The sequence below is a fragment of the Amaranthus tricolor genome, chromosome 6 (assembly GCF_026212465.1).
Source record: "Amaranthus tricolor cultivar Red isolate AtriRed21 chromosome 6, ASM2621246v1, whole genome shotgun sequence".
Classification (NCBI taxonomy): domain Eukaryota; kingdom Viridiplantae; phylum Streptophyta; class Magnoliopsida; order Caryophyllales; family Amaranthaceae; genus Amaranthus; species Amaranthus tricolor.
In genome coordinates, this window is record NC_080052.1 from 21,064,669 (window position 1) to 21,136,757 (window position 72,089).

At 32.9% G+C, this 72,089-nt stretch overlaps 4 protein-coding genes and 1 non-coding gene across 7 annotated transcripts; 1 reads left to right on the forward strand and 4 right to left on the reverse strand.

The window, feature by feature from the left end:
- Positions 1 to 14,289: 14,289 nt before the first annotated feature.
- LOC130814709 (preprotein translocase subunit SECY, chloroplastic) lies at positions 14,290 to 24,688 on the reverse strand. Its single transcript, XM_057680861.1, has 8 exons — positions 24,406 to 24,688; positions 23,402 to 23,559; positions 22,913 to 23,298; positions 22,315 to 22,614; positions 22,135 to 22,224; positions 19,070 to 19,193; positions 16,385 to 16,548; positions 14,290 to 14,707 (listed from the first exon to the last, which is right to left on the reverse strand). Exons 1-8 carry the CDS (start codon positions 24,591 to 24,593, stop codon positions 14,486 to 14,488), a joined length of 1,632 nt encoding a protein of 543 aa, XP_057536844.1. The 5' UTR covers positions 24,594 to 24,688; the 3' UTR covers positions 14,290 to 14,485.
- Positions 24,689 to 25,974: 1,286 nt separating this feature from the next.
- LOC130814710 (cyclic nucleotide-gated ion channel 17-like) lies at positions 25,975 to 35,624 on the reverse strand. Of its 3 annotated transcripts, none has more exons than XM_057680862.1 (8): positions 35,373 to 35,624; positions 34,879 to 34,925; positions 34,185 to 34,749; positions 31,874 to 32,086; positions 31,222 to 31,520; positions 28,620 to 28,731; positions 27,539 to 27,775; positions 25,975 to 27,130 (listed from the first exon to the last, which is right to left on the reverse strand). In XM_057680862.1, the coding sequence occupies exons 1-8, from the start codon at positions 35,403 to 35,405 to the stop codon at positions 26,438 to 26,440; spliced, it is 2,199 nt and encodes a 732-aa protein (XP_057536845.1). In that variant the 5' UTR covers positions 35,406 to 35,624; the 3' UTR covers positions 25,975 to 26,437. The 3 variants fall into 3 exon arrangements, with proteins under 3 accessions (XP_057536845.1, XP_057536848.1, XP_057536847.1); XM_057680865.1 differs by having other exon boundaries at positions 25,976 to 27,130; positions 34,879 to 34,937; XM_057680864.1 differs by having other exon boundaries at positions 25,977 to 27,130; positions 34,879 to 34,947; positions 35,373 to 35,623.
- A 2,561-nt stretch (positions 35,625 to 38,185) lies between these two features.
- Positions 38,186 to 38,271, forward strand: TRNAY-GUA (transfer RNA tyrosine (anticodon GUA)). Its single transcript is given in 2 exon segments — positions 38,186 to 38,222; positions 38,236 to 38,271. It is a non-coding gene; the product is annotated as a tRNA-Tyr (tRNA).
- Positions 38,272 to 39,485: 1,214 nt separating this feature from the next.
- LOC130814711 (uncharacterized) lies at positions 39,486 to 44,629 on the reverse strand. The gene is made up of 11 exons (XM_057680866.1): positions 44,538 to 44,629; positions 43,284 to 43,368; positions 43,140 to 43,198; positions 42,980 to 43,040; positions 42,837 to 42,873; positions 42,154 to 42,246; positions 42,027 to 42,079; positions 41,873 to 41,933; positions 41,578 to 41,660; positions 41,263 to 41,499; positions 39,486 to 40,217 (listed from the first exon to the last, which is right to left on the reverse strand). Exons 2-11 carry the CDS (start codon positions 43,326 to 43,328, stop codon positions 40,065 to 40,067), a joined length of 882 nt encoding a protein of 293 aa, XP_057536849.1. The 5' UTR covers positions 43,329 to 43,368; positions 44,538 to 44,629; the 3' UTR covers positions 39,486 to 40,064.
- Positions 44,630 to 51,103: 6,474 nt separating this feature from the next.
- LOC130814712 (zinc finger protein CONSTANS-LIKE 6-like) lies at positions 51,104 to 53,790 on the reverse strand. Its single transcript, XM_057680867.1, has 2 exons — positions 52,662 to 53,790; positions 51,104 to 52,046 (listed from the first exon to the last, which is right to left on the reverse strand). The coding sequence occupies exons 1-2, from the start codon at positions 53,631 to 53,633 to the stop codon at positions 51,837 to 51,839; spliced, it is 1,182 nt and encodes a 393-aa protein (XP_057536850.1). The 5' UTR covers positions 53,634 to 53,790; the 3' UTR covers positions 51,104 to 51,836.
- Between the last annotated feature and the right edge of the window lie 18,299 nt (positions 53,791 to 72,089).

Consider the following 72,089-nt stretch of genomic DNA (forward strand, 5'->3'; position numbering starts at 1 on the left):
GGAGGTTCGAGAGTCCGAGTCGGGGCAAACTTGGAGTATGCATAATCCGACTTCGAGTGGAGGTGGACTGAAAAAAAAAGTTCGACTAAAATCCGGAGCTAGGGCTACACACGGTCCGGTCTGGTCTGGTTTGACAGAAAAATTAGACCAGACCAGAAATTCCGGTCTGGAAATTTTTCAGACCAGACCAGACCAGTCAAGACACCAGACCGGACCAGACCAGACCGTTCTAGAACGGTCTGGTCTGGTCTGGTCTACGATTTTTTTTTATTTTGTATTTTTTTACACAGAACACATTCTGCATATTCCTGTTTACTTGTACTCCATTGATGCATTCTTGCTTTTTTGGTCAAAATCTCAGAGCTTCAATACCCTTTTTTGGTGTTCTTTAGACCATCAAGATTTGTACTTTTCTTCCATTTTTTCTGATTTTCTTCTTTAATGCTACAAAAATATTCACATATGGGTTTAAGAAGGGAGAAAAACAAGAAAGGTTGAAACTTTTCATGTATATATGCCTTCTAAACCTATTTCTCTCCATTGATGCATTCTTGCTTTTTTGGTGTTCTTTAGACCATAAAGATTACCATTTTTACATTATTTCTTCTTTGATGCAATATAAATTAGCACATATGAGTTTAAGAAGAGAGAAAAACAGGAAAGATTGAATCTTTTCATGTAATAATGCCTTACCCAGATCAAAAAATCAGTCCAAGTATAAGATCTAAGGTTGTTCTTTTTGCCATAACAATTTCAGCTGTAGCAATTTTCTTGATGACAATAATCTATATTCTTTACCATTTATGGGACTCTTTTTTTCATCGTTCAAGAACAAACCCATTTGACTCAGCAACTCCTACTTTGAAGCTTCAAAAATTCAGCTATAAAGAGCTGAAATCTGCCACAAATAAATTCAACCTAGATAATTGTATTGGTAAAGGAGGGTTTGGGACAGTTTATAGAGGGATTTTAAGGGATGGGAAATCTATAGCAATCAAAAAACTTGATTCTGCACCTTCATTACAAGCTGAAAGGGAATTTCAAAGTGAGCTTACTGTACTTGGTTCAATTAAATCACCTCATATTGTTTCATTATTACGGTTTTCCGGTCCGGTTTGGTTTTAAAATTTTAAAACCGGGACCGGACCGTAAACCGTTTTTAAAAAAAAAAAACGGACCAGACCATTTAGACCGTAGAACAAACCAAATATTTAAATTACGGTTTGGTCCGGTTTGGTTTACAGTTTAGACCAAACCGTGTTCAGCCCTATCCGGAGCAAAGTCGGAGTATGTATGATTCGAGCCGAGTCCGACCCATTGCCATCCCTAATTATAACCTATTAAAGTTGGTATTTGGAGTTGGTGTTATAACCTATTTAGAGATACCAACTTTAATAGATTATAATACCAACTCTAACAGGTTATAATACCAACTTTAATATGTTATTAACACCAACTTTAAATAGGATTACACAGCACGCGTTTTTTTATAGTTGTTTTTCTAAGTAATAATGGACCGGCCCATTTGAGATACGTCTCTTATAAAGACAGTTTCAAGTAAGAATTTGTGTTTTATCACATTCAATCAACCTGATTTAGTAGGATTATTAAAAACTTAAATATAAGAGTTGTACTCTACAAATCATAATGACTATGGTTATTATTATTATTATTATTATTATTGATAATTGATAAAATTGAATAATTAAATATAAAGAAAATGTGGAAATGGCTTACACGACAAAAGAGCAGCTCTTGAACATAACAAAAATAGTAAAAATTGATACCTTCCCCTTGGCTAACACCTTAAAAACAAGAAAAGGGAACCCTCCCGGAATACAGTGAGTAACCCAAAATAGAAATCCACCAAAAGGAAAACAGTTGTGTGACGAGACAACTATACATCATCACTCAACCCAATATTTGGAGGCTTTATTTATTTTTACGATGTCTTTTAAAATGAGATTTTTCATTGTATTAATTTTTTCACTTTAAAAAAAATAATTCAAGATAAAATATATTATAACATTATATAACTCCAAATATAAATAGTTTTACTAACAGATCACTTAACTTTGATCATGGTAATTCAAGAAAAAATGTATAAAAATGATTTGTAGTGTAAATTTTCATAATATGTATTATGTTTATTCCATGGTAAATAAACTTTGATCATATATTTTTTTTTGCAATATATTATGATCACGAAGTACTACAATTCCAAATAGTAAAGCAGTGGAATAAATTATGTGAAAAAAATATATTATTGAAAGAGAACAAATATTATTATTAAACATGTCAACAGATATTCATATTAAAATTATATTAACTTTTCATTATCACTCTCACCATTTAATATCAATAATTAGTCAACTAGATCAAATATTACCGTTTAGGTCGGTAATTTATGTTGTTATTATATTTTACACTCTTTACCCTCTCCTTGAGAAACGGATATGATTTGTCCGCATCTTTTAGAAAAAAGAAAATTGCCCCATTCAGATCCTGTCTTAGGAATACTGAGAATATCCTTTACTTATTATATTTTACACCTTCTTGTTGGAATAAATGGTTGGAATAAATGTTTCAAATGGTAAGACTTTGTTTATAAGAGTTTGGTTGAATTAAATATAAGATTAAAGGTAGAATCAATTAGATGCCCACCCAGGCAACCATGGAGAATTTAGATTTGGACCTGTTTAGGTCGTTATTCAGATCATTTGATAAAAAACTTTATTAATATTAAGTTGTGTAACATATATATGCTGATGTGGTGCTAAATGTAAAATAAACTTGATCTGGATAGTATTTCATACAAAAGTAGCACTTCATCATTTATTTTAGACTCGGTTTATTTTGAAATAACTTGTGTTTGTTTGTAGGGTCAGTCTATAGCCTTTATGGGTAGCCACCGGCGGCCTGATAGGGTCAAGGTGTTACAAGTGTTATCAGGGCAACCCCGCGTCCATGGCTGATAACCTAGCGGGGAAAAAGATTTTGAAACTAAGGTGCAACGAGGATGTTGCATTTTTAAATGGAGTGAATGTGATACCCTAGATTGAGTTTTAAAAAGGATTGATAGACTACCCATATCAACAAGGTGCATCTTCTTTTCAAGGGATCTTATTTACTAAAAACTTTGTAGTTAAGCGTGCTTAGTGTGGAGCAATCTTAGAATGAGATCTCCTGGAAAGTTTTCTCGTGTGCGCACAAGTGAGGCCAAAGTGCGTTGATAGGACTTGTGTTGATTTGTGGGAGTCTGTCTGTATCCTTAATTGGTAGTTATCACGGCTTTGATGGGGGTGGGGTGTTACAGAAATTCTTTTTTCTATTTTGTTGTTTTTCTTCGTATTTTAGGTTGGTGTTTGGGTGAGTAATTAAAGGTGAATGAAGAAAAAGAGGATTATAATCAATCATTGAAATGAAAAACACCCTAGTATTTGATGTTTAATTTGTAGTATGTAATATATATTTGAAAAAATTGTTGAGAATAAACTCACCTTTTGATGTTTTATTGTGAATAACCCCTACTAGTGATTTTCATAATAATTTAACTTTTTGACGTTTGTTGCTCACAGTACTCCCACCAAAAAACTGACTGGCTACTACTAGTCAAGCTAGCCGTTGCAACCTTCTTTTCTTCCTTCTTAAATTTCTGCATTCATCTTCTTCCTTCTAATTTCATTTTCCTATTTTTAACCCTAAAATTAGGAGAGAGAAAATCTTATATCACATTTTAATATAATTTTTTTTTCTTTGCAAAAAAATTAGGGTTAGAAATGGTGAAATGAAGTTAGAAGGAAGAAGATGAATAAGAAATATAAGAAGGAAGAGGAGTAGGTTGCAACGGCTAGCTTGACCTGCAATAGCCGGTCAGTTTTTTGGTGTGGGTGTTGTAAGCAACAAACGTCAAAAGGTTGGATTATTTATGAATAATCAATAGTAGGGAGTTATTCACAGTAAAACGTCAAAAGGTTGAATTATTCTCGATAATTTTTCAAATATATTTTTATTAAAATAGAGAAACTGTGTAGTGTATTTTTTTCTAACATTCTAAAAATATCTTGGAACAAAAGTAAGTTAACATCAACGATTCTTTCCTTTGACTACTTCAATTAGTTATTCATTTTCTTTGGCTCATGAAGCACACGACGACAATGACAATAACAACAACAACAATAATAATAATTATAATAATAATAATAATAATAATGAAAAAATACGTAGAATAATTCAATTTTTTCATGATTTTCCTACAATAATCCCACCTATTGATTAATCATGAATAATCTCAACTTTAGAGGGTATTTTCCTAGAGTAACTTGTTATAATAAATTATATTTTTTTTAAAAAAAGATAAAATTAAAATAAAATGTCGAAAAAAATGTTGAAAAAATGTTTAAAAAAATTTCTGATTTTATTAATTACTTAGAATTTTTTATGTGTATTTTCAAAAAAAATTTCTAAATTAAAATTAATTTTCAATTTACTTTTTGGAGAATTATCTACTATAACAGGTCATCGGGTTATACAAGTTTATTATAGGCAAATACCCCTAAAGTAGGAATTATTTATGATTAATCAATAGATGAGATTATTATAGGAAAATCATGAAAATATTGGATTATTCTAAGTAATTTTTCCTAATAATAATAATAATAATAATAATAATAATAATAATAATAATTATTATTATTATTATTATTATTATTATTATTATTATTATTATTATTATTATTATTATTATTGTCATTTTTATTATTTATCATTAATAAAAATACCACAATAACATTAACTATATGAAACTAAATAAGATCCGATCAAATCAAAACAAATCAGATCATATCAGAGCAAATTAGATCAGATTAAAAAGATTCAGATATGATCAAATTAAATCTTAATAAATTTTATTACACTAATAAATGAGACGGTCTCACAGTGATACCATCTCTATTGGGCTGGCCCAATATACATGTTTTGTCAAAAATGATAAATTATAATGTTAAAGTGGTCATTTATAATTTTAATATAATCACTTTTAACAAAAGTTTTTCCTCCAAAAGTCAATGATGATGTCATTGTTATTATGACTAATATTTATATCTTTGATTTTACTACTTTGTAATTATGACTATAATATTATCCATATTGATTAATTTTTTACTTTTTAGGTCATATACTTATATTATTTAATGTATTAGAAACTCATATATTTTATTTTTTTTTCAATCATTTATAAAAATTTTTCAATTTTATTTATTAAATAATTATAAAATCTTAGTTTATACAAATATATCAGAAATTCTAATAAAACCGTGCATCACACTGGCACTATATAGTAAATAAACTAACACAAAACATATTAAAATTTCAAAGGTACAGAGGCAATAGTATATTTATTTGCTAGTGGTTGTAGAAGAAAACTCCATAACTTGACCTTTTCAATATTCTTGACTCAACCTTTTTGTGCATCAAGACAAAATTAAATAGATGATGCTTTATCTCTCAAATCTCACGCTTACTTACTAATAATAATAATTAAGTCCATACTTAATTCCTAATCAAACCACCCTATTTGCCTCACTTTTATCATCATCATCCTATGTTTTTATCCTTTTTGGACACTTGTTTATCTCGCTTTACTTTATTCATATATTCATTCCATGATCTTTCTTTAATTTCACCCCTTTTTAAAAAGTGATTGCTTATTATTTGGCTTCAAACTAATCACCTTTTTCACTTGATTCTTCATTACCTACTCCAACTAGCTACTAATTGGACTATAAAAACATCATTATATCTTTACATTAGCTTCTTTGATTAATTAAACCTACTTAATTAAAGTAGTTTCTTTTTCAAATCTAAACTTTTTCTTCTTTTCCCTCGCACTCCCTTATCTTTTTAGCGATAGATAGGTGTTCAAAATAGACTTTATGATTTGATATTTACCCGATCTTGTAATCGAACTCGACTTGACCCTACTTCAAAATCAATTTATTAAGTAAAAATCAATGTGGATGAAAGATTCAATTTTAAACCGACCTAAAATATTTAACCCAAAATCAAATCGATAATCAAAATAAACACCTCTACTTTTAGCAATTTAGTTTGTTTTTGAAACGATTGGCATATATAATAAATACAAAAGATTAAAAGTTACGTTTAACAAATTTTTAACTTTTATCTTCTAATTATGAGATTTTGGGTAAAGACTATTTCAAAGTTTTAATAACTTTACGTTTGCATGTAGTTATCAATATTTATACTATCACAAAAAAAAAGGAAAGGTTGTAGCCAATTGATTGTTATTTTGACTCAACGACAAACATGCAATAATATTGGACCGTCATAGGTGTTTCATTCGTCGTCATTTGATTGTTTTTAGCGTTAAAAATTCGAGACGACCAAAGTGGTACTTCGATCGTCACAATTTCTTTTCTCTTAAAATATTATAGAAGAAAAAACTAAATCCACTTATATTATATTTTCTTCGTTTGATTTTATTGAAACTAATTTAAATCAGTTTGTTTTGTTTAAGATTATCTTACTATGACATGAGTCCATATAATAGTCTATTTTTCTCAATTGGTTACTTTGATATCATAAGTAGTCGTTTTAATGTTATGAGTAATCACTTTAAAATTGGAAAGATTATTTTTAAAAGTGGTGATGTCATCCGTGTTTTGTTTTAGTAATAGTTATAGATAGATTATAAATTTTACTTTGTTATGATTTTCTTTTATTATTAATATATTTTCCATATAAATTAAATGATCACTCGTCTTTCATCTTTGTGATAAATGTCGTTGTTGTAGTTCAAAAGAAACTAACGATCTGTTTGGTAATCAGTACTAAATGGTGGAAATACAGTAGAAAATTTGTGTGATTTTGATAAGCATATCTCTTGATAAGTTTAATGGTCATGCTTATTTTCTTTTAACAATATCGTTTTCTTTATAAAATTCATTACAATGCATCACCAATTGAAAATATAGTATTAGGTGGTCATGGAAAATTGTGAACAAAAAAAATTTATGATCAAACTTTCATTATTATGTGAATAATATGATATAAATCATGAAAATCTACACTATAAAATATTCTAATTTCCAATATTTAGTATGTACTACAAAACGTGCTGTAAAGAGTACTCGTTAGTAGAATAGTTTTTAAATTAATAATTGATTGTATTTGTTAAGACTTAAGAGTACTTATAAATAAATTTATAGGAGTAATATTTTTTTAGCTAAGCAAACTTCACATCTTTTCATATATACTCCCAACATGGAATGTATGGATGTTTTGGCTATCTCTTTATGTAAGATTAGCCTTTTTGGAATAACAACAAGATCTTCTCAACCACTCTATTTGAGTTTTTTGCACTTTGTTTATTCTTTTAACCTACTCTTTAATTTTTATTTTCAAACAAAATAAAAGGAAATCCACTTCAAATTTCTAACATTAATTTTATTTGATGGATTTTTAAAAACATAAACTAAAAGTTTAGGAATCTTTATCATTAGACGATATTATGAAAGATGGAAAACTAATTTTTAAGTATTAACTCGAGGAATCAATTACATAGGCAAACGTTATTAAAAAAAAAACAGACGAACTTCTAAAACAAATTAAATTTAAGGATTATTATAGGCAATAAGAAAGCTAAAGAAAATAAAGTGAACCACTTACAAAACTTTGTAAACAATCAAGACTTAATTTCGTTGCTCCTTACAATTTTTTTAATTCAATAATTATGTGTATATATATATATATATATATATATATATATATATATATATATATATATATATATATATATATATATATATATATATATATATATATATATATATATATATATATATATATATATTTGTACGTATATATTTCATACTTGTAAATTATATAAATACTCACCCTGAATAATTATAATTAATGGTAAAAACCATTCAAAATAAGTTTTATAATTTTGCATCAATAATTTAATCATTGATTAACTGTAAATAATTTAAACTATTTTTATATTAATTATTAAAAATTTAAAAAAAAAAAAGAAAATACAAAAAATAATTAAATTCAAAAGCCTCTGTCCAAGCCGCCCTTTCCCCACTGCTTAAATATGGTGGATACACAGCGTTGTTGGCCGTGGGACCTCATTTTGAGGGTAAATTATTAGTTGCAAATGGATATATAGCCTAAATTTGCTATTGAGTGGCCTTATCCAAAGATGTAAGAATCGGGGCCGGGTTTTGTTTCAATTTGAGTAAGTATCGTCTTTTTTGAACAAGATCTTAGGATCAAATCTCATCTTAGGATCGTACGAGTGAGGTCAAAGTGCACTGAAAAGACTTGTGTTAATTTGTTGGACTAGTCTACAATCTCCATGGGTATTTACCGGTGGTCTGATTGTACTGGATTGTACTTGTCAAGTAAAAATATCTACTATAATGTATTTAAAAATTGATACACGCTAAAATAGTAAGAAACAATTAAATCCATACAATACTATTCTCTTTTTATTTATCCAAAAAACATGCAAAACTAATATACATGATTCTATTTCCTTACGATATTTTTTATTTATCAAATGACGTTGAGCTAGCTCATTGAAGAACTGTAAATTTTCATACGTAAGTTTTCAAAAGTAAAAATGTTTTTTTGATGAAAAGATAAAATTTTTTATTAAGAGCGTCTCACTGTAATACTGTTGGTTGACCCAATTCTAATTTATTAAAAAAAATAATTTATTATTTTTCTCTAGAAATGATGGCAGTTATCTTCAAAATTAAGTTTGAGTTAATTGATCTTAAAATATAAATGATTTGGGGTGCTTATATGGATACGTGAGACGGATTCATACAAAACTTGCTGTTTGGAGAGATAAAAATGAAAAAACACGGTGATTTAACCCAAAAAAAAATTAGAAAAATAGAAATGGATACTTTGTCATGATAAATTTTGAGACTATAGAATAATTATACTTTTTACATTTTATGTTACTTGTTACATTACAAGATTCGTCTTAATGTAAAAATTATTAATCTCAATTTTTTATAATTCTTTATTATTCATAATTAGAGATATTAAGAATTGAATAAGTGCATTCAATTGCATGAAAAGTCAAATGGTACAATTGTACAAGTATCTTGGAAGTGAAGAAGTGCTTTGTATAAATTTAGTTATATATATTACATTTTTTAATATATGCTTTTTCTCTAAAGACTTGACTAGGGATAGGGGTAGTTGGAGGCACCTTATCCATGTGTTTAGATCACTGATTTCCTCTTTGATTACTTGTTGGTATTCTTGTTCTCTTGCTTTTTCTCGTTTCTTGTAGTATTATTAGTATTATTGTTTTCATTTGTATCTTTTAAATGTTTTACTTATTTATTTTATCTATATGCTTGTTTTTTCTATCTTTCTCATTGCAGAAACTTATCTTAATCTTTCTCGAGTTGGAGGACTCTTTTGGCCGCACTCTTCTTTATAGGTATGAGTTACCGCCATCATTTTCTTTCCAAATCCCGACTATAATTTTGTATGAGTAGAATAAACTGGTATGATAATGATGATAATATTACAATTTTTTAATGTGTTGTGCACAAAAACTGTGAAAACATGACTTAATCATATACCTCTTATTCAATGATAAAGATGACTAGCATATAATTATATGAGTTTCTTTTGTTAAAATTTTTTTTTTAAGTCACAAAGTTGCGTAAAATTAATTTTTTTTAGTTTAAAGCTATCTTATGTTTCTTGTTCAAAAGATAAAGATAATTGACATAATAATATGAGTTTCTTTTGTCAAAAGCGACATTTAAAAGTTACAAAATTGCAAAAAAAAAAAATAAAAATTATATGTTTGATAATAATTTGATTTGAAAATACAGATTTGAATCAAATTTAATGTTTGACTAATTAAAAAAAATTAAATTTGGATTTAAATCAAATCCACCATTATTATACAAAAAAATGATAAGAAACTACCATATCTATATGTCTATTTGTAAATAACTACATTATATTTTTTTTTTTGAAAAAAATTACCAAATGTAATATATTTCTCTACAAATGACTACCACTTTACAGAAAACGTGAATTGACCGTTAAGTTTAAAGGTTTGACCAATTTGAGAGGTTTTGTCTATGCGACAATATCTCATTGGTCCTCGTATTTTTAAATAATTAAAAATTAAAACACATAAATTAACAAAAAAAAAAAGATATTTGACATCATTTTACCCATCAAAACGATATTTTTTCAAAAAAGGACGTCACGATTACCCTTATGGGATAGCTCTTTCGAAAATCCGATCGAAACAAGTACTCATCCGCCTATTTCGAGTCATGTAAACCAAAAAAGATATTTAACGTTATTTTTACCCATCATTACGATGATTTTTAAAAAAACGGACATCGCAATATGGGATAACTCTTTTAGATATCCGGTCGAAATAAGTACTTATTCACCTATTTTCCAACATGTAAACCGAAAAAAATTTTAACGTCATTTCCACCCATGATATCTTTTAAGAAAAACGGAATTCACGGTTATCCTTATGGGGTCACTCTTTCGAAAATAAGTACTTGTTCTGACCGGATTTTCAAAAGAGTTACCCAATAAGGATAATCGCGACGTGCGTTTTTTTGAAAAGATATCGTTATGATGGGTAAAATTGACGTCACATATCTTTCATATTTTTTTTTGTAAATTAATGTGTTTTAATTTTTAATTATTAAAAAATATGAGGACCAATGAGATACCGCTACATAGACAACTTAACTTAACGGTCATCAGTTAACGTTTTCTTATAATAGACTTATAGATAAGGTAGTTTCTTATAATTTTTCCTTATTATACATATATAAGTGGTTAAATATGAGGGATTGATAATGACTTTTCAAACCTTGTCATTCTCAAATTCTTCATTGATAATTTCCTAAAAATTAACAATTTAAAATGAAATACTTATTTACAAACACAACCTTAACAATTTTTGTAGGTGTTAAAAACTAAAAAATTACAATGGTTTTGTAGTATATACTACATTTTGCTTGTTTTGTTGGATTTTACAATTTTTACGCAAAGATGAATATATAAAATAATTTTGATAGATCTCGGGGTGTTTATTTGAATCAACGGGTCAATATGGGTTACATGTTTTGAGTCGGTTTAAAATTGAATTTTGTGTCCACATTGATTTTCACATAATTTTAAATTCATTTTGAAATCAAATTCGATTACAAAATCGGATAAATATTAAATTATTACTTCTGTTTTAAACACCTCTATTCCCAAATCAATGAATAATTATTTGTCCATTATTCAAGTACAAAAGCCCTTAAATAGGATCATAACTTTAAATTCCTAACCAAAAGGAGAATTAATGCAAGAAATAGATACACAACAACATACCCTAATAATGCCAAGATTTAATTAAGAAAAGGAAAAAACAAGATGACCAAATCCAACATACTTTATGGAACATTTATTTTAAGATATATACAACTTGTTACAATCCACGCTTGATGTTCCCTCTCAATCCACTCTTTCAATTCCGCTTGTTTAGTGAAAATTAAATTTGATGTCGGTTAGAGTAAATATTATTTTTTTTGAAGTAAAATTTTGAAATTGAATTTTACTAGTGCTCCCTTTTTTAAGAAGTTTGTTAATATATGAGATTCGAAGTTTGTTAATATATGAGGTCTCTGTTTTATAGAGGTCCTAGACAATTGGATATCTTAAATGGGTCTAGAACCACCCCTGATAATTGTAGTTAAAATAACATTAATTAACAAACAAACATAAGTATTATAGTAAATAAAAATCAAAGTACACTTATGATTATGATTATACATTATGTAAAAATTCATTATGCATAGAGGCGTTTAAAACTGGCCCGACGATTCGATATTCACTCGATTTTGTAACCAAATCCGATTTGGTCAGACTTAAAAACGGATTTACAGTTATGTAAAAACCAATGTGAATACAAAATCTGATTTTGAACCGACACAAAACTCATGACCTAAAATTAACACGATAATCCGAATGAACACCTATAATTATATATAATGAAGCTTGTAGAATATAGAGTTTTTTCAAAAAAAAAAAAAATATTTAAAATGGTTGGATCATAAAGTATAATGGAGTATTTCGTTTAACATAAATGCACCTTTAACTATATCATAATACTCATTTGATACATTACCTTGTTCATTCTACATATCAAATAAGAAAGGTTTTATAGAGAATGGTTACATGGTCCAAAATTTCGAAGTGTTAGCCAACACGCAATAATTAAGGTTCTAAGTACAATTTTTCAATTGATATAAATTGCAGCAAAATGGTAGTACTAACAACTAACAACTACCAAGTATTATTGTGTTGAATTGTTTGGCAAAAGGTTTGAAAAAGGCTTGTACTTGTTATGATACATACATTGTATTTGAAGTTTGACATCCATGAAAATGTTATGATTCGTTCTTTGGTTATAGGCTTTGTAGCAGCCAAGGAGCAAGTGGCCAACCATATGGGCCCATTTATATACAAGTTGTAAACAAGTCTTTTGAGGTTATTCGGTAAATAAATATTTAGTTGATTTTTGATTATAAGTTTATTGGTTGGTTAAATAGTTAAAAAATATTGGGTTAATGGCTTTTTAGCTTGCTGAATGTAAGATACTATTAGGTGCGATTAGCAACTTTATAGATAATAGTTATCTAACACCCAATAATATGATCATAATCATAACAAAAATATAAAGAAAAATTATTTTTAAAAATTCGACCTTTAAGGAATTCTCTTTTAAAATTTTATCCCACCTTTTATTTTATTTTGAAAATTAGACCTTTGCTACCCATTTTCTTTTAAAGGATGAAATGACTCTTAACCTATTAAACATGTTAATATTTGACAAAACATCATTAAATCATGGGTCAACTAAGGATTGGTGCTTGTTATTTTTTAAATAAAAAAATGTAATTAGAAAAACTAATAAAAAAGGAAAAAGAAATTAACTGAACAACCTGCCCCCTCCCTACTAACCACTCATCTCACCGCCTCCCTTTCCATGACACCCACAAGTTCAACAAGAACAAACACAGAATACACTCAAAAGTTGCATGTTAATAACGATGGTAAGAGTATTGAGGGTGTTTTAGATGGAGGTTTTGGTTTGCGACTAGAAATTAAAAAATAAACCAGTTAGAATGTGACATATTTGTGACACGTGGTATATTTGAATTTCTTTTTTTGGGGGAAAAATCAATATTGAAAGTGGAGAAAACTGGAAAGTACTTAAAAAGAAAATGGACGGTAAATGTCGGATTTTCAAAATTAATTAAAAAGTGAGATATTTATAAAAAAATACTAAAAGGTGAGCTTTTTAAAATTAAATTTGATGCATAACTTGACCGGTTGATAAGAAGGAGCATTTCAATGTACTATCTTATCTAACAATCTCTTCACATCATTAATCCATTACATAGCATCATAAAAGTCTCTGTTCTCAAGTAAAAAATTGATTTATGCTAAGGAAAATGAGAAAGGTGAACTCATCTTCTTATCACTACTTTATATTTTAAATATTTTTTGGACTTTTTTATTCATTACAACAGGTCCCATACTAAACTAAATTTCTAATCTTTAGGCTTAGGTCTTGGTCGGCGGCCCCTTTAACCTACCCCCAAGACCGACTCTATTCATTGAAAAGTTGGCTTTAAGCCAAAATTATAAAACTAACTTTGATGCTTTTTTAATAGTTTTTGGTTTGTTTACTTTTCATAGTATAAAAAATTAATGGACAATACTTAATTTTTTAAACAGTTGACTTATTCAATTAGCTTAAAAACCACCCAAAACAGTTAACATTTTCAACTAGTTGAACAAATCAACTAAAAAAGCAAATAACCGACATACAACAATCATTACTCAAACGACTCCAACCCTAATCAATATTTGGACAAACGATGTGTATTGTAGCAACCGTGCATATGATATTTTCATTTATGATTATCTCTCATTTAATTTTACTATATATCTATTTATGTACATAGACTCGTCTTTTACGCTTCTAATTTCATTACAAAATTGTTATTTTTTACGACAAATATTAGATTTATCATGAGCATTAACATAAATAAATAATAATTTGAAACTGATCACTTTCTAAAAAAAAAAATTTTACGAGCATATTATGAAAATTTACAATTTAAATAATTTTCACCCCTCCTATTAGTTACCAACAAGTATTTTGTTATGAACTTTTAGGTTTGTGCCTTTCAGTTGTGAACTCATTAATTAGTTTTGCTAATTTGAAATATATTTTTTTCTATACATATGGAAAAAGAATTTTGATAAGTACAAGAGAAATGCAACATGATTATATGTTAAAGATCAACAGCAAATAGTTACTCCCAAGAAACGTCTCCATTTCTATCTATCTACCTTGTTCTTAGAACATCCTGCAAGAACATACTTGTCATTTGTTAAGATCATAAAACTCAATGTTCTTATATTTCTGCGAAATTATCTCGGCTTGAACTTTTCGCGCAGTGTCGGTTGCACAGCCGACAAGGATAAGCACAGAAGTGCCTGCAAATCCTCGGAATGCAGTGAGATGAGTAGCTTGTTCAACTACGGCTGGACCAGCAGCGAGTATTGCCAAGAAAGCAGAACCAAGAATTGATATCCGACTCAGAACCTGAATTTTTGACAATACAATGTATCAGCATGCTATGCACAAGAAAAGCAGTACACCAAGTATTGTAGAATACATAATTTGTAAGCCATAACACTATATATCGCAGGATAACATATCAATAATTCTAAAGCCTTGATCCCAAATAATTAGAGTTGGCTAAATGAATCAATAGAGCAGTTCTAGTCAGAGTCGTCTTGAAAAATTTGTAGCCTTGTGCCAAACTAACTTAACATATTTCTTTTTTTGTTAACTTTTTCATATACGTGAGAAAAAGGATGCCCTACACGGTCGATCACCTCGCACACCCTCAAAGACCCCCTGGTTCCAGTGACTCAGTAAGTGCTCGTCATTAAGTCCCATGAGAGAGGTTTGTGACAACTAGCTTAGTAAAAACTTAGCACATCCCAATGATCATAAACCAAAAATCAGTAAAAGTATTTCTGGCTTGGAATTAAATGCACGCTTTCCTAAATACTAATTTTTACCAACATCTAATACGTACTTCAATTACATTACTCAAGAAACCACTACCGGTATATCCTTAAAATAACAATCTTCTCTGCTCATGGTACAAACACATATGAAAGAGATGTAATAATGTTGCTACCAGCACAGGCGAACCCAAGGTCATTCAATGATGTCAACTGACAGCATTATACTTATGTATAAAATTATATACCTAGATACTAATATATGTGTTGATTTAGTTGGTTCAGCAATGACGGACCCAGAATTTAAAACATAGGGTTGCGAAATTTAATTAATTTTTTAAAAGTTTAATTTTTTATGACTTTGCCTAAAGATATCTGTGATATAAATTTAAATAAAATAATAATGGTGATATAAAAGATAGTTAATATATTTATTTGTTTAATTTTTTTTGACTTTACTCTAGTATCAAAATATAAGTATTGAAATAAAAAAAACAAAATATTTACCGTTACAGCTAGTCTATTAATTTACAAAATTTAAGATCTTAATACAATAACCAAACACAAGTACAACAATTGACTCCAAACGTCAAATATGAAACTCAAGAAACACGTGTATAAACAACAATTATCCACACAACACACATAGCAAATATAAAAATCCAAGATTCTCCCCTTAAAATACAACTATCGATAAATCAAAATACACCCAACTATTCATCCTTCACTCCCTTATTATTATTGTTAAATATCAATGTGGATTAATAGTAATCTGTATTGAGTAGATGGAATATATTTTTAGTGTAATAATATCACATTTTTTTTAATAAAAATTAAAAATAGATTTTATGTATAATTCATACCAAAATAAATTTTATACACAAAATCATGATTTTTGTTTTTATTGATCAGCAATATTAATTTTGAGTTTCACTGAAAAATGCTTACCTAAAATTATCAACATTAAATTAATCTCAACTTCCCCAAGTATGGTTAGACTTGTGTGCATTTAAGTTAACAGTTTGTTAATGTGTAACTGTTTTTGCATTTTTTTTTAATGCGTTGTTTCATGCTAATTCCGCCAATGGTTGGTTGAAGATTTGCTATGTGAATGCATTAAACTGAGTTCACACCGCCTTAAGCACATTTTTTAAATATCATCAACATCATTGATTTTGTTCTAGATTCGCCCCTGGTATCAGAACAGTCTAAAATCATCACGTTAAAAGTAAGAGATCAGGATTACCGTTTTTATGAAGAGGGCCGTACTTCTACCAGGTCGGACAAGTGGAATGGATGCACCTTGTCGCTTTAGTTGTTCACTCACATCATCAGGATCCAATTGCAAGAAAGTGTAGTAATAATTGAAGAAGGCTATTAATAAGATGTTAGTTGGAAGGTAGAAAGAACCTGTAAAGATGGTCTATAGTTAGTTAAGAATTTAGGATACTCGAAAATAAAAGATGGTCTGATAAAATGAGCTTTATAAGTATAAATATGCAACCCAGACACGGATGCAAATCCAAAAAAAATTCATGCAAAATTGTCTTGTTGATGATGCTGCCAAAGCCTAACATGTACTCCCTATTTCGACAAGTCTTGTATGTGTGTATAGCAGTGTCACATGATTCGCTAATCGCCTTGCGAATCATGAATCGATAAAAGCGAATTATAATCGGTTTTAGTCTTTTTCTAAACCATTTTGAGCGAATCACGAATTTAAAAGGTGAACTAACAAGCGAATTATGTTTGACTGGTGTATAGGTGTGTGTCACTGTCATCTACATACCTATTTCGAAAAGTCTTGTATGTTGCGTATTCATTAGATAATAAAGATTTCAATTCAGCAATCCTATAAAATAAAAACCCACCCAATTTCTTTCAACATCATTAGCGACTTAGCGTATATTTAAAACCCTAGAACCCATACTCGAAATAATAATCAAATTTCAACACCAATAACTTCTTAGAGCTTGTGATTAGTTTCCCACATCAAGTACCACAAACATTTGGCAGTGTTTTCAAGTTTCTAAATCTTCCAAACAGCAATCTGTCCTCATTGCACAAGCAACTCGATCCGTAATTCTTCTTTGTTCAGTTGTATTTATTATATCATCATTGTTCAAAAAGAAATTCAATTTTTACATGACAAAATAAATAAATAAACAGGTTGGAGCCTTGAAGGAGTCAGAAAGAAAGTTAGTTTTAATTTCAATTTAGTATATGTTTTCATTTATATTATCTAAGCCATGAACAAGAACCTTTATAATATGTTTAGCGTTTGGGCAAGCTAATAGACGTGTTCTGGTTAGATTATAACAAAACTAAAGCAAACCTAATTGCATTTGCAAACATAATCCAAAAACCACAATTGAAGTAGTAACACCAGCAATGGGCCATACTAGATCAGACGCATACCGTGTAAAATTCTGGTTAGTTTGTTTCCAAGAGTAACCACTCAGCAATATAGTGCAAAAATATGGCTTCGGTCACGATCATGAAACGGAATTTATGGTCAATGTCTATAGTTGCAGTTTGATTGACCTATATTTCAGTTGTGGTTCAAAAACCTTTTATAGTTGTGATATAATGATGCTACCTTGTTTTTGCACTATTAAGCGGTGCTGAATTTCAACCATTATGCTCATTGTCAACTAAAAGTGTTTACACCATGGTGAATCAATAAGATTACTGCTAAAAGGTTCTAAATTTACTAACCCCTCATTTCCAAAATCCTTTCCGAGAAGTGTTTGTTTCAAGTAGACAAGTATTGTTAAGGATAAGAATTGATTTATCTCAAAAACAAAAAACACTGCTAGAGCCTTAATCCCAAAAGATTGGGTCAGCTACATGAATCAATATATTAATTCTAATGGTCGACAACATAGATTCTTCTTCTCCATACATTCCAATTTCCTACCATCTCAATTTGTAAGTCTAGGTCAATCATATCCTTTTCAACACCTGTACTACAAGTCATCTTCGATCTTCCTCCCCGTTTTCTTAAGCCTGCCAAGCTTAAACTTTCTATCTTCCTTATCGGTTCGCTAATACCCTATCTTTGCACATGCCCAAACCATTTTAAATGATTCTCTTTCATTTTTTTTCTCAATATTTGCAGCTTCTAAATCCTTTCTTATATCTTCGTCGAATCTACCTTTTAAGTTATGCCCACTCATCCATTGAAACATTCACATTTTCGCTACTCTCATCTATCTACTATGATCATTTCTAAAAACCCAACATTTTTAATCCATATAATAGTGTCAATCTAATGGTCATTCGATAAAGCTCCTTAACTTTAATGACACCTCGATCACATAATACTCCAATTGCCACTCTTCAGTTCTGTCACCTAGTCAAATCTTGTAGGATGTCCCCACTACTCGGAAATATGAACCCAAGGTATTTGAAGTATCCACTTAATTCTATGGCATAGGTTTGGAAAGCAAATGGTGGTAGGATTTAGCCCAAAGTAACTTAATTCAAAAAGTTGTGAAGTTTCACTAGGGTACAAATATCATTTAAATAATGGGAAACACAATGCAAAACAAATGTTCTGAAATCATTTTCATGGCCTGCAAACCTAACCATAAAGGCTTTTAGACATTCAAATCTTGATTTATGTTCAGTTATCTTTCCCTTCACATGTAAGAAAAATACTTCTAATCACTAAGGGAAAACCAAAAACTGAAGCGTGAATTGTGATGGCATCAAAACCTAATGCACAACCATTCAGTCTAGTGTTGTGCTCAAGTCCTCCCCCCCAACAAAAAAGAAACACATGATGAAACTACTTAATCACTCCAGCACAATCATCGATGATGCTTTTTCAAGGTAATTGGGATAAACTTGCAAGTATAGATTATGGCATAAAATATGAACTTGCCAAAGTAAACAATGCAAAGTAGTTGACCAGGACAAGCATTACCTCCAGGAACTAAAGCAACTGCAGCTTTTTTTAGAATATCTAAACCAGTAAAACGGGCCAGTGTGGCAGGAAGAGCTAACGATGATGTCGAGAATATAATAGGCATTACTCCAGCGCTGTTCACCTGTGTATTTTTTTTGTAAAAGAGTACAAGAATAAATCAATAATCGATGACAAAAGAGCATCAAATTCTAATGTAGGAATGCACTGAACCACATTGAATCCCTTAATACACAAACTTCCCTTCACGTTTGTTTCATCTATAGTTCCCCAAGAGCCAAATATAGCATAGGACACAAAGATCGAGGGAGAAAGAGTATCAACAATAAAATGACAAATGGTGGGTCATTTATGGTTTAGGTACTGGGACATAAAGTAAGAGAAGAAACAAGGGAAAAAAGATAGAAGAAGAAAAGACAACAAATTTGCCCCATATGCTCTTCTTACATCATATTCATACTAATTGAGGAGTTTGAGTGTCTCTTGATAAGCATGCCTAGATCATAGAGCATCTCTGGGTCACACGGGTCGTGGAGCATGCGTAGCAGGGTCTGTTAACAACTTCAGACTAAAATTCAATCAAAATTACCAAGTAAGTTGTCACTGCCACACAAGACAACCAAAAGCTATAAATGTGTTGCTCACATTAAGACGGCATGCAGAGGATTTCATTGACAAGCATCACACTTTAGGAGACTTTTTGGAAAGAACTAAAATTTACATGATTAAGTTATATGAATACTAACCTGAACTGCACAGAACTTAATTTTTTCAAATTTAAATTTATCCTTATACTTTAACAAAACTGAACATTGCCTCAAAAGTACAAAAAATTGAAAAGAAAACACCCAAAATACATAAACAACTTCCAAAGCCTTATGTCGAAAAAATGGAGTTCACTACATGACCAAAACAAATCAACTCATGAAATAGTTTGCACCATACTCCTTTTCATTCATTCCTGTCTCAGCTAATTTAGTCCTGACATATTTTTCTTCACCGCATCCATCCAACTCGGTCCCTCAGCCTCTGCCTTTCTCAATCCGTCCATCCTCAAATTTTCTAACTAGAGCATCTTTTAGTTGTCAACACACTGAAAGTTATTCTCCTTCATTTAAAAGCCATTAAAACTTGATAAAGAATATATCCTTTCTCAGAGCTTAGTAGCAAAAACTCCAACCTTCACAATACCATATCATATGCATCCGAACTTTTCACTTCACCTTTCATTTAAAGTTGAAAGCATCAAAGTCTTCCATATAATAATAATATTAGTATATAACAATAAAACATTGGGTATGATGATGATGATGATGAATAGAATAAGACACTGGGAAATGTGTTGGTATCATAGACCATATCTTTTAATATTCAATAATCGGCATTATGGCCTCGGATATCCTGCTACATACCTATTAAGCTATAACCTTATTCATGTCCATCACAAGAATCATTGCTTGCCAATTTATAACAGTGAATTACAGTGGAACAAAGAAAACATCTTACACCCTCCGTTCCCCAATAAATTACATGTTTCCCATTTAGGGCTGTGCCCAAAGGGTTATGAATTACCCCTTTTTTTTTTATCCTTATACTCATTTGTTTAATTTAAATTATTTTATAATTTTGGAATGGGCCAGCCCATTTTTTTCTATTACCTTATAAAAAATTACAAAATTCAATCAAATACGCAAAACTATTCTTTACCCCATCATCTAGCCATCTAAAATACAAACCACCACATAAACTTCCCCAAATTAATAAACCCCAAAAAAGTGTAAATCCTTTCGGCGATTGATTTAGTAATAAACTAAAAGTTAACCTCTTATAGAATAAATGAGTATGACGGTCAATAGACTTTTCTTTTTAAGAATATAAAGAACCAACCTCTACCACCCAATAGCAAAAGCAGCGTGCTTGAGATCCATCTTAACCCGCCCTAGAGAGACCCTCAAAAGTATCGGATTAATAATATTTGATACAGCTTTATATTTCTCATCTACTGCACACTCAAAATAGCTCCCAAAGAGCATACTCCAATATTCATATTCCTAGGCCCTAGTAGAACATATTCACTTTTACAAGGCACATAGCACACCTCTCAAATTAAACATATCACTTCCCTCATTAAAAAAGAGATTCAGCTATACATCTTTGATTTTTTATATTTTTAATTTTTAATTTTGATAACAGAGAATGGGGGCATAGAATGTAACTATTCATTTCCAAGTAATCACTTTCATTTCAGTTAAATCAACGCAACAATATTTAAGCTTAAAAAGGTTGATCAAAGAGCATGGTAAAGTTGACTGAATACACAAAAGGTAAGTGTATATTCCAACTATTTAGTATATTAGGGTTTTTGGAAGTACTGCTTGTGGAGAAGAAATATTGACTTTATTTAAATAAGACTAATTTGCAAATTATAGCCTTAAATTTTAGGACTTTTGTGAATTACAACCTTAATGTTTATTTTTTGTGATTTATAGCCACCAAAGTATTCTAGTCTACAGTGTTTAGGCCAAATCACATAATTATGACCACTAAACCTAAAATTGCGACCAATTAAATGATCGGAATTATGTGAATTGGCCTGATAATTTAAACTTTGGTACGTTGATGGCTGTAAATCGCAAAAAATAAACACTGACGTTGTAATTTGCAAAAGTCCTAAACATTGAGGTCGTAATTTGCAAATTATTCTTTAAATAATCGTAATAATTCAATATCTGAGGACCTAAAATTTCAAGTAATATCTTAACAAAAATTCTCATCCTACTAGTCTACACCAATTATTTTCAGGATCTTACAATAATTACAAGTCATAGTATAACACTAACCTCGAAAAATTAGTAGGATGTAGCTGAGATGAAAAATTATAAAAAGAGTTAGCATTATAGTTTGGTAACAAACACATTTCGGAAATTAGATGCGGACAGAAAAATTATAAAATAGCTTAAATTATTCATTAACTGTGGACCCTTCAATGCTCTCAACAACACAAAAAGCAGCAATATCTATGCAGATTTGCAACATTTTATCATTGCCTTTAATAAACTACATACCTTGAAGGGCAGGTAAGCGGACTTTTGAAGTCCCCCACTTCTACCAGAGTATCTTGAAGCATAGTTCATTGGAATTTTTCTCTCTGCTTCCTGAGAAAAAATTTTCAAAGTTATCACAACCTTCGAGCTTTTACTAGTAATGTAATGCATCCCTCCAAAATTGCACATTATCTTACTAACCTGAACATATACAATACCAAAAACCAAGGAAATGAATGACACAACAATAATGGCAAGACCAGTGTTATTTCCATCTTGATACGCCTGTGAAACTGTCCTTCCAAAAGATGCAGGTAAGTATGAGATGATGTTTGTGAAAATCAGTAGCGATGTACCATTTCCAAGCTTCAAGTCGGATATACGTTCACCAAGGTATGTTGTAAATACGGAACCAAGCGTTAAAAGGATAACTGATGAAAGAACCCACTCGGTACTGAAGTCATTTACATATGGACGAAGAAAAAGTACTTGCCCAATTGCCTGTCATAGGATGAGCATTTTCTCTCAGTGTGCCACAAAGTACATGTTAAAGTAATTAGGTAGTAGTGAAATGTATCCATCTGATTAAGAAAGGATGAACTATAGTTGTCTAAAAATTCTTCGGAAGTCTTAGATTATAAGTTTTATTATGTAAAGTCATTTCAGCTGGGCCTTAACCCAGAAAATCCTCACTGAAAAGCCGTGTAGGATTCAACATGGATACACAGAACCAACAAAAAAGGCTTGGTGAACAATCAAAAGTAATCAGCTTTTGGAAGAATTGTGAAATCTCCCTCACCTGTACTAAAGCAAACCCCACTGACGCATAGCGGGTATACTGTAGAACCTTCTTCCTCCCGGCTTCGCCTTCTCTTTTCTGAAGATCTTGCAACTTAGGGTAGACTTGGGCAAGGAGTTGAAACACGATTTGTGCATTAATGAAAGGAACAATTCCAAGAGAGCAAATCCCAAGCCGTCCGATACCACCCCCAGAAAAAGAGTCCAAAGTACTAATGAAATTGTTTTGATCCAAGTTACCCACAAACGCCTCTCGATTTACTCCTCCAAGAGGAATGTATATCCCAAGTCGAGACAAGGCTAAATACCCCAACAATTTCAGAAATTTCCCAGGTAATGGGCCTTTAAAGAAGTCCCCAAAATCAATGGAACTATCCTCAATTGCAGCTGTCATTTTAACACTAACAAAAATTAAAAGGACTCAGACAACAATTATTAACCAGAATTATTTTTAAGTGATTAACATGATAAATCGGACTAACATTCACACCTGCAGCTCCTCGACCTGAGGTTGGTCTGTCTTTTCTTGCACTAGAATTACTGTCAAAAGTATGTGAAACAAGCCTAAGAACATCATCCCAAGCCCTAGCCACATTCCATGACTTATCCTGCTCTATACCCAATGGATCAAACACTGAACTTTCATAGCTGTGGACAAAAGAAGGACAAGAATGTGTGAGAAAAAGAGCCAGAACCCAACAGCAGCAGCAACAAATCTACGCCGAAGCATTAATCCGAAAACATGGGGCGGGCAATATGAACCATCAAATTACATTCTTCCTCTTATATTCTGTTATAGCTCGTTTAGATATTGGTATTAAATGGTGGGAATACTATTTACAACGTTTATGTCCAATCTTGTTCTTGTTAAGTAAATATCTGATTTATATCTTTTGTATCATTTTCATTATCATGTACTTATTTAGTTAGGATTATATTCTATAATTTCAATGGGACATTCCTTTTGTTATCCTAATTTGTGGCTATACATTGTAATCTTTTTTATCAATACAAATTGAGCAAAACAATTATTCATATTCTTTACATTTTTACCCTAAATAATCTTCACAAAATTTATTTCAATCCATTACCATATGTAAAGTGATATTAGTGGCAATCGAGAGTTTCATTACCATGGAAATAACCGCATTTTAATAAAATTAACACCAAAATTCATTCTCATCCTCACCGTTCAATACAAATAACCAAACGGGGCCTTAGTATTTCAACCAATATGTGCATTCTCTTGCAAGAAAATACAACAATAACAACATATACTGATATTAAACTAAGAAAGATCCAACCTTTATAATTAACAGTAAGAAATAAGAGGAACCCACTTCCTCAAATGTCCCAAAGAGCAATTTACTTACTAAAATTCTTCATTATACAAAGGAAAATAAAGATCTTTTCTACAGCATACAAGTACCCAATGGCTGAAATGCTCATATAAGGAAAAATTAAAGGACAAAAATAAAAAGATAAAGAAAATACCTGGATGGGGTGGTGGTGGAGGAGAGAGAAGCAGCAATGGAAGAGGTGGGTTTGGTGCGGAAGCCATAGTTGAGCCTGCATCTGAAAGTTGTGGAATATTGATGGAGTTTAGGAGGGGAAGAGAGAGAAAGTGAGATGAGAGAGGAAGTAGACGCAATAGGTGCTGCCTCTGTAAATGTAACCAACATTATCCCTGAGACTGAAAATGTTCCAGTGTTTCTAATCCTCTGCCTTTCACTTCTCTTCTTTTGTGAGGAAGAGAGCACCCTTTCGTTTCCTTTCCCATTCCTTCATGGACCTTTTTTTTTTTTAATTCTAATTCACTATTATCTGTCTCATTTAATTTTTACATATTTGTCAACATACATATTCAATTATTACAAATTCTTATGAGAGATAGTCTTTTTGAAAGATTAATTATAATTAAGCTAACTAAAAAGAAAAATATAAAATAAGTTTATCAATAGACATTAATAATATTAAATGTAGGCATTTAGAGTATTGCAAGTAATTAAGTATTTACTCGGTGGGCATTGCGCATATTGTAAATAGGCATTAAGGAATAGTAAGTAGGCTAACATGCTAAGTTTTTCGGTAAGTATTAAGAATATTAAAGTAGCATTTTAAGTACTTTTTCGATGGACATTAAGTATATTGTAAGTAGGCATTAAGAATACAGTACGTGGACATTAAGGTTTAATGGATTGAGCCTGAAAGACGGTCTCTCAGAAGATCAGTTGTTCAATTGTGTTTAATTATATACACTATTAAATACTAATGTTAATAAAATTTACATGCAATATTAAAAAAAACAAAACAAAAAAAAACAATAATATGGAAAGAAAAGGAACATTTTTTTTTTATGGAATTTACTTTGGTATGTAACTCCTTTTACTTAAATTTACATCATATAACTCAAAAAAACTCACATATTTTTAAGTTAATTTTGTAATGATTCATGGAGTCAATAGTGTTGGCTTGATGTACATATACGTTTATAATTTTTTTTATTTATTATAATGAATACAAGTGAAAAAAAAATATAAATGAAATATATGAATAAAATGAAAAAAAAAATGAGTTAATAAATGGAGAATTAAATAAATTGGTGAAAACAAGTAGGAGTATAGGACTAGAAGGGAGAATATGAAATCATTAATATGAAAATATAGCAAAATTAAAGAGACAATTCAAAATATGAAAATAAAGATAGTAAGCTATACTTTATTTTCTTATATTGCAATTTGAAAGAAAAAAAACTCACATTGCATCACATAAAAGCTTTATTTTTTCGGGTATATTCACCTAAATAAAATCGCTATGAAAACCAATTTCCATAATGAACTGCTAATCGAGATAGCGGTTGTAGATCAATTGTTAACTAAGATCTCTAATAGCGGTTGAAAAAAATGTTTAATTATCTAAAATAGCAGTTTATTATTTAGCAGAATTTTACATTTTACGCCATAATTATGCCCTGCCTGATCATCCCCAAGAGGCCAACTCCCTTGTGTTTTGCAAATAAACATCCACATGCATAGAAATTTTGGTATAAGAGGAGCAAATGTACAATAACAATATTAAAGTTTAATCCTAAAAGATTAACATCAAGCATCCGCTTCATGAACCAAATTAATCAATTCCAGTGATCATCCACTTAAATTTTTAAATTTAAAACAATAATAAAAAATATTATACTAGCTAGAAATATCTGTAATCTTGGTCTTTTGTGTACTACGCATTTACATGATTGTCACATTTCAGTGACAAATAAACTAATTTATCAATGTACAGTTACACTTTTTTGAATCCTATATTGTAGTCTCACAGATACTTCAATTTGATCATCCACAAAACTACTCAGTGGCCCCCCTTACTTCCCTGGAAATCTTCTGTGCAGAACCAAGCAGAAATTTCCAGAAACTGTGCCCTGTGAACATCGACTTTGACTTCACTGCCTTTTTTCTTTTTACCGTATGACAATCGGTTTTGAAGCTTAAGTTGTTTATCTATATGCAAATGTGATATGTGCTCAATCATCATCAGGATCAACGGAAAAATCAGGCTCTTCAGGCTTCTGCAATTTAATCTTCTGAGCTCCTCTTCTGGTATTTGCTGCAAATTTGGAAGCCAACAATGTAACTGCTAAGGTTGGTTTCACTCGAGGAGTTGAGGGGGAATCTACTTCCTCTCTAGTTTCATCGTCATCTCTTTCCGAAGAGAAGGACTCCAAAGAGGAAAGAAATTTTGTCATCTTTCTTCTCTTGGATCGTCGCCAAGCAGCCTGTATAAAGCAGGCAGCCCAAGTCCTCCAATGATGAGAGTAAAACCGGAATGTATGCTGAAGTTTTTTGCTGTGAAGTCGTCTAAATTGATTGGCGACAAACTTTAGATCTTCTGCTCTAAGGGCAAAGGATTCCACTTCAACAAGGGCTCTCACAGTTCTGGTTGAAGAGGGAAGATTAAGGGAAGATTTGGGATGCAGAGCCCAACCAAGCAACTCTTCACCACAAAAGTCTCCAGGCTTTAAAGTTATCGAATTAAAAAAACCCGTTCGACCCCCATTTGTTGTGGAACTTTCTAATCTCCCTCTAATGATGAAAAGCATCTCTGTCACAGGATCACCCTCTCGAACAATATATGTGCCCTCAGTGCACAACGAGGATACGAGGCGTTCGCAGATTGCATCAAGTAGCTGATCATCCATCTGTGAGAAAAAAGGCACCTGCATAATAGGGTAGCTGGTTATTACACGGTAAAAAACCAAACGGATAAGCAATACTTAGTATTACAATAACATTACATTAGCCCAATGTCGTTAAGTGGCTCCCACCAATGTCGGGTTTGGCGGGGTTGGATTATGCAACCTTTCACTTATTAGTGATATCAAAGAGGTTGTTTCAGTCTAAAATAACCGTTAATTTGGTTGGGAGAAGGATAAATGAGAGTTGTTCCTCAGCTCTAGAGTAATGAACTTATAAATGAATCATACGTTAGCCTAGTGGTTGAGGGTTTCTCCTTTTACCCTTGTGAAGGGGTTCAATTCTCACCACTTTATAGGAAAGATTTATTCCATCTCCCTTCTTGTTTGTGGGCTTCTCTAGCCTACCCCTTAATCAGAAAAAAGGCATACCCTTCGAACAAGATCCAAGCAAAGGTGGCGTTGAATGTCTCTGCGTAGGTCAGTAGGCAAGCTAGTCAAAATAGATTCTTCATCAACTCCTCGAGTCGCAAGCCACTTAGAATGTACAAAGCGTCGGACACGATGTTTCAGATCTTCAGGGAGTTGCCGATGTCTCATCCACTCTTCAGTATCTCTTCGCTTGAGCCTCCATTCTTCAAGCCTCACAGTGATAGATTGAAGATATGTCTACATCAAATTCATCAAAAGGAAGATTCAGAAAAAAAAAAATAATACACATGCTCATGAATAGCTCATATACCAAAATGAACAAGGATCCGATGGAGTCACAATTGGACCAACGTATAGTCACATGAAAGGCAAAAATTTGGTCACTGCACATGTTTTGAAGTTTATAAATCTACGGCTAAATATATTGGAATATTTTGACTCCGAAGTACAAGATTTTCATCAAGGGTTGTCATGCATAAGAAATGATTTGTTTCATTATGCTAAAACCAGTTCTTGTTTGTTCATCTCTAGTTTATTTATCCCCAAGAAAACATCCAAGTACCTTTTCATATGTGCATGATGGAAGGGTTCAGAAATGGCCTATTTGTTATTACAAGGGTAAAGTAGCAAATACCTAACCAATGCTCACACTATCCAACAAGGAAGCCACTTCAGGCAATGGGGCAACAATGGAACGCAACGTGTTCTCATTACGGCTTTTCAAGAAGTTCCATCAAGGATGTCACCCAAATAATATTAAGCAGGGGACACAGATCATAAAAAGACGTACATTTTGGCCACATAAAAACTAAACATATGTAATTGAAATGGAGAGAGTAAATGGGTATGAGAAAGACCAACATTTCCATAACATTAGACGAAACAAAAGAATCAAGTTGTAGTCCATTGCAAGAAAAAAATTTATAAATGAAGAGCATAGATTCCGTTCGAGTATATAATTGACAAATGGGAAAACACATCTCCAGCTCTAGTTGAGCAAACAAGACATTCAAGTTATACTTTGTCACCACAAGAAATAATTTGAAAATGCAGAGTAAACAAAGTCAAGGATGGCAGATACCTGCATATTCCCAATCAAATGTGCAAATAAGACAAGACCCACAATTGCAATTAGTATGGCAAATGACGTCTCCCCAATGAATGTGGTAGTATCCAGATTTTGCCCATAAGAACTGAAAAGGAAATGTAGAAAGGTATATCAACATCCTTCAAACAAATCATATCCAACATTTAGATTATGCAGCAATATTCCTTCGAGAGAATCCATCCCTGAACAATGTTATATTATAGTGGAAGACAAGCTAAATTGGTACACCTATGGACTATTTGCATTATTTGGTAACAAAATGTTTGCCCATTAACATTCTAGGCACCAAAACATGTTAAATACAATATATACACAAGAAGTTCAATTTCTAACCTATCACGAGGTGATGCATAGAAACCTTTATCGGCATTACTTACATTATAGCATCATAGTAAAATTCACCACAGTAAATCGGATACTAAGAATTTGAGTAACTCAAACTTCTAATTTTACCTCAAATACCTTTGTCAAATTCTCAACAATCACAGCAGTGGAACACTCGCTTTTGCCCAAATATACAATTCATGCGTAAAGTAGTGAGTCTGACTCTTAAGACATGAAGATGCGAGTTTGCCAAGAAATTACAAGACAAAGAAAAGTAGGAAACAAAGTGTTTGATGACTTCTGCAATTATAACTTCCTAATCAAAAATAACACCATAAAGGGTTTCATATTACTTACACTGATGTATCCATGTAAATAGTGAAGATCAAGTTGTGATTCGTACAGTGCAGAAGTAAGCAACAAAAGATGGATACATTGTACTTTGTGAAAAATGTGTTGTCAAGCAATGAGGACAAAGAAAGTTGAATTTGATTGAATTAGCAAACAAAAGAACTAAATTAACATTTATAACAAACACGTATATCACATTAACATAGAAATGTGATTTTCACATTGTTATTTTGGCATCACGTAATGGCTTTGGTTACATGTTAGTGTGAAAATGAAGGCGGAGGTTTATTTCTATTGACATTTGATAATTACATTGTCAATTAGGTAACGATTAGGAGGGCTGGTTTCACAATTGAAACAAGATAATGGGTTAATTAACTATATTTCTACCTACAATTGTGGAATAAATTAGTTCTCTTAGTGAAAATTTAAAAATTCATCAAGTATCTTGGAAGAGATTTCTAGCAGCTTCCATGGACCAATCAAGATAACACTTAAATAGAACACCAAATACAGCAATAACCTGAGTTTCTTGACTTATAATTTCACCTCACGTACTCATGTCAAATTCTCAACATCCGAATTCCCAACAAGGTTAGCCCACAAAATTTGGGACGAAAATGGCAAAATTGGAAATATTAAAAAATAACCAAGTCACACACTTCATGGGATGGGCAAGTTTTATTGAAGTTTATGAAATGAAAGAGACATGTTTAAGACGGTTTGAACATGTGCAACAACGGGGTAATAGTGAACCAGTAAGAAAGATAGAAAGTTGAAACTCGGGAGACTCTTGTATGATTAAATTCATATTTAAGCCTTTAAGCAATACTCAACAATTTTCAAATCTGGAAATAAATTTATGCAAACATATTTTCTCCTCAGTGCCCCATTTGCATATAGCTCACAACTGACAACCTCTAGATTTTAAGTGTCTTCCTAATATATTTCTTGACTACTTATCAAAGAAAACTGGCATCTACATCGTATCTACTATCAGAATGTTCAATAATACTTCCACAAAGCATCTAGATATTTCACATGAAAAGCATCAAAAGTCAACACAATACTTCTTCTCTAAATTCCCTTTTCCTTCCGGTCCTTTGCCTCAAACCTTAATCCCAAGTTTCTTGAGCATGTAACCATTTCAATGATAGTGCTCCCTCCATCCCACTATAGTAGTCTACATTCACGTTTCACAATATATTTGATGCAATTAGAATAACAAGGAATTTCACCAATTGTTAAGAACAAAGAACCATACTGGAAGGTTCCCACACACAGCTGAACAAAGGCTATTACTTCTACTTGGTTTCAAATTCAAAATGATTTGGTGTCTATTTTAACAAACTAACTCAAAGACAAACATAAACTAAAAAAAATACTACTCCATCTTTTTGTTGTTGCACACTTGCACTCATTGTCAATGATAGTAAAGACCATGTTTCCGACAATGAACTTCGTCAACTAAATCAAAAACAAGAAACTCTCATTCACTCTTGATTGAAATTAAAATTAATGTGAAAATTTTCCTCAAAAAGTGCACTCCAAAATAACGTAAACACTGATCCACTAACAGATATACTAGTATGAAGTATTTCTGCCATTAGTGTTAGTAAATGAGACATTGAGTCTCCCTCAATTAATAAGTTCATCATTAAGTCTAGATTAATTAGTGTAAATGAATAACTTAGGAGTCCTAAGTAGATGAAAGGCCAAAGGTTGCGACTCTTCAATAGTTGCAATTATTATTTGGTAGCTTTCTTCCCCTATATAAATGGTGCTTTTCAAGCAAGAAAGCAAGTAAATATCTTTCTCACATTATCTGTTTTCTAGTTTGTTTCCATAGATTTTCTCTACTTCCCTCCAATAATTCCCAACAGTTAGTTTGAAGGCCTACCTTAGCTGTTGCAAGCCCCACCATAAACAATAGAAGTACTTTCGGATAAAGTTGGTGGAAACAACACTTTTCTTCACTGCATCCTCAAAAATTCCATATGGGATGCTACTTTGTTTTGGATCGCAGTTGCTGAATACAGAAGTGGTATTAGCCCAAGCCACACGAGCTGGACTGTTGAAGATATCACAATCTAAAAAATGAAGCACACATTTAGGAGGGCCTTTTTCTTGTCTACAGTTGGACTTCCAACAATGTGTATACCTTTCGATTGATAGCAAATACCATGCTGCCCCGAGAACCTGCAAAGCAGTAGCATAGCACAGGAAACACAGTTGAATCTAGTGACTTGAACTGAAAATATTATACAGAGAATAGCAGAAGGATGCCTACTGATCAAAATTCCAAGAGTAAACCCTTTATTTTGAAATTATTTTGGCCTAGTTCTGTTCTACTTAAACAATAAATATTCAGAAAAAATCAGTTACAATCAATAACATTATATTAGATGGCTTCTACAAGTTAAAATCCCCTTGGGATTGCAAATATTTAAAATCCTTATTCATACATGGCTAGCCAAGATATACATGGCTAGCAAAGAGGAAAGGGTGGGACGGGGAAGCAGTAAATAAAACAAACAAAATGATAGACATACATGGCTAGCCAAGATATACAATAGCAGATTGTATGCTGCACCTGCCCATGCAGTCTTTGTAACTACTCCAGTGGCCTTTATGATTTCAGAGCTCAAAGGGAAAATCAGATATAATCGAGGAATATACTGAAGCAGGACAATGAGCGCAAGAGCATTGTTATTGTGATCAGTTCTTGGACTTCTTGATGCAGGAATGATGAACCAGATTACAAACTGTGAACACATTTTGAATAGAACAGATAAATATTGATGAAAAAGATCAGCATACATGAGCAAAATAGTGAAGTTACAATATGGTGAATGATAAAGATCGAGGACCAAAAGTCCATTTAAAACAAAAAAAAAAGAAAGAAAAATTTAATTCTAAAGGTTTGACCTTTAGGTGATTATCTTTTGAAAGTCCGACCCAGAATTGAACAAAATTATCTTTTGAAAGTATCAATAGAAGACGAACCATCGTAAAATCTCCTTTCCTTTCAAATTCAATCAATTGAACAAACTCTAACCCTAATTGATCAAATTTCGACCCAGATTAGGTAGAATTTGATTAAAATTTATCAAAAGTTTTCCCAATTTGAAGGGGTTGGGGTTTTTGAGCGGGGTGCGGAAGTGGTGGTGGTGGTGGTGGTGGCGCAGGGAAAGGGGAGAAGGGATGGCGCAAGGAAAAGGGGAGTGGGGCGGTGGAGAAGTATAGGGGTACTGCCTTACTGGTGGAAGAGGGGATTGTACATGGAAGGGAAGGGAGGGGCTTAATTTTTTAATATATATTCCAAAACCTTTTTTATTTTTATTTTATTTACCTTTTGTTTTAAATTTTATTTTATTTTTTTAATTCCAAAAAATAACAACTAGTTGTAGTTGGACGCGTGGCAATTTTGTTGGGGAATAAGGTGAAGAAAATAGGTAGAACCTTTAAAAGATGATGACATGTAAAGTTCATACCTTTGTAGGTTAAATAAATGGTCGGACCATTAAAAGATAATCGGACCTTTTTAATTAAATTTTCCAACAAAAAAAACTTTTAGTCTTGTTAGGTGAATGGCATGTTTTGTATAATAGGACAAGAATTTAGCCTTAACTATTAGTCTATCATTATAAATATATTACTAAAACTACACATAGGAACTCTTTCTAGTCCATTATTTTAATCTAATTAAGGTCATGCTTGGATTAGGATAAATGTTTCTAGGAAAAATAAAAAGTTGACTTTAGAAAAGAAGATTATTGGAGTATAAAATTATGATAATAGGATTGATGAAAAGGAGAAGAATTGGTTGTAATGACTTCTTAGCGTGAAATGAATCGGTTTCAAAAACTATTAACAGTGGCCTAATAACATCTCTTATACAGGACCTTTTCATTGTGCATTTTGCAGTTTGGTGTTCCTGAACAGTTAGCATCAGGATATAGAGAAAGTCTTCAATCTTAGGGGTGAAGTGCGTATGGAGATTGGAGAGATCTGTCTCATGAAAAATCAGATGCAACTGCAAGTAATAACATTACTTCACTCTGATTTCCAAAAGTTTCTATACTTCTATACTATGGTCAATTGGGTCATGGAACTTAAAGGAAAACTTTTTCGTTGGAGTTAAGTAGAATTTGGAACCCAGAACTTTCATGATTGATAGTGTAGGATAGACTGGATGACAGTTCCTCTAGATTCTAGAAGAGTGCTTACATATTGCTTTATAAGGAGGGGTGTGCATCGATGATTCATAGTTATAATTTATAAACCTCAAAAGCTACCGTTCTCATGCATTTCTTAACCCATATGGCTGGCACACTGTCTCATGATTCACTATTCTCCTTGCGAATCGCGAATCAAAATAAGCGAATTATGGTAGGTTTTGGGCTATTTTAGGTCATTTTGAACGAACCACAAATTCAAAAAAAGAATTAACAAGCGAATTATGTTACAATCCCGGCAAATAAGAAAGAACTACATTCGGCTGCAAATATCTCCTGACAAATGATATCTTTCACATAGTGTTTTTGAATGGATTCCGAAATGATTTTTTACTAAGAAAGTGCTAGCTCTAAATAATCACTACATGTTCCACACTTTTAGCCATTTGGCTACCAGTATTCTAAAGATTTTCCCTAGTATTAGGTCGTTTCAGTACTCCACATAGACTCGAATCACAAAAATTGGAGGATAAGCATTAAAGTCACACATATGGGAAGCATTTTTACAAAATCATTATTCTAAATATTACAAAATCCATATCACAAGTCACGACCATCAAACATACCTAAAAGGATCAGAAAACTCATTGATAACAAAATTAAAATGACTACCAATCTACCATACCTGGGGCAGAGGCAATGTGGCAATAAGATCGATGAAGAAATCAGACTTAATGTACCTCCGCGCTATCATATTTGGATCCCTCACAAGCTCACCCCTTCCAAACACCCGAGAACTCGGAGCCACATAAGCTGTTCTAAATTTGATGATCAAGTGCAACAGATAAAAGAGATCCGCAACCGTCCGCCAAAGGGTGACAACAATTTGCAAATGCAAGTCAGTTTTCACACAAAATCTCTTCTTATCCCCACTTATGCCAGGCAGATAGAAGTATAACGGGTCGACGAAAAGTGCCAGCAAGCAAGAAACAATGAAAACCTTATTCCATTTCAACACAATTTCACTTCCAGGATCTAGTATCCTATTTCTCCATGATTGTTTCCCTTCCAACAAAACCTTAGCCTTACCCCACTTAAATGGTTCTCCTAATCTACCACTAGTCCCTAAAGTTCCATCACCATTAAAGTAAATTAATGAAGGCTTATAAGTAGAAGATGACTTCTCTAATCTTGTAGGGTCCACTTTTGGCAGTACAATATCAGGGTTCTTTTTCCCACCAGAATAAAACCTATAATTCATCATCACACACATAATAAACACTACATTCACCAATTGAAACCCAATATATTACTACATTCTATCAAATAACAACTATTGCCAAAATATGAAGAAACAAATTGCTCTGAAAAATATTTACCTTACAATTTTGTCCTTCTTCAACTCCATGCCAAGTGAGCTAAAACCCTAATACACCCACTTCGGAAAACTAGATCAATAACAGAACATTTAGTTAAAAAAAAAAAAAAAAAAAAAAAACAAACAAAATCCCCACAAAATTTATGATGCAAATTTCATGGGTACACAATGCATTAGTACTAAAGTTCAGATCTCGAATTCCTACAAACACTCAATGAAGTGAAAACCCACAACTTTTTATACCTTTCAGAGTTCAAAATGGAAAACCCAGACCCAAAAAGGGGGGAAAAAGAATAATTTCTATGTTATTTTGGCAAGTTTCCAAATTGACTTGAAAATTTTATCCTATAGTGATAGCTATAACTGCAGTAACAGACACATTAAGGAAAAGGGATTCACTAATCACGGGGAATGGAAGCTTAAGAGACGGGATGTCGGGATAAGTCTATGATGTTCACTGAAGAAAGGAAAAGGTAAAAGAGAAAAAACACTTACACTCCAATTATTCCAGAAAATGCATTCACACATAAGAAGCTTGTGTTTTCTTCATCAACCACTTTAAACTAAGCTGTATGTTGTAGGTCATTTTCTGCTTCTGGTTACAACTCACATTTTCAGTGTTTGATGGTGAGATGATGGATCTTGGGAAGTGATGTAGGAGAATATGTTTTTAATGGAAACTTTGGGGAGATTTGAAGTTGATAAAGAGGGTATAAATTCATTATAGTGGTTCTTTTGGATAGTAGAAAATAGAATATTTACAATAATGTAAAAAATAACGTGGATGCAGAATCTCATTTTGACCGATCTGAAATAATCAATAAATTGAATAAATAATTCTAGTTGACTTGATTTTAGATTATTGTGTCTCGGATAAATATAAATTCAGTCTGGTGCCTATATTAAATTATACTTAATTTTAGTTTTTATTTTGAAATTTGGTCAAAATCAAATAATTACAAAATTAAATATATATTAAATCGTTAAATCTATTTTGAGCTTCTCAAACACTCATATTAAGACTTAAACAGAAAAGAATGTCTAGAATGAATTGAACCAATAATGTACTATAAGATAATAGAAGTATTATTGAAACTTGTTTCTTCTCAGAAACTGTCGAATTTGTTAAAAGGAATTTTAAGTAGGAAGTACCTTCTAAGGGAAGTGAGATTATCTGACCGTCGCGAGTGGTGTACTTGCATCCACAAAGAAAGACTAAATCGGGGGCTGATGTCCTGAAAAGCCTCTTCGATGCTTAAGTCAGACCGGAAAAGATGACTGTGATAGGTAAGAATAAGTATGAGTATGAGAGTAAGACTGCGTAACCTGATTTTATTTATAAGGCTTTTGATGCAGGAGTTATAACTACTGGTTGGTTACTTCAGTAATGTTGCCTCATGGAGAATATTATCACAGAAGTAACATGGTGGACAGTAGTTACCAGGGATAATGGGTGGTTACACTGTGAAGTGTCTTCAATATGACGAAAGTGGCAAGTTATTGTGTGGTATTAGATTGAAATAAACGTATGACCTTGACCTCCATTGCAATGTTGACTTGACTGCCAACGTTGACTTATAAATTTGACCTTTGATCCGTTGACCAAACGTATTTTTGCCACCTTTAAGTATATGTGATATTTAATCCCCAACAAAACTTTTAGACTTTTTTTTATAGCTTTTTACACCTCTACAAAGTCAGGCTTTATTTTTGTTTGCTTATCACATACGTTAATCTACTTTTTATATATTTCCACTCTTTTATTATGTTGCTATTTTTTCAGTGTAGTTTTAATTTTGCCCCTTACTCTTAAAACTTCCTAAACTCAATTATCTCTCTAAATTTTACTAACAAAAACCTATTTAACTATTTAAGCAACATATTGATTTTAGTTTTGTTAAATTTTGATAGAAAACACAAATCTAAAATGTCGATATATTTTCTTTAAATTACGTAAATAAATAAATATATATATTTATTTAATTAAGTTCAACGCAACGTAGACAAAAATCTGAAATATCAATCGATTTTAATTACTTTTCAATTATAAAAATAAAAATATATATTTTTTCTTAAGACAACGTAATTAAGCACATTGTTGACAAATCTAAAATTGATCAATTAATTTTGAATTATTTAAAAAAATGAAAAAAAGTATTAATTTCATTTTAATTAACATAATCACAATATAGACAAATATCTAAAAATTTCTTTTATTTTTTTTTTTAAATTAATTTGAAAAATAAAAACAAAAGGAAAATACTTACGTCACACAAAGTGCGACTTGGCCTAGGTCAAGTAGCACTAAATGTGTGACTTGAAAATTTTTCTTTATTAAATTTTCTTCAAAATTAACGAAAAATTATTTTTGAATCATTTTTTAAAATGGTCAAGTCGCACAAAATATTAACTTTGCCTATGACAAGGTCGCACAATTTGTGCATTTGACCTATGTCAAGTTGCACAGTTTGTTTGGCCAACTTTCTTTTTTTCAAACTATTAAAAAAATAATCGATTGACATTTTGAAATTTGTGTCTCTATTGTGATTACATTAATTAAAATGACACTAATATTTTTTTTATTTTTTAGATAAATTAAAATTAATCAATCAATATTTAGATTTGTCAACAATGCGCTCATGTTGATAATGCACTTTAATTAATATTTATTCTTGATTAAAACGAAATTGATATTTTTTATTTTTTATAATTAAATCAATATTAAATCGATCAATATTTGTGTCTATATTGCGCTGAACTATGAAACGAAACTAAAAAATATTTTATTAATTTAAGAAATTTAAAAGAAATAAATTGATTACAAATATTTTAAAAGAAACGAAACTAATGTAAATTTAATTAATATTAATTCTTAATAAATTTTTATCAAGCACAATTACATATATTTTGATTAAAATAGCCGGCAAGTGTGTAAAATAAAATGAAATATTTGATTAAAATCTGTGACAGTAGTATTAATTTAGGGAATTTTGTTTACATTAAACAATTTTTAACCAAACAATATTACAAATATTTAGAATTAAAACAATATATCAGCAAATGTGTAACATCAAATTAAACATTTGATTAGAATATGAGAGAAATATTAATTTAGAGATTTTTTTCCAAATTTTTGGTAAAGAAAATTACTTTACTTAATAACATTTTCATGTATGAGAGTGATTTTAGGTTGATTTTAAAAACAAAACAAAAGTAAAGCTCCAATGAGTTTAATATACGTGTCATAAATGTTCCATCTAATTGAAAATAAAAACTAAAAAGGCTCTGTTCCTACAATTTACCAACAACCGACCTTAGCTCAGTTGGCAGAGCGGAAGACTGTAGTTGTAAAACTGAAATCTTTAGGTCGCTGGTTCGATTCCGGCAGGTCGGATTTTTCAAAACTGTTTTTGTTTTTTTTTTACACGTTGGAATACCTGATCTCACACTGCTGCTCTTTTCCCATATTGATTACAAATTAATTACAGATGAAGCTACGTTTTGAAATATTTTTCAACCTGAACAATGAAAGCATGTTTTAATGTTAGATTTGATATAGTCACTAATTAGAATACATCATACATCAACTAATTAATTAGCCTTGTCTCGGTTAATAAAGTGAAGTGCAATTAACAATAGAGGTTCTGAGCATGTTCAACCTGTTTAACCGCACAAGATCCCAAAAATTAAAGGTCTCAATATAAATTACAGTATATGTCAAGTGTTTAAAAATACAAAGTTATTAGAAAAATATCATGATTTTTTTAATTGTACAGAGCCTTTAAAAAATTTGTCACTTTTTATCCCGCCTTGATAGTTAATACAAACAAATGATTATTTCATTTGGTTGCTGTTACAAATCTAATGGGAGATCGTATTTTGTTGCCTTGTCTTCAAATCCGAGCTATTTCTCAGTTTCAAGAAGTTTGTCACTCCATTACCAATTAATCCAAAAATCTAATGTAATTCACATTATATTCTGACCCAACTAAGTATAGGAGTCTTGTGTGGTAAGTTAAATTTCCTTACTCACACTAGACCAGACCTATCCTTAACTGTTCAAGCATTAACCCAGTACATTATCTTCACTATCAAGCCTTAGTCCACACACTACATTATGTTGTTAACACTGGTACTCTTAGACTTCAAGAATACTCAGATTCAGATTAGGGAGCTTGCTTGGACACACGCAAATTCGTCTCAAGTTATGTCATTTGTTTGGAAAATCTCATGTCAGCTGGAAATCTAAGAAGCAGACCACTGTATCCAAATCATCATGTGAAGTAGAATATAGGGCTATGGCAAGTATTGCTTCAGAAATCACTTGGTTGGTCAGGTTACTTCAAGAATTGGATGTGCACAGTTTTCATCCAGTTTTCTTATCTTGTGACAATATCTCTGCCTTGAATATAGCTCAAAATCTTGTCCTTCACACAGGCACCAAAAACATAGACATCGACTGTTATTTCACTAAAGACTAACTTGCAGATGTCTTAACTAAAATCATTACCTGAATCATCTTCACCCACTAGGCCACTACTTATCAAGCTTGGTATGTTTCCTTCACCACTGCAAGTGTGCGAGGAGATGATGAAAATCTCAGTCTCTAACTCATCACAGCCAAGCAGAGAAGGTCTCGATCATATGCTATTGCTACTGTCTAAGTAATGTGTTTATTACTTGTTTTTCTTTTCTGATTTTCGCCACCTCATTATGTTAGTTAGAGGTTTATAACAAATTGTTAAGTTTGTTAGAAGCTTAACAAGATTTGTCTATTTAAGGATTGTTGTATTAGTTAAAAGTAGTTCATTCATTCTACAAAATAATAATACAGATGACGTTTGATACTCTTCAATTGTTCTAATTCTTTATTGCTATCTTTGCATACAAAGCATTTAAAGCTAATCTGGTAACAAATATCAATCTGTATTTTTTAAACCTACTCATAACATATAGCAAATTTTTAGTAAGGTACTTCTATCGGCCAACAAAAAAATATTCATTCTTATAAGTGTCAAAATTGGCATCATGCAAGCACAAAAATGGCTTCAAATGATGTTGGTACAATTTCAGTATTCTTGAGTAAGCAAGTCCTTTTCCTCTTTTCCTCAAGTGGACCCATTTTATGCAAACTTCGTTTGACAGATTCTTGAAGCAATTACAAGGGGAAAAAGTGATCTTTCGGGTTCACTCTAAGCCAGCAAAATCTTCCAAAATGGAATTCACATCTGGAGTCACAATAGCACGCTTGAGGAGTTCTCCAACAGCACAACAATGCTTCTCTGCTGCATTAAAAGCTACAACATCCTGAGCAAATACACAATCAGAACCATCGTCTACCTGCAGTCAGATGTTAACGATCAATGAGATCATTCAATCTAGCGATAAATCTTACACCCTACACGCTTGGGAGATGAATGGAAGAGAGACAAGAGAGGGAGATTTCAAAGACCAAAAAGGGAGAACCATCACCTAATTAATAGGAATCCTCGATAATTTACAGTTGGTACTTTACATTGTGTCGATGTTCATTTCGACATGGTATCCCATGTTTCAGCTATTAGACAAAGGAATAGTTGTATAGGAGTATAAAACAATAATCATATTTTTTATCCTATTAGTTTTAAGGAATGTGTAACAAACCGGCCAAGACCCGTAACCAAAATCAGATTAATAGTGGAGCAATTCGAGTTTGCCCAGACTCCTTGTTTATATCTCTTATTCCAATATCTAAAAAGCTTATCTCATTATTACAAGGCTGCCTCTTTATATAGCCTAAGCCCAAAAGACAAATACTAAAATAACAACTATTGTAACTAACAAAACTGAAAGACTAACCAATAGTAAAATATCAATAATGCCCTTGGACCCTTTGACAGAATTCATAACAGAATGTTACCCAATAAGCTTTCAGCAAGAAATATTAAGTGACTACCAATATAGTAAAACGTGGTGGCTATAGTCTTCACATTTAATGAGATAAAGACAGATAGGGTACTTAAGGAGAGTATAGTTCAACTATAAGCAATGGGCTTAATGCAACTAAGGTGCCATTTAGACCTTAACTGAACACGCTAACCCTTATCTGAACTTATTGGCCTTAATTTAAACTTGTTAATCCTAATTTGCACTTTATGACCCTTCTATGAACTAATTATCCCATAAGTAAATATAATACGTGAGGATTGACCTTATCAAACCTCATGGGCTTTCATTTGAATTAATCTGTCCTCATTTGAGCTTATTCACTGTTGTCTAATCCTATTTTTCCAGAATTAAACCCCATCGAACCAGGCCTAAATGAATTGGAGATGAAATCTTTCACTCAAATCGTAAATCTCATTCCAGTGAGTCAAAGTTAATTTACTGTCACTTATATACTCACATCATAAAGGGTATCGCCAAGCTTGAGCTTTACATCACCACTTCCGTAAACCAGCATTTTACCCATGATACCTGCTTGTAAATCTTCCAACACTGCAGGCTTCTCTATGGTGTTTGAACTACTTGGTTGTTTTGAGCTGTTGGTTGGTGCTTGGCCTGCTGTTGCAGCAATCCGTTTTTTCATAGGCATATTCATTGGCAGCTGAAAAAACATCATTTTAGGCTCTGAATTTTCCTCCTGTAAAGTACACATTTGCAAATATTATGCAATCTGAAACTCCAAGTGTCATAACATGTAGATGTTTTGGATACTTACCATAAGGCCTAGCTCCATGGCTGGATTAGACATATTTCCATCAAAAGTATATACCTGCCCGAACTCTTCATAATCAAGGATATCTGAAAGCGAGACATGCAGATAAACATTATTCCCATTATTAATATATCTAGCAAGTAGCAACACCTTAATTTCACAGATGCAAGAATGTAAATTCATGTTAGTTCAGAATAAGAAAAAAAAATTATTTCTTGAATTCAGAAAAATCACAATGTGCCAGATAATACTCATTATACTCTGATGTACTCACAATATGCAAATCATCTTGACATACCAGGATTTCCAGAATAAGGTCTCCGAAGAGGAAGAGTTACTGGATAATAGCTGTAATAATTCTGAGAAAGCATTGTAAAGAACAAATTAAGCTTTGATCTTATATTAAAGGAGCGACACAAGACTGGATGTGTCAGTTAAAATCAAAAACCTACCCATGGCTCTTTGTATTCTTTGACCTCTCTTCTGGTTGAAAAATGAAGTTTATCTGAGTCATAAAATTTCAAGTTAAGTTCATAGAAGTTCAAGCAGTCAATTACTGCCAACTTCAGAAAAATTTACCCTGATACCCAGAATTATTTTTATGAGAAGCACTGAATTGATTGCTGGGAATTGATGATCCATACCCAAAGGCAACTCGTTGAACAGGCTCCACTGCATATAAAAACCAAGAGCAAATTTGAAATTTAAAAAGGCATTAAGAATAAGGACTATTCGAGCATTGCTTATGGCGAGTGAAAATTACTCTATAGTCATTCTCATCCTGAAAATGCAAAATTTCACACTTAAAAGCACTCAAATAATTTGATTTACAGAAATGAATATATTGTTGATCATCAAGGAGGTGAAAGCTTAAAAATTGCAATGGGAAGCAAATTGCAAACAGATTGCACTTGATCAAAATGCACAAAGCTTACTTAGTATGGTCACAATCATGATTCAATCCCTAGTGATCTGCTTCTGTTATAACACCCAAGTCATTATTCTGACAGATTTCTCTACCCCTATCATCGAACCAACCACATTCCTTACATATCAAAAGAATGGAGAAGAAGCTCAAGGGAACATAAGAAACTATTTCAACATAACTAACATTAATCTGCACTTGGGGATCAAATTATCTTAGCTTTTAATATTAACAAAAAAAAACCCGGATCTTCTCGGTAAACAAAAGTATTATAGATTAATTTGATCATATACTTGACATTCAATCGCAGAAGCACTGATAGAAGGCTTAAACTAACCTTTTTTCTCAATCTTTGGCTTTGTTGCTAAATTATCCTATAAAAGAAAAAAAAAATTAGACAAGAATACCGAAAAAAGGTGAAATATGTTTTGATATGATAAAACAAGGCTAAATAAAATGTTCGATATATATCAGCAAAACCTGCAAACGCTGCATTAAGTCCTTTGCTTCTGCAGCAGTTTCAGCATCATCAAATATTTCACTGCCAACAAAAGATAGTATCAGAGGCTAAAATTATTGTCGTATACAAATATTCAGTTTCCAGTCATACTATACACACTATTAAAGCAAAAATACGTACGTTTTTGGCACTGCAAGCTTTGAAGTTTTGCGTATTGGAGCTTTGGGTTTAAATTTCACCTACAATAAGGTACCATTATCAAAAAAAAAAAAAAAAACATGATGTCAATAAGTTTGTGTCAGATAGAATCAGATAGAAGTAAACCTTCCTTGGTGCATTTGGTTTCTGTTCAAAAGATGATGGATCCATTAAGTTTGCTGATGAGCCTATACAAGCTATCAAGACTAATCTAAAAGAAACCACATGTTAGTTACCATAGATTATCGAGCAAATTTCCCATATTGCAAAACTTATCAAATTAAAACACATTATGGCATAAGATAGGTTTCCAATTAAAAAGTACCCTTCCATGGCAACAAAACCTTGTCAAGGTAAAGAAATACTTCACATTAAATGACTCAAAAATTTAAAATAGTAGCAAATGTAAGTTATAGGTTCAATAAAAGGCACAAATGATCTTTTCTAGCTTGAACAAAATCTATCACAGAGACACCTCTTCATTTTGGATTATTGACTTCTCGATAAAATGTAATGATATTGAATCTAGTAAATCATCAAAAAAACAATACAGAGCGATCCTTTTCCCTAAAATTCATCCTCTATGAAGGGGTATTAGAAATATGGTCGAGCAATTGAAACCCTTTGAATTTTCTTCTGGCTATGGACATAAGTGATTTCTGCTAGAATTGATCAAGCATACATGTCTCGTTGTATACTCCCTTAAAAATGGGCCACAACAATGTAATACATAAGCTAATCCTAAAGCATGCTATCAACTTCACAAGTCGCCCATCAACATTGTTCAAATTTTACATGTCATCGACAATTCAAATGTTTAACATCATCTCGAATTCAGTCACAATTCACCATTACCTTGCTAATGATATAAGTATTCACAAATTTTCAACAATAAACCCAATCAACGAAATTCATTCATCTATCACTTTTTTTTTTTTTTGCCAAATAGCATATTAAATACTATAAACTTCTAATTAGAGCATATATAATACATATTATTGATTTTTAATATAACCTGAACATTAGTTAACCAAGTTTGCTACTGTTTTTTTCATGTTTTGTTATAAAAAAGTTAAGCGGCAGTGATAAAATCAATCAAATAATAAGAACAGATAATCCACTAAGTGTCCATCAGACCGCCATTACCAATTTAGTTTCTTTTTTACACTAATTTGATTTAAACATTTCCAACAGAAAAAAAAAAAGAAACCGATTAAACCTAAACGAAAAACACAAATGAGGCTATAAATTGAGATTTGAAAAAAAAAAAAAAACCAAGCAAAACAAGAAAATAAGCACAAGAATAAAATGTAGAAGGTAAATTGAGAAAATATTAACAAGAAACAAGATCAAAAAATGAATCGGATAAAAGAGCGCAACCGGAAAGTAATGGTCCAACGGCGGCAGACGGTGACGGCGGGCGGTGAACTGCCTTGAACTCTAGTGTTTAGAGCGAACACAATAGGGTTTAATCAAAGGGTTTTTCAAAAAGGCTTAACAATAATCGAATTTAATATACTAATCAAAACTGTAATAATACACGGTTACTGTTATATGTATATTTTAGAGGTGATCATGGGCGGCACGGCCTGGTTCGACCCGGCCCGAAAAATGTTTGGGTATCAAAATATGGCCCGATGGGCGGGTTTGGGTAGAAAATAAGTGGCCCGAATTTTTTTGGGATGGGTTTGGGATTTGGTGTTTGGCCCGCGGGCCAGCCCGAAAGAGTGCTTATACATGATTTGCATTTTAAATTTGTTTTATATTATGTATAATATGTAACAATTGTATTTGTTTATTTCAATTATTTGTAATTTGTGTTTTAAATTATGTATAATATGCAACAATTGTATTTGTTTATTTTAATTATTTGTAATTTGTGTTTTTAATCATATATAAATGTTGTGATTGGTGTGACTTGAGTGCACAATTGAAGTGTGTATTCATGTGTGTGACTCTTGAGTTGTGGAAACCAAAAGGGTGTAATTATGTGGGAGAGTATTCATGGGAATTATTGGTGTTAATGAAGATTAATGAAGAAGTAGAAAGGACTTGTTTTATGTATGTTCGATCAGAATTTCTGACAGAGGAATCAGAATGGTCGCTTGACCTACCCGCTCGACCGAGCGAGCCTTATTGGTAGGTCGAGCGGTCAGACAGAATGGTCCAGAATGCATCTGATACTCGCTCGACCGAGCGAGCTCCCTGTTCCGGTCGAGCGGATCCTCTGATGTGCATGGGATTCTGTTTTTTGACCTTTCAAGTTCTTGGAGTTATTTCATATTATTCATTACTCTATATTAATATTGTATTCAAGTGAGCTATTGATATTCATGTACCTATTACTATAAATAGAGCTCTCATACTCACTCAAAGTGATATCCACAAAATATACCCCAAGCCAAACACATTGTTCGATACACATTGTTCGAACTCTAATACATCGTCGTTTTCAATAAATAATATGTAACATAGGCCCGCAAGCTCGCATATTACGGGTTTGGGCATGAACTTTTTTGCCCGCACTTCGGCCCGACCCGGCCCATCCCGCATCAATGGGCAGTTTTTTGCCTCACGGCCCGGCCCGGTGTTTGATCACCTCTAGTATATTTGGTAGTAAAATATAATTAGTTATAAATGAGTGTTTTTGATAGTCTTAGTACTATAAAAGGGATATAAGAGTGTATTAGATTTTATGAAATATAATGAAATAAAACAATCTTTTTCTCCTCTTCTAAATTTCTTCTCTGTTCTCTTTTGCCTATTCACATGATTACTTGAGATTCAACAACCATAGTATTGGTATCGGAGCCATTCTTTCCTTAGCACTAATAGCAATATTCTTTCTCTTCTATTCTCTTTTAATTGAAAATATCCATAATTTTGCCATTGTCAAATCTTGCACACAACTTGTTTGTGAAAATTTATTCATGTTCCTTTGACTTCTTAGAGTTTTTTTTCCTAAAATACAGTCATTTTTTAGTGGTTGCAAAGATGAGAAGTGAAGAGTTTTACAAAATCATACAATTTGAAGAACCAATTATTCCACAACTTGAAGAAGCCAAACAAAAGAAGGTTATTAAATCTTTTAAAAAGCTTTTGAAAGATGAATGTTTTGATAGTTGGGATAAAGGATTGTGTTATTAAATCTTTTAAAAAATCACAATGTTACTCTAAACATTTAAGCAAGTTGGGGAAAATGGAAGTACTGTAGCATAATTTTCAATATAAATGATGTTGCTTGCTCATTTTTTGGCAAAGAAGATTCGACTAATAATGAGTTTCAATCTGGTGCTCGAACTCCTTTGGCATGGAATCAGAAATTACCATATTGATCTTACTTCATTTCTCACTATTTTGGGCATTTTTTGTAGTGTTTAGTTTTAGTTAAAAGTTATCTTGTATTTTTGTTTAGATTTCTTAACATAGACTTGAGGACAAGTCTCTTGAAGGGGGAAAGTATGTTATAGGTATATTTGGTAGTAAAATGTAATTAGTTATAAATGAGTGTTTTTGATAGTCTTACTAGTATAAAAGGGGACATAATGTTGTATTAGAGATGATGAAATATAATGAAATAAAACAATCTTCGTCTTCTCTTCTAAATTTCTTGTCTTCTCCCTCCCTTCCTATTCACATGGTTGCTTAAGATTCAACAACCATAACAGTTACACAATATTCGACTTTTAGGAATCTTTATTGATTACTGATATCTCTAAAATTAACCAATAATATTACTTGAATTAATTTAGCAAAGATAATATAAATGTAAATGACATAGTTTTTGCTATATAATATGAAATCATGCAATATTATTAAGGAAAACCTATCATGAATAATACAATTTTTGCTTATTTTCCTATAATAACTAGATAGATTTCTATATTAGTAGAGAACAACTGGTCTTGCGCAAGACCGTCTCACTGTAAGACGGATAGCCTAATCAGCCCAAAAATAGTTTTTCTCGATATGCGCTTATCTATTTAAGATCATTATTGATACTTATAAGGTCAAAACTGATTTTTCAATTGATCATTTTGAGGTCTGAATTGATTACTTTTAAATCAAAATTGAAAATTTTAAAACAACGCAACCATAAACTCTTGATCATTTCCCAAAAACTTCATTTAATAGATCATTTTAAGGCTCAAATTGATAATTTTTAGACCAAAATAGAAAATTTTATAACAAAGCAGCCATGGACTCTTGATCATTTTTAAGAGCATTCATCGAATCATTTGGGCAAAACATAACTAGAGATCGACACTTCCTTCGCCTTCACATCAAGGGTAAGAAAACACTACACTACAACTTTATTTCTAAGTCCATTATGAACATAAACTGTTGAAGAAAGAACAATATTATTATTATCGATCGATGATTATAGAGTACAAGTACTCTATGTTCCATTAGAACCATCATGTTGCATTGAATAAGAGTACTTGTATTGTGCAATGTATTAACACTATTATTAATAGTCTTATTGAACATTCATTTGTTGTTTGAAATTAATCTATAGAATGATAAAATAATATCATTTTATTAACTCCGTTTTGAAATTGTGAAAACAGAACCATATTTAGGTAGAATTTGATCAGTTTAACATCAAAATTATCACTTATAGGTCAAAATTGAAAGTTTTTATTTTAATGGATTGATCTGTTTAAAGTTTACTTTTAAGTTGAAATTGATGCCGTTAAGGTGAAAATTAATAAATGCCCAAAATATGAAAAAAAAAGAGAGAAAGCATGTAAGGATCACATGTTGTGTGCAAGTCAACGCTCATGCCCGTGGGTTTGTGGGCTAGAGCCTACAGGTGCCCCATTGGTGTATCCACACAAAGTGGGCCCATGGGGAGATCATGTGACGAATTGTCACTGCCTAACATGATATCAGACCCAAAGGTGGTTCCTGGTATGATGTGGTTCATATGTAAGGGGGAGTGTTGGAAATACTTTACATGTGAGACAAGATCCCACATCGATAAAATAGTGGGTTATGGAATTGCATATATGTTGCGTAATCTAATCCTCCTACTACCATATGATTTTGGGAAATAATGAACCACACCAAGTGTATATGCAAGTCAACGCACTTGACCCGTGGGTTTGTGGGCTCGAGCCCACGGGTGTCCCGTGTCTACATGAGTGGGCCACAGTGAGATCATGTGATAAATTGTCACGACCTAATATGGTGTCCGAGCCGATGGTTCAATCAAAAATGAAAAATGGTAGGTCCGAAAAGAATGGCGTTCCTACCTTAATTGATTACTCCCACATGCAAACTTGACGGGGGTTCGCATGTAAGAAGGGGTGTTGGAATGGTTTATCCCATATCAACAAATTAAAGATGGTATGCACATTTTATAGGTTATTAGAACCCTTCTTCCCATTGTCATATGATTCTTGGGATGATATATATCTCCTTAGGTTTTGAAGTGTGTGCACCTCATATTTTCCCGTTAATATAGTGGCATTCACAATAAGTCTAGCCTAATTTAACATGTTGAGTATGTTGCAGGTAAACATAAATTATTTTTATGCAATTTAAACATGATTTAAATGAATTAAAACTTCATATATGAATGAACATTACATTGCATATCTTGTTGATGAATAGGAGTATTAGAGCCTATTAATGTAAAAACCAGTATAATGTACGGTTCTTTAGCATCGACAAATATGAACATATGATATTAGAAAAATAAAGCTAGAGATATTGTGCAGTAGAAATATTCAATTTTGACAGTTATATATATATAAAATTACCCCATAATTTTGAAAATTATCAGCAATATATTATGCAATATATTATATTCTCTAACCTACTCATTTAACTGTAAATAAATTCCAGTCAAAAATAATTTAATGGTTGAGATATTGTTCAAGATTAAATGTCATGTCATTTTTCTTTAGCCAATAATTGAGTTCCATTTAGCAAAAGTCTCTTTGATTGTTACACATAGAATTTTCCAAGCTTTTTAATAAAATGTATGATGTGAGAGCATTCAAATTCTATCCTTATTCTTTCTTTACTTGGAGTTACATGTAGAAGAGACATCTTTAAGGAATCAAAATTCAAAATTCACATCTTCTCCTTCTCCTACGCCTCTGCCGTTTCTAACCCAAGAGATTCAAAATTCTTTTGTTGCATTGTCGTCTTATACTCCTCGTGAACCCCCGCCCCCCAAATCCAACTTGAAATTGACATAGGAGTTAACTTAGGAGATACAAATGAGTAATTTATTTGGGACTTTCATAATGAAAGTGTTGATGCTAGAGAAGCTCCGTTCAAGGATGGCGTGCCTGTGAATGAGAATAGCTTAGGCAATGACATAACTTAGGTAATCTAATTGTCGTTCCTACACCTTATGCTTTAGTTCCTTCTCTATATGTACGTTCATATAGAGGATAACTCTTGGAGGTTATGCGATGTGAGATGACCTTCACTAAAAAGAGAAGTTCTAATATGGTCAAGTTTTTGATGATAATGAGTCTTTGTTGAAAGTTGATAGATTGTATCACAATCTAGAAATGTGGAGTATGGAATTGAGACTTCCAATTAAATTATCCTAATATTGAAAGGGGGTGTACTTGGAAACTTAGGGCTAGGTAAATTTTCTATTCATCTGCATGACATGTTGTCAAATACAAAGGGAAACATGATGTATTAGCTAGTGACAATGTGTTAGCTGGACGCATTTATCTGACATCCTTGTGATTAACACTTTAATTAGAAACTGTGTTTCGTAAGACCCATCAATTAAGGTTTATATGTTGTGACAAATGGTGAAAAATCAATCTATTATAGATGTTACTTATAAGCGGATAAGGTGCAACTGATTAGGACTCCTAAATCTTGTTGGATGATAATGTATCACTGTTTGCCTCCTATTGTTGCTGATTCAATTTACTATGCTAATCCTGTTGGGATAGAAATAAGCCCTGTATCTTTTTTGGCCATAGATTGGTTCTTGATTTGGTAGGATAAAATCAGTTTTTGTCTTAGTGCCATTTATGTGTATAGGCCTTTTCTTTGTTGTCTTTTGTTTACGTGGAATTCCTATTCCTGTACGTACGTACAACTTTTTTTAATTCTCTTTTAGTCGTTTTTAATTTTCCACACTGATGAAGCTTGTGGGTGCTTGAGTCGGATACCTGGGTCTTAAACTCAATCTCTTAATTAAATTAAGATGTTCAAAGTTGGGTATCGGATCTATTTGCATGAGAAATTCGGATAGCTAGTGAAAATTATGATTTGATTTCAATTAGAATAATCATGATATCCGATTTACTTTGGATCGGATAAATGAACATTCGATTTTAAAATTTTACACTTTTTCATATTTTTGTTTTTTTTTTTTTTAATTTTATATTTTTGTTTGCATTTGTAGTATAAACATTAAAGCCCATCTCTCTTTCTTACTTTAATTAAAATTATTATTTATAATTTGAAACAAATCATTTTGGAACAAGGTTGTATGTTCGAAATTCTAAAGTAATTAATATGATAAGTTATACAACTTAATTATAGCTGAAAATTATAAACATTAGCATGTTTAAAAGTCCAAATATAATTTTTGTTTTAAAATGTAAACAAATAAAAGTATTTAAGTTCAAAAGCCGAATATTTGGATATTCAATTTAACAAAAAAACTCGATTTGATTCCGATGTTCAATTTTAAAAATCGAATATCCAGTTTGAATTAACCGGATTTCAAAAATCAGATAAACTTTCCGGTTTTTTAAATCGGATACCCAATATTTCATATTGTATAATTTAAATCAGATAATTATGTACATTTTCCGCCTTAAGCAATTAAAAGCTTAATATTAAATGCAATTTTAGTTATGATGTATAGTTGCAAACCCACTCAATGTCTCACATATCAGTAAATGATTGTGAAAACAAAATGATATAGGTATCAAATTACACAAACTTTTCATTATCATTCTCGCTATTTAGTACCGATTTCAGAGGTAAGTATTACAAAATAAGGTATTTTGAGCAATGATGATTGTAAGTGACGTCATTACTAATTTTGAGTGACGCTTTACTAATTTTGGTGATGCATATGCAAAGTAGTGATTTAATTGCAATCACCGCTACATTGGAAGTAATAGACTGTAGACATTAGATTATTAGCTTTTTGTGACGATTAATTGTTTGGTTCTCCCAAAATACTTCATAATCCACGAATTAAGCTTCAAAAATAAAGGTTATAGTGCCGGATAATATTATGTCCCAAAAGGTTTTATTATATGGTGAATATAATCACTACAATTAGCCTTAAAAAATGACTTGAAAGTAACATAATATTTTTTCAAAATAAAAATTCATTTACATTGACAAATACTACATAGTTGTGACCAATATAGAAGCTATTTAGAGTATTAAGTTACATTAGCAATTTTGATCATCATCATCACATGCATAGATGCTCAAAAAATTTAGGCACATGGAAAATTAAACATCTAACTATTAGAAAACCATACCTTGATAGCTAGCAAGGTGCTAAACTAACTTTAGTTTGATTTTAATTATGTTTGACAACACTAATGTTACTTTTAAATAAATGATAAGCTAGGGAGATTGAATTTAATAATTACTATTATATTATTATTATTATTATTATTATTATTATTATTATTATTATTATTATTATTAGCCTCTTTCTTTCTATACAAGGGGTGATAAAAGAGATGATAGTTTGACAAAGCGCCCTTTAAAACGCGGCCTCTTTTCAGCGTTTAATTTCCTAACTTGATATCTTATCTTCTTAGAAAATAATCTTGTCCTTCTCTTTTCTCTGTATCTTAAAACTCTTGCTTCTCTACCTTCATTTCCACCCTTTAGGTTACCTCTATTTCCAGTAGGGCCCAATACTCCCTGCCAAAATTATATCATAAAATTTATGTTATGTTTATCTTATTAATATCACTTCAAATATACAAACAAAATGTGCTTGAAATATTCAATGTTTCTCTAACATGGTAAAGCTTATACATGTACTACATTATCTACCAATATCCATATACCACATATTTATACATTTTCAGTGCAATACTAACAAATTTGTATAGTTGATCAACGCACTAGAATAGACCGAAGTTCCAACTATCAGCTTAAACTTTTGATTAAATAATTAGTTTTTAATTCACATGGTAAGTAGCTCATGTTATGGGTTCGAATCTCATACGCACATCCTTTCAAGTGAAATTAACGCCAAGTGAGAGACTTTTACTACATCCGCACTTCTATCTAAGAGGGCTCTCGTATGAGAAAGTGTAACATTAGGTCTTTAACCATCAACTTAACTAATGGTTAAAGCCCCATGATATGTTATAAATGCCTTGGTGAACTCAAGTTTTATTAAACACACTAAAAATGATTAAAAACTAATAATAAGATGAAGTTTGATGTTTATTTAATGACTCCAAAATGTTAAAAATGAAAATTATTTCAACTTTTGCAAGAACTAGAAAGAGGGAGCATAAGCATTACCATCCAATTAGGCCAACCATCATGGTCAAGATCAAAATCGGGCCGCCGCCCGGTGGTCCAAGGAGATGAACAACCCAAACTAGCCCATGCATTAATAACCTCTTGATAATTCAATCTAAGTATTATTTTCCTCCTTTTACTTTCTTCCAAATTAATTTCATTATTATTACTTTCCTCATAATAATTCTCTTCTTTTGGTACCACCACATTCTTTTCTAATTCTTCCTCCTCTTCAACCCCATAATTCAAATCAAAATTCAACATTTGACTTTCCACATCATTTGACCAGTCAAAATAACAATGATTATAATTATTACTATTACTAATACTAATCTCTCCCTCTTCTTCTATTTTCACTTCCGGAAAACACCCATGATCTTGATTGAAAACTAGATCCTCCATTTTAACTACCTCTTCGTTCTCCTGGTCGAATAAACTCTCAACATCAGTAGCAAATTCGGCGAGCTCAGTTTTCGTCGGAAGAAATCCCGGCATGTTATCCCACATATCACCATCAAACCCAATTAACGAAATGTTAAACCCATCATCATTTTTACTATCAAAACTAGGAACACTAAAAACAACCTCATTTTCTTCATTATCTTCCTCAAAAAATTCCTCATTATCATGATCATTACTAACTTGAGGCACAACATGAGGCATTTGACTACCATACAATGATTTTGACGCCTTAGTGTTGCGTGGGGTTCTAGCCTTCTTAGTGAACCCTTGGTGCCAAGATGGCACGGCCGTGTCTGGGTTTGGCTTAGACGATGCCGTCTCAAGCCTAACCCGCTTATGCCAGCCGACAAGCTCATTAGCTGAATGGACGGATAAGTCACAAGCATTGCAGAGAAACGCATGATCTACCGGGCTAAACCAACTAGCTCGCTTCTTTAGGCAGCTCTCGCACGCCCGTGCTGTTTTCCCTCCCACAATATTATTATCAGCTGCTTTCTTTTGGGTTATCATTTTTTATTAGAATTTGTAAAGGATAGAGGATTTTTCAATAAATGTAATTTGTAAGCATAAAAGTGAACTGTAGTGTTGCTGCAAAAACAGGTATCTATTTTCTAAGGTTTACTTATTATATAATATGATATAAGGTGCGTTGTGTTGTAAAGGTTTTTAAAATAAAAGTACTTATATTTTTTCAACGTTGTAAAGTTATAAAAAAAATGCATTTTAAATTGTATTAAGGGATATCTTATAATTCCAGCGATATTTAGACGTTAGTAGAAGTGTTTAAAATAGACCTGATGATCGAAATGTATCCCACCTTGTAATCAAACCTGATTTGACCCGACTTTATAAATAATTTAGTATTATGCAGGGTCGTTCTTGAACATATGCAAGGTAGGCATTTTTCTAGAACCTAGAGTTAGAAAAGGCACTAAAATTTGAAAATGTTAAGTTAATAAAAGTAGACACTTAAAAATTTGTAATTTATGAGTAGTTCTTCATTTAAGAATTGTATGACATGTCTACATTTTTAATGCTAATTATAATATATAGGGTCCGTCTTTCTTATTTTTCCAAACACCCGTTTAAATAATAATCGATCTTCTATAGGGAGGGTCTGTTTCTTTCAGTTTGCTCAGGGTTCATACAATGCCAGAAATGACACTGCTATTATGTAAAAAACAATAAAGACACAAAACTCGATTTCAAATCGACCGAAATATCTAATCCAAAATCAACCCGATGAACCGAATGAACATATTCATTAGGCGTTATGATAACCACATCACTATTTTGTTACCACAATTGGGATGACCGTTTTCGAATTTTACACGATGGTTCCAAGTTATTTTGTTAGTTTTGTAATGAGTAATGACAATGATATGCAAAATAAAGGGACCCACAAGTGAATGAAATGTAAGAAGTGATTGGTTAAGGGGTAGAACCTCAATCCTATTTCCTGCAATCTTATTGGCTTTTGGTAGAATCAGAGGATTCCTATTGGGTCATGTCATGATCTTATACAACGATAGGGCATGGAACTCCATCATCTTACTGACACCTTAGAGTTAGAACTTTTAATGTAAAATTTGGCACTATGTTTTATGTTATTATTCTTTGTTTGAAGTTGAAAACTTTACTGTTTTTTAGTAAAGAAAAAAATAAATCTGTTGCTCTTGATTGATTTGGTCCCCTACTAATAGAGCTGTACTGGTTGTTTTGTAGATTCTCTTCGGGCCACATCCCATAAGGGTACATTGGGCCTACTAAAGGAATGGAGTTGAAGAAATAGTTTGTCAAAATGAGCAAGTATTGAGGAATATATATGATCACACATATCAACTTCAAGTTCTAAAGTTGTTGGTCACCACTAAAATAGAAGGTATTATTAGGTCGTGACAATTTGTCACATGATCACTATATGGGCCACTCGTGTGGATACGCCTACGGATAATGAGCGTTGATTTGCATACACATATACTTGATAAAGTTCACTCTTTTCTGAAACCATATGATGTTAAAAGAATTATTCACCAAGCATTATATGCAAGTTTACATGCAATTTAAAGTTTTAACAATATGAAATCTTCCTCAAATTTGAAATATTTCATTTAGGTATATTCAATTTCCAATCACATTTGGCCTACTTTTGTAACTAAGTGAGGATATCAAAGGAAAGAAACGGGTTAAGAAAAGGTTGGCTAATTAGCAAATATTGATGAATATGATCACACATACCAACTTCAAATTAAAAGTTATTAATAAGCACTAGAATAGAAGGTACACAATTTTTTTTTATTAAGGCCTTATATTTTCATAAACTTTTTTAAATCAATCATTTAGCCCTATTGATTTTTGGCACGAAGATTAAGAAATTAAATAGTGGGTTAAAATAGTAAAGTATTTAAAAAGTTAAAGAAAAATTATTTGAGATTAGAAATATAGTAGCGATGATGAAATATCCAAAAATAAAATTGGAGAATTTTACTAGGACAAACAGACAAAAATGATTATGAAACAAATTGAGTAAAACATAGGAGTATTGGACTAGTTAGCTTGTGTCTCTCAATCTTCTGAAGTTAACTGACCTAAAAGCATAGTGCAAAAAGTTAGGTAATTTGAAAAAAATTAGACGATTTTAATAACTTTATTAAAAAACAATCTTCGTTCAAACTTTTCTCAAAATATGCGTCCTTGGCTGCAAAGTTAGGCTTGTTGTATACTCGCTCTTTCTAACAGCGAATTAAAACAAATGGTCAAAAAATTAGTCAAGGGTGAAGTCGCTGTTACTAACAGCGACTTAATGGTTGACTGGTCAAACCATAATGTCGTTGTTAGAAACAACGACTTGACATTTGACCTGGTTTGACTTTTATTGACTTTTTTGTATGATTTAAACTAGCCGTTGTAAAATTGAAAAATAGCCGTTATGAAGTTGAAAATAGCCGTTGTTATTATGTTCTATAAATAACTCCATCATTTCCCTAATTCATTGGATCCAAATTCCATCATTCTTGTTCTAGTTAATCGATTTTGAAGGTAACATAAAGTATTATGTTAGTATTATTCTCAATTTATAAATGTTAATATTATTTTTGAATGTTTATTTATGTTACTATATCATATGTGTTCCGTAGATGTAACAGGAGCATTCTATTGAAGAGCTTTGTGATTGTGGTTATGAAGTTGAGATTAATACAGATTGTAGCGACATCGATCCTAGCCGTGATTTTGTTGCTTGTCCTTTCTACTTGGTTGAAGGATTAGGTTGCTTATACTTTAGATGGATTGCTCCGGAGGGTACCAAATGGCTTGAAAAAGAAAAACAAGAGCTTAAAGATGAGATATTTAATCTCAAGAGACAAATAGAAGATATAGCACATAGGAAAGAAGAGACTGAAAGGATTATGAGAAAGTTTAAGAAGCAATCTTAGTTAGCGGCTGTGGTTTAACTTAACGAATGAACTATGTAATTTGATATGGATTCGTTGAACATGAATGAAATTGTGTTGAATTTTCGAGAGTATTTTCCCTATTTGAGTATGAGTGTATGTTTGATTTTGATTAAATTCATACTTAATTCTTGGCGGAATGATTCATCGCCGAAAACTCTGAGTAATTAACATCATTTCATTCATAATAAACATGTGATAATACCATAAACATATATACACATCTACATATATATTACAAAATATACACAACAGTCCATATGTTACAAATATTCAATATATACAAAACGTTACTAATGTTTAATATATACAAACAGTATACTAATGCTAATCCTCCTCCTGTACCATCTCTAACTGTGACGGTCTTTTACGCCTCCTACGCTAGTAAGAGGCGGTAGCATGACGCTCGGGTAGGGGAGGTGATTGATACTGGGATGATCCAGCACCCTGTGAGGACCCGGCACTAGGGGTGTGCAAAAAAACTGGATTCGAAATATCCGATTCGGATACCCGGTATCCGGTTTTCAAAACCGGATAATTTACCTGATTTTTGTAAAGCGGATAATCCGGATCGGGTACCCGGTTTGTAATCCGGATCCGGGTCACATATTTTTGGAAATCGGGTACCCGGTATCCGGGTTTTTTTTTTTTTTTTTTTTTTTCTTTCATAAATAAAATAATGATGATATCTATTAAGCTAATTTTGAGTTGAATCTTAATATAATTTTCTCCCGTAGATAAATTTTTTTTGTATAATTGTTCTTACTTAAACCAATGTGTAACAATATTATTCTTTAATTTTCTTAATTTTTGTTTTATGACTAATTAACCTAAATATTTTTAAAGAGTTAGTATTTGAATTTTATATAAAAAAATATTTAAATAAAAATAGAAATAAAAACGCATAGTTGAACGAAAAAAAGACAAAAAAAAAACAAAAAAAACATTCTAAGAAAACCGGGTATCCGGTTTCCGACCTGAAAAAGCTGGTACCCCGGATTTCCGGATCCGGGTCGACCCGGTACCCAGTTTCGAACACCCCTACCCGGCACCATAGTCGGGGCACGTTAAGTCTACTTTCTCAAGATGAACGTCGGCATGATGAGGAGATGACCCCTGCTCGTCCATAGTGGTGTCAGGCACAGCGAATTCTGGAATGAAGTGCTGAAACTGTGTCCCTAGGAGTATGCCTTGGGCAATCTCCCGTACAGGCTCCTCCTGGCTGGAGCTGATGACAGCTGCAATGACCTGTGCCTGCATTCAATTTGTAGTTAATGAAATCTATAATATGTAAGTTCTATGGATAATAATCAACATGGAATAATACTTACAAACTGTGTCATCGTCGGTGCTGCGGGAGCGTACTGGGTGGCTGCGATGATACCTTGTGGTGTCATCCATCGACAAGTGATGGAGAGAAACCACGACATGTAAGCCGCCGAAGTAGGTGCGCCTACAGCATCGATCGGAGCACCTTGGGCCAGCAGCTCTAGCCTGTGCTCCCAACGAGCGATACGGCGCCAGTTGATCTCGAGCCAATTCTTGGGTTCCCGACCCTTGCGTGAGCTGTGATGGAGCTTCGCCTCTGTGTCACATGGCGGCGGGATGCCCTGTACCATCCCAAATTGGCACAGTACACGCTCAGGGAGATGCACTTCGACTATGTCAAAAAAAATCAGAGGTACAGATGCTTTCCACGCCCCTGACAATATGCCTGAGTGCTGAGGCAATCAGTGTATGCCTCAGCGGGGTAAGGGTCCCATCGAAACTATACGTGAAAATGTAATTAATAAAATACGCAATGTGAAAGTCACAAGACTAGTAAGTGAAGCCTTTACCTGGTCAACTCGAAGCAGATCCAATTCATCGCGGTAGAAGCCCACGCCAGATCCTGTGTGGGTCCTTGTACGTCTATTAAAGGACCACCGCGATCCATACGACACATGTGGGGGTGGAAGAATTGGTGGCGCAATGCACCACGTCCCACAGTCCTCATCAGTTGCCCAATGAGAATGTGCTCCTACACCCAAAGCTAAGAATTACAGATATAAGTAAGTAAACGAAACATAAGAACAAATTAAGAAACAAAGCAATAACATGTAAACTTAATATTACCTGGAGAATAATTAGGGGCCCAACAATCTCCTTCACGTTCTTCCATGAAGCGTCACAAAGTCTCCTGTACAGATAACCTAGGGTAGTGGAACCCTAGCTGTAACAGAAGATGACCTCCCATGGCGCATCAAACATCGTCAAGTACAAAGGCTGTACCCTGTTGCCAGTCTTGTTAGAGAACAAGACAGCACCAATTAGATATAAGAGATACACCTTAGCGTATCTCTCAATGGTAGCCTCATCAGCACCTTCAAGGAGGTGCGAGAAGTTCTGCGCAAGCCATGTTACGCGCAACCTACTCCCTTTGGACACCTCTGGGGGAGGTCGGACTCCTAAGACCCTATGAACTATATCTTACCAACTTTCAAGTTGGCGTCCAACGGTACAGACGACATGTCCCTCGATGGGAAGCCGTGTAAGCACACCTACGTCAAGTAAAGTACAGTAGCTTCACCTAGAGGTAGGTGGAAGGTATGTGTCTCTTGGCGCCACCGCTCGACCAAAGCCGTGACTAAAGCCTGATCGACTCTCCCATAAGCGATGAGGTGGAAGTCGTACAACCTCGCTCGCTGAATGTAGGGGATGATCCGTGCGTCAATCTGCCACGGAGCAGAGTCGGGATGCCTGGTGTATATGGTCTCTATGTCAGACACCTGAACGCAAAGATTATATTAGCATAAAGTTAAAGTATTAAGGCATATACATTCAAAATATTAAGTTAACTAGCGTGGACATCCCATAGTACACTGCTCCTGTGATCCGCCTGCATCGTCAGCACACTAGGGTTGCAAGGGCTTAGAACTGCTGGACCCATCTCTACTGTAATTCAATAATAACTTAGTTGTAGTTATGATTATACGTAAAAGACTTAAGAAATACTCAAATTCTTTATGTTTCTATACTCAAATACAGATACTGTTTACCTTGACGTGCAAGTTCTAGTGTTGTGACCTTCACTACCACACCGTCGACAAGCGTTGCGTCTCCTTGATCCTACATCCATCTCGTTGGTGATCCTCCTTGACTTAGGTATTCCTAGTCCACGAATGTGATCTGGAACGTGTATCATCTCAACACCGGTGTATTGAGGCCATGACCTTTTATCAATCAACGACATGAATATAGATTCATATATATTAACATAGCTCTGGGTAGTGTAGCAGGAGTCCACAAAACGCTCATACGATAAGTGTCTTTTAATCCAAACGGCAAGAACATGAGAACAAGGTAAGTGATATATGGAGGGTTTGGTACAAGTCCATTTCCTCTCTCTCAAATCCACACTTTGTATTTTACCACCCTTGGCGGATCCTCTATTACCACGTCCAGTCTTAACTTGAAAAAGGCCTCATCTGTAGTCAAATGCGACGATCTCATCGAAGTTTGCGTTCTTAGTGTTATGGGTGATAATTCTTGTGGCATGTGAAGTGTACTTACTTCCCCCAATTAGCTATGCATTTGCATTCTCGCGTCTTTTAACAAAATAATCATTAATACGGTAGATGGTGAACTCCACAAGTGTAGTTATAGGCAAGAAACGTACACCCTTCATCACGTTATTGAATACTTCGGCTAAGTTGGTATTAGTAACACCATACCTATAACCTCCATCATGACATATTGACCATTTACACATATCACCAACTTGATCAATCCAAAAAAGAGCTTCTCGTTTGGCAACACCAATAGCCTTTAATCCCTCGATGACCTTATGTCGTTGTTTTTGCTCTGCAGTTCTACCATACATCTTCTTCAGCTTCACATTACCCATTTAACGGTTGAAGTTACTTAACAAATGCCACAAGCAAAACCTATGATGGGCATTTGGAGGTTGCCATTCCGGCTCCTCCATGGTTGCTAGAATGCCCGCATGTTTATCAGAAATAACACATAAACCTGGACTATGCATCACATGATTACGAATACACGCCATAAACCAAGACAACGCAACTATGCAGTCCTTCTCTACCAAAGCAAAAGCAAGCGGGAAGATTCTCTTGTTCCTATCTTGAGCAATCGCAGTCAATAATGTATGGCGATACTTACCGTATAAGTGTGTTCCGTCAATGGCAATAAGGAGTTTGCAATACTTGAACCCCTTAATACTAGGTTTAAAAGCCCAGAACACACGCTGGAAAGTTCTAATACTAAGACGGACGTACACACCAACATCATTATCTTCATTAAAGAACCACTCAACTACAGTTCCGGGGTTAGAAACATGCATTGCTTTCAAGAAGTGAGGAAGGAGAGGATATGAGTCTTCCTATGTCCCATAAACGGAGAGAAGGGCTTGCTGTTTAGCACACCATGCCCGCTTATAGGTCACTTCGACACCAAATTGGTCTTTCACCATTTGTCGCAACACAGAGACCTTAATTGATGGGTCTTCAACAACACAATTTCTAATAACATTGTTAATCACGGAAGATGTCAAATGAATTTGTCCAGCTGACATATTTTCAGTACTTAATACTCAACCTCCATGCTTCTCTTTATATGTAACAATCTCCCATGAAGGTGAATAGGAGCTCTTCCTAGCCCTTAGCCTCCACGCACACCCTCTCTTACACTTTAAGGTAAGCACGGTTTGATTTGAAGTCTCAGTTCGATACTCAACGTTTCTACGAATATGATACAATCTAACAACGTCTAACAAGGCATCCTTGATATCAAACATCGATCATACCCTTTTGAATCTCTCCTTCATCGGTGTAGGTTGTATCACATGCCCAAGACCTCCAAGAGTTGTCCTCAACGTGTTCATCTAAAGGGGGAACTAGTGCATAAGGTGTACGAGCAACGATTGTTGGAATGTTGCCTAAAGTCATGTCATTAGCTCGAGCCTCCTTACCAACACCCACATCGTCCTCAGAAGGAGCTTCAACGAATTCATTACTCTCACTATTAACATCATCCCAAGGCTCATTTGTATTTTCTAAGTTAAAAGTATCATCATTTGAGACTTGAATTTGAGGTTACATTCAGGAATGCATTTGTTTCTACAACATTGACATCTTGATTCCCTAGGGGTACCTCTTCTACATATAACTCTAAAGAAGGAATAGAGGTAGACTTTGAATACTCCCATATTGCATCTATAGCCTCCTCATCCTCAACCGGAAGAGCTAACAATTCTCCACTCATATTGTATTTAAAACTTACATTAACAGTACTTCATGTAGTGTCAATGCCAATCTTAGAGCATATAAGATGTTTAAATTCATTCAAGTCCATGTTTGAGTTGCATGCAAACAGTTTACGTCTTCCCCCAACATACTTAACGTTGCTACTACTTGATCGAATTGAACCATTCCAAAAACATACGACAGTCACACGAAATGAAGCCATTTCTACAACAATACGTACAAAATCAACATCACCATCAAGTTCATAAGAACGCAAGTACATTTTTAAAATTAGGGTTTGCATTCAAACTTTCTCTACATTAAATTCAAACATTTTCTACATTAAATTCATGACCAAACAACCACATTATGAAAATCATGGCAAATAACAAGTACATTTGACATATTTAAAGAGTTTAAGTATAAATGACCATTACAAATGACATACTTTTTAAAAACAAAAAGAACTAAAAAAATTTATAATAAAAAGGTACCTTAATAAGCTGTAGATCACCAAGGAGTAGTAATTTGCAAGTTTATGAACCTACATTTAATTGAAACTTCATGAAGAAATATAAACCCTAAATTTTTGAAAAACGAAAAAAAAAAATCATTACCTGAAGTGAATGTAGTAAGCTGATAGAACTAATTAGTAGTACAAACTTAAAATTTGATGAGATTAATTGAAGGATTGAAGTTGATTTTAATGGTGGAAAGAAGAGGGAGATTTTCTTGGGTTATTAGGGCTCTTAAACGAAGTAAAGTGAAATGAGGAAGAAGGAGAAGTGCAGAAATTTAGCACGCATAAAGTCGCTGTTACTAACAGCGACATTATGGTTTGACCAGTCAACCAGTAAGTCGCTGTTAGTCACAGTGACTTCACCCTTGACTAATTTTTTGACCATTTGTTTTAATTTGCTATTAGTTAGAGCGAGTGTACACCAAGCCTAGCTTTGGAGCCAAGGACGCTTATTTTGGGAAAATAGTTTGAACGAAGCTTGTTTTTTGAATAAAGTTATTAAATCGTCTTATTTTTTTCAAATTTGCGTATTTCTTTTAGCACCGTACTGGATGCCTGATCATCTAAGAAGCCAATTAAACTTGTTGGGCCTAATTCATCTAGAGGTTTAAGTAGTCATTAATTAAATAACAGCTACTCTTGCGAGAGACCGTCTCTCAAAGAGACAACCTCAAAATAAGAAATCCACATTCTTATTTTCTTTTTAATTTGTATTAATTGGGCTATTTCGCCCATATATCTAATGCGTTTCTCAGAGAGACCGCTCTCATAATAATTTGTGGCTAAACAAAGATTGATTTCGTAAGTAGGAATTAAAGGTCAAACGTGTACTTGTAAAGGCACATGAATAAGAGGAAGTCTTAGTAAATAACGGTTATTTGTGAAGTTAACAAATCACCCTTATGTGGTAGGATTTGATAGAGTGAGAGTTTGATTATTTTAATTTACTTTTTTTGATTTTGTTTATTTTATTATTATAATTTTTGTTGTTTAATGATAATTTACAAATCATGGTTATTAATTATGAATTATTGCATGAATAATTGGTCCTGACACTCCCTAAAAAATAGGACTTGGTAAACTCTATTTGAGTGAAAGACACATTTTAAAATACTATCAAAGAAACAATTCATCAAAAGTTTAAGCTGATGGTTAAGACCTTATGATATGTTATATACTCTAGCATGTCTCCTCTCACGAGGGCCCTTGGGGCAAAAAGTCTGGATGCGTAAATGCGTTGAAGATTCCACTTCAAACGAGACACTACAACATAATTTGCTTTTAATTAGTGGGATATATTTAACGACATTTAACTTAAATGTCACTACTTTAAATTTCTAATAATATATATAGTGAATTTAGTGACATTTATTAGTCCCTTTAGCAGCATAATAAAAAATCATACTAAATCTTTTCGCGACATAAGATCTAAATATATATGCCACTAAAGGCCAAATAAAGTATCATTAAATTATTTTATAGTGAAACGTAAAATTAAAACCAATAATTATTACACTGAAAATATAAATCAGTGGCAATTTTTTTAATGCCACTAAATCCAATGTCGTGAAAAGTTAAATTTGTTGTAGTGAGGGGTGGTTGAGATTTTTGGACCCGTGACCTCATGCCACACTGACTTCTGATACTATGTCAAGGAACCTACTCAACTAAGAGCTTAAGCTGATGGTTAAGGCCCCAAGATATGTTATATACTCTAACATGTCTCCTCACACGACAGCCCTTTGGGCTAGAAGTGTGGATTCATATTCCACTTTAAACGAAGGGTGTTTGATATTCGAACCCGTGACCTCTTGTCACACTGTCTTCTGATTCCATGTCAAGGAACTAACGCAACCAAAAGCTTAAGTTTATGGTTGAGGCCGCAAGATATGTTATATTCTCTAAGACGCCCCCTCACATGAGAGCCCTTTGGCCTAGAAGTGTGGATGCGCACATCCGTAGAATATTCCACTTTAAATGAAGGGTGTTTGAGATTCGAACCCGTGACCTCTTTTCACACTGGCTTCTGATACCATGTTAAGGAACCAACTCAACCAAAAGTTTAAGCTTATGGTTAATCAGACTCTATAATATGTTATATACTCTAACAAATAGCAAAGTTGGAATGAATTTTTGGCATTTTGGCATCTAACTAAGAGCAAGAAAATTATTCATCTCTACGTACTCGAAGTATAACTTAGAAAACTACTCGTGTGATTCTTTTTAATAGGATCATTCAATTACAAAGAAGCTCACGCCTAAGTACTATCCCACACAGAACCTAATGGAATTATCTCTTTGACAAAGTTTCAAGCTTAATTAGGGATGGAGAGAATTTTTTTGAATACGACAATTGGTGACTTATCTTTCTCTTATGCACATGAAAGGTGACACATAGAAACCCTTTTATGTTGGTGTAATTTCGTGAGGGATTGATGTTGGTAATATAATATAACCCAAATTTCGTCTTAGTTGTAACACCTTTCTTTTGGTTGGTAATAATATTTTATTTGTCAAAGAAAGAAAAAGGTGATAACAAATGTTTTTTAAATACGATAATAATGCATGGAAAAAAAAAAGGTATTATCAAAGTACCAATTATTTTAGTTTCAACTTTTTAGAATTTCTTTATTTAATAAATAAAATAAAATCAATAAAGAAAAATGAGTTGTAATAGATGTATTTAATATATTTATCTGTGGATCTTTTTTGAGTTAAGGGACTTTTTGGCCGCACTCTCTTTTATAGGTATGAGTTGTCGCCTTTTTTCTCTCTCCCAGACCTTGATTATAGTTTTTATTAGCAGGATACACCGGGTAATATGATAATAATGATTGCCATAGAATAAAAATTTTCATCAGAGTTTCAATTCTACCACACAAAAAATAAAAAGTCAAAAAATCATCTTTTAATCAAGAAAAATTTGAAAATCCAAAATTCTTTACCATCTACAATCTAATGTTCAACATTCAATAATTACAATTTTATAACCATTGACGAATCTATATTGTTGCTACCTTAGTTTGTGTAAAAAAAAAAAAACATATACTCTTACATTTTATAAGATTGCTTGATGCTAGTCCCGTCATTTGATTTTTGAAATTGTGGTTGTATTTTTGTAAAAAAAACAAGTATTCAACAATATATTAATGACAACTCTCACAAGCTTTAAGAACACCCTCTCAAAGCAAAGACCTCATCTCTAATGGTGGTCTCTCACAAACTCACTAATACAATGAAGAACTCTCTTGAAATGAACCCTAGTTGTTTCTAGTGTATTAGCTTTACTCTCTTATGTTTCCTTAGCCTATTTGAGCCTTTATATAACCCACAATATCATAAGGAAACCCTAGGACTAATCCTTAAACCCCACAAAAGATCCGTGAACAAAACAGAATTGCGCGCAGACGAGGCACTGATGCCCGCTTGACCCGAGCAATCCCTCCTCGACCTGTCGAGCTAAGTTCCAGAACATTCTGATCTTCACTTCAAAAGCTGCTCGACCGAGCCAGCCTTGCTCGACTAGTCGAGCGGTTCTTCACGTCTCTCTAATCTTCGTGCCACAAGCTGCCTTGGTCGAGCAATGGTCTCCTTGGTCATTGCCTCGATCAAGGCACACCTTGAATCCTTTCATGAATGTTTCTTTGCCTTCATTAAGGCACACCAACTCATCATCGTTCATCACTTGATCAAGAGACCCAAAACATACGCTTTCATAATTCTTTGCACTCACAACTTCATTCTCAAACGTGCAAGCCAAAGAGTAAGTAACGAGGTGATCGAACTCACCTCCATCAAGATGAGATTTGAAGCTTGACACAACAATCTCCCTCTCAAGCCCAAATCTCTCATCATCATCAAATTTCAATTTTCTTGAGTGACTTGCAACCATCATTGTGGCCTAGGCAACCACCATCAAATTGCAACACATACAAGTTACTCTTACTCCTCCTTCCCCTCATGAGCACCATGCTCCCCTTAATGACCTTCAACAACCCACCACTAGCTTTGAAGGTGCATCCCTTGGACTCCAATCTACCAAGTGAGATGAGGTTCCTCTCAAGCTTAGGAACATACCTCACATCACCTAGCCTTCTCTTGACTCATCATGTGTCACATTAACAACTTCACCAATACCTTCCACCTTCACCCTCTCATCATTAGGCAAAGTGACAAGGCCTCCATCAACATAGCTAAGCTTAGCAAACTTCTCTTTCTCACAACATATATGGAATGAGCAACAAGAGTCAATCATCCACTCCTTACTATGAGTCACTCCCCCATCAACTAGAAGCGCACCATCATAGTCATCATCATCCATAAAGCCTAGAGCGACATCCTCGTTACTTTCACCATCTCTTCTCCCAACCCTCAAATCTTTCATCTTCTTGAGCTCTTCCATCATCTCCTTGCACATCATTTGAATGCCCTTTCTTCTCGCAATAGTAACACTCCTTGTTACTATAGTCATTCCTCCCTTGAGACTTTCCCCTTGCTTGATAACCCTTCTCTTTTGCTCTCCCTCTTGAACCCTCACCAAATAGTGCGTCACTACTCTCCTTCTTGTCTTCCCTATCATGTCTCTCCATAAACCTATTATTCTCCCTCAGCGCCGCCAATGCTTGATCAAGTGTGATAGATTCCCTCCCAAGGAGCAACGTTTGAACTATATTCTTATAGCTCTTAGGAAGTGCAGCCAAGAATAGTAGGGCTTTCTCCTCATCGGAAAGCTTCTCATCGGCATTCAACAATTGGCACACCAATTGATTGAATGTGTTGATATAATCTTGCATACTTGTATCATCCTCCTTCATGAGTTGATACAACTCCCATCTCAAGCAAAGTTTGTTGGTAAGAGACTTAGAAGCATACACCGCTTGAAGTTTCTCCAACAACACACTGGGGTCGGTCTACATCAAGTAATTATACTTGATTTTAGGTGCAATGGCAAGCCTAATAGTGCTCATCGCCTTCTTCTTCATGGCCACCCACTTTCCTTCATCCATTGTTATGGGCTTACTTTTCTCAAAAGCATCGTCAATACCTTGTTGCACCAACAAGTCTTCTATGGTGCTCCTCTACACCGAAAAATTCATTTTTCCATCAAACAATGGAATATGAAACTTTGCACCATCACCCATCTTGTTTCTTCACCGAAGACCCTAACTTTCACTCACCAAAAAACCCAAAAATCTAACCTAAAGCTTTGATACCAATTGTTGTGAATGGGCTATGAAAATGGTGAAGAACAAGCACAAAAACAAATGCAAAGAAAACAATAAAAACAAAGCACAACAATGGAGAACACAAAACACAAGATATATGAGGTATCTAAGGATACCTCTGCCTCAAACAAAGACTACTATTATTAATATACTCAACAATACATTAGTGGCAGCCCTCACAAGCTTTAAGAACACCCTCTCAAAGCAAAGACCTCACCTTTAATGGTGGTCTCTCACAACTAACTAATACAATGAAGAACTCTCTTGGAATGAACCCTAGTTGCTTCTAGTGTATTAGCTTCACTCTCTTATGTTTCCTTAGCCTATTTGAGCCTTTATATAGCCCACTATATCATAAGGAAACCATAGGAATAATCCTTAAACCCCACAAAAGATCCGTGAACAAAACAGAATCGCGCGCTGACAAGGCACTGATGCCCGCTCGACCCGAGCAATCCCTTCTCTACCTTTCGAGCAACCCCTCCTCGGCCTGTCGAGCTAAGTTCCAGATCATTCTGATCTTCACTTCAAAAGCTGCTCGACCAAGCCAGCCTTGCTCGACTGGTCGAGTGGTTCTTCACAGCTCTCTGATCTTCGTGCCACAAGCTGCCTTGGTCGAGCAATGGTCTCCTTGGTCATTGCCTTGATCAAGGCACAACTTGAACCCCTTCATGAATGCTTCTTTGCCTTCATTAAGGCACACCAACTCATCATCATTTTAAGAACTCTCTTGGAATGAACCCTAGTTGCTTCTAGTGTATTAGCTTCACTCTCTTATGTTTCCTTAGCCTATTTGAGCCTTTATATAGCCCACTATATCATAAGGAAACCATAGGAATAATCCTTAAACCCCACAAAAGATCCGTGAACAAAACAGAATCACGCGCTGACAAGGCACTGATGCCCGCTCGACTCGAGCAATCCCTTCTCTACCTGTCGAGCAACCCCTCCTCGGCCTGTCGAGCTAAGTTCCAGATCATTCTGATATTCACTTCAAAAGCTGCTCGACCAAGCCAGCCTTGCTCGACTGGTCGAGTGGTTCTTCACAGCTCTCTAATCTTCGTGCCACAAGCTGCCTTGGTCGAGCAATGGTCTCCTTGGTCATTGCCTTGATCAAGGCACAACTTGAACCCCTTCATGAATGCTTCTTTGCCTTCATTAAGGCACACCAACTCATCATCATTCATCACTTGATCAAGAGACCCAAAACATATGCTTTCATAATTCTTTGCACTCACAACTTCATTCTCAAACGTCCAAGCCAAAGAGTAAGCAACGAGATGATCGAACTCACCTCCATCAAGGTGAGATTTGGAGCTTGACACAAAAAAGTCAAAAAGTTAATGGTATTTGTTTGATAAATGTTGATTTTTAGTTTCGAATTAGTAGATACTGTTTAATTTATTTTCTTTTTAATTGATAATTATTTAATTTAAGTAACTAAGTATTGCTATTATTTCTATTAAAAAAGTACTATTGTTATTATTTTGTTGTATTAACTTCTTTAATAAAATCAATGTAACAGATTAGTACTCTTTTTAATAAAAATAAAATAGTAGTCTGTATATTATTGTCACTTAAGACTGGACATTTATGTATGTTGATATTACAATAAGTTTTGTATGAGACCGTCTTACCATAAGACGGGTCCATACAAGTAGACCTAATCATCTATATTAAAAAAATTTTAATTATATCTAAAATGTTTTTTAAATTGTTTTTAATAAATTAGTATTGGGTTAGCCCATAGTAAGCCGTCTCACGGTGAGACAGTCTTACCATAGACGGGTCCATACAAGCAGCCCTAATCATTTATATTAAAAAAAATTTAAATTATATCTAAACTTTTTTTAATAAATTAGTATTGAACTAGGCTTACTTCTCACGATAAAACGGTTTTAATAAAATATTTGTAATATTAAAAATATTGTCTAGCATGATATTATAATGATGTACTTTTGTTTATTAGAATAAAATTTATCATGAAGTTCATTCGGCCCTACCGCACGCCATTTTCTTGCATGCTATTTAACTATTTTAGATTTTTGTTGAACTGTTTAATATTTGGACTTACATTATAGCAATTTTTATCTTTTACAAATTGGGTTTAGAATGGAATATTATTATACTGCTATTGATAATGCTTTGGGGATAGTTTTTAGGTTAAAGATTGTCAAAAATAATTAATTTTTACTGGATCTGTTGAAAATAAATTAAATTATTAATTATTTTAATGTAACTGACCTATATATTTGATATAATTATTGAAAATAAACTTAACTATTAGTAATTCATAATTGCTTGATCACACAAAATGTTTTATAACGATCAAGTGGATTTATAAATATACTTATTATTGTTAGATAATCAAGGATTATGGATTTGCATATTAAATAACACTGACACAAGTTTGATGGAGTTCAATTATGTGCTCCATTAGCACAGTTGATATAATTGACCGAAAAAGATCACTGTAATAAGTATGTCCATCACGTTTGACCGATCAACAAAAATGGAGTTGCAGCGTTACCAAATCAAACTGACACATGTATTCGAGAAACTGAGAGTTCAACGCAAGTAAATGCTCCATTATTGCAATCTATGGTAGAGTCCAATAAGTAAAATCACAAATAATAAGTATGTCCATAACAACCAGCTGATGAAAAACAACTGGTTTTCGGGAAACTGAGAGTTCTGAAAGTTCAACGCAACTATTGCACCATTGTCGCAGTTATGAGATTCAACAATATTATTAGTATAATAAATATAGCGAAAGTAATAGAGTTGCCTTAGTAAATCACACTGAATATTATTACCATTGTTGACTGACCCAAGTTTTAAGGAAACTAATAATTCAATACAACTATGTGTTCCGTTATCGCAGCCGATAATAGAGTTAATTGAGCAAAGGACCCAACAAGATCTATCCATGACATTCAGGTGATCAAAAGTGATGAATGTGCTCCATTGCTGCCGTTGATGATAAAATCTGAGTAAGCATTGAACTGAACAAGAGCACATGTACTATATATTAAGAGACTAAAACTTCAACAATAAGTCTTATTCATATTTGTCACCAATCAGGGGGCCATGGCCATCGATTAACAATGACAAAGCGAGCTATTTCTAGGTCCCTAAATGTTTTAGGACCAAAAAAATATGAATGGTCTCACAATGAGACGTGCCTTAGGATTAGAACTAGAAAGAAATGAAATTGCATTAAAAAATATTATTATATTAAAAAAACAAACATACCGATTTTTGGGCTACGCTAAAAGAATATTGAATCAATTTTTTTTTTTCAAAATGACTATATATAGTGGGTCTCAATTCAAAATGATGATGTGGAACTAAAAATGCTAACATGGTATTGAAGACGTGTCAAAACGGTCGAGTTCGAATTTCGATAAGGTTTAACCTATAATTTTTCTCATTTTTTAGATTGGGTCTTTTTCAGGTCATGAGTTGACATTTTTGAATTGTGATTCACTAATTTTCAATTGGATTTATGTCGATTTTAGACCAATCTAGATAAATGGGAGAAGCAACAAGTTGTAAAGATCTTTGGAGGAAGATAGATGATGCGGCAAGTGTGAGAATTGAAGGTTTTGGGATCTTGCAATAGGATAAAAATGAAACAACTCAAAGTATACTAAGTGGATTAACCTTAAATTTACATCATAAAATGTTTAGGAAAACTGTTATATGAATTTAGTTTACACTATTTGAATGCACTTTAAAATAAAAATAGCAAATAGAAGTATTTCTCAATAATTATACTTGCAAGTAGGAAAAAAAATTGTACCTTTTAAAATCGGTACTTACTAAAATAGTGCAGGCTAAGACTTCGTCAAATGTTCGTTAATCGTTATACTTTAAAAGTGTTCATGTTGTGAACTGGATACAATTAATTAAGGAGTAAGTTAAAATTAGTTCAAGGTTTGTCTTAAGAAAGATGATGCTGGTTTGGTGGTTTGTTCTTGCTATCTAGCCAACTTTTACAATAAGAGCATTCTAATGCCTTTTAACCTGCACAAGTAAAGTAAGTAATAAGGGTTAAAAGGAACCCAAATGGTTTTCCGAGGACCTTCTTCGATGCCCAAGCTAAGTCAGAGATTATTCCAAATATTTGTCTAAAATACCTTCACCAAGTGCATTGTGGCTTGCTGGATCTTAGCTTGGAGAGTTGATATTAGGGCTTGTTTGTGGCATGATGCCTAAGTAATGTGAACAAACTCTTTTTTTATCTTATAGAATAAATGAAATCCTTAATGTAAAAATCACTAAAGAATGTATTAATATAGTTCGTTCTCAATAAATATTGTTTGAGGATCAATAAAAGTTTGAGACAAGAGTGCTTGAACTATTGAATTGCTGATACCATGACGTGATAGCTTCTCATTGGTTGATGACCATTAAATGCTGCAAACAACCTTTTCCTTTTTTTGTGGCTAGCATGTGGTATTATTAGAAAAAAAAAGCCTGTTGGTGTTACCATTTGGATAACCTATGTAATGTAGATGTAT

What these genes read in the sequence shown, in the direction of transcription:
- LOC130814709 (XM_057680861.1), bottom strand. Translation starts at nt 24,593, where the DNA reads ATGTTGGTTACATTTACAGAGGCAGCACCTATTGCGTCTACTTCCTCT. An exon ending in CTCAGGTCGAGGAGCTGCAG is followed by an intron (nt 23,299 to 23,401) that starts GTGTGAATGTTA and finishes TTAAAATGACAG; the next exon opens with CTGCAATTGAGGATAGTTCC. An exon ending in CCGCTTACCTGCCCTTCAAG is followed by an intron (nt 19,194 to 22,134) that starts GTATGTAGTTTA and finishes AAAAATACACAG; the next exon opens with GTGAACAGCGCTGGAGTAAT.
- LOC130814712 (XM_057680867.1), bottom strand. Translation starts at nt 53,633, where the DNA reads ATGATAACCCAAAAGAAAGCAGCTGATAATAATATTGTGGGAGGGAAA. An exon ending in ATGGTTGGCCTAATTGGATG is followed by an intron (nt 52,047 to 52,661) that starts GTAATGCTTATG and finishes TAATTTTGGCAG; the next exon opens with GGAGTATTGGGCCCTACTGG.
- LOC130814710 (XM_057680862.1), bottom strand. Translation starts at nt 35,405, where the DNA reads ATGTGTGAATGCATTTTCTGGAATAATTGGAGT. An exon ending in AAGAAGGACAAAATTGTAAG is followed by an intron (nt 34,750 to 34,878) that starts GTAAATATTTTT and finishes GATGAATTATAG; the next exon opens with GTTTTATTCTGGTGGGAAAA. An exon ending in GCTTGGATCTTGTTCGAAGG is followed by an intron (nt 27,131 to 27,538) that starts GTATGCCTTTTT and finishes CCTATTATGCAG; the next exon opens with GTGCCTTTTTTCTCACAGAT.
- LOC130814711 (XM_057680866.1), bottom strand. Translation starts at nt 43,328, where the DNA reads ATGGATCCATCATCTTTTGAACAGAAACCAAATGCACCAAGGAAG. An exon ending in AAATAATTCTGGGTATCAGG is followed by an intron (nt 42,080 to 42,153) that starts GTAAATTTTTCT and finishes TTTATGACTCAG; the next exon opens with ATAAACTTCATTTTTCAACC. An exon ending in CCATGGAGCTAGGCCTTATG is followed by an intron (nt 41,500 to 41,577) that starts GTAAGTATCCAA and finishes TGTACTTTACAG; the next exon opens with GAGGAAAATTCAGAGCCTAA.